Source organism: Accipiter gentilis, chromosome 11 (genome assembly GCF_929443795.1).
Source record: "Accipiter gentilis chromosome 11, bAccGen1.1, whole genome shotgun sequence".
Taxonomy (NCBI): domain Eukaryota; kingdom Metazoa; phylum Chordata; class Aves; order Accipitriformes; family Accipitridae; genus Astur; species Astur gentilis.
Window position 1 is genome coordinate 37,384,203 of NC_064890.1, and position 70,426 is coordinate 37,454,628.

At 48.9% G+C, this 70,426-nt stretch overlaps 3 long non-coding RNA genes across 6 annotated transcripts; all 3 read left to right on the forward strand.

The window, feature by feature from the left end:
- Positions 1–3,397: 3,397 nt before the first annotated feature.
- LOC126044364 (uncharacterized) lies at positions 3,398–5,998 on the forward strand. The gene is made up of 3 exons (XR_007507652.1): positions 3,398–3,566; positions 4,099–4,633; positions 5,911–5,998. It is a non-coding gene; the product is annotated as an uncharacterized LOC126044364 (long non-coding RNA).
- Positions 5,999–7,340: 1,342 nt separating this feature from the next.
- Positions 7,341–11,736, forward strand: LOC126044363 (uncharacterized). Of its 2 annotated transcripts, none has more exons than XR_007507650.1 (3): positions 7,341–7,429; positions 10,148–10,375; positions 11,659–11,736. It is a non-coding gene; the product is annotated as an uncharacterized LOC126044363 (long non-coding RNA). The 2 variants fall into 2 exon arrangements; XR_007507651.1 differs by having other exon boundaries at positions 7,354–7,429; positions 10,135–10,375.
- A 13,203-nt stretch (positions 11,737–24,939) lies between these two features.
- Positions 24,940–47,897, forward strand: LOC126044365 (uncharacterized). Of its 3 annotated transcripts, none has more exons than XR_007507655.1 (4): positions 24,940–25,105; positions 30,720–30,790; positions 31,626–31,760; positions 47,820–47,897. It is a non-coding gene; the product is annotated as an uncharacterized LOC126044365 (long non-coding RNA). The 3 variants fall into 3 exon arrangements; XR_007507653.1 differs by lacking the exon at positions 47,820–47,897 and adding an exon at positions 32,570–32,854; XR_007507654.1 differs by lacking the exon at positions 47,820–47,897 and adding an exon at positions 32,570–32,854 and having other exon boundaries at positions 30,720–30,774.
- The last annotated feature ends 22,529 nt before the right edge of the window (positions 47,898–70,426 follow it).

The window sequence follows — 70,426 nt, forward strand, 5'->3', positions numbered from 1 at the left end:
TTTCATGTGTTGATACTCATTAGAAAAAAACAAAACTTGAAAAAAATCCTATAAGGTTTAAGCTATAAGATTGTTTTCGGGGGGGGGGGGGGGGGGAAAAAAAAAAAAAAAGGAAAACTAAATGGAAGATAGTTTTAGAGAAAGTAACTTTCATAGCACTTAGAGGTAACATAGCTGTCTGTAAACAGGATGTTTAAGGAAAAGATACTTGGTCTGTTTATGATTCTTTCTGTGGCCTTCTAACTGAAAAGTCTGACTGTGTGAACCCTGGTTATCTGTGTTACAGAAAACTGATGTGCTTTGCAAGCTGAGATTCTTCTGCAACAGAGCAAAGTAGGAGAGACATGGTCTGGTGGTTTGGGTTACTATCATGTAATTTACACAGACTGTGTAACAGCCAAATCTTTTTGTGATTTAAAAACTTCATTTAACTGCATAAAGGATGAATGTGCCCCATGAATAGTTTCTTGTGTTCATGCACATTGCCAGTGATTTACCACTGAGAGAAGTCCTAGCAATTGTAAACAACTAGATAATTCATCAGAACATCACACATATAAAAATTATTTGAGACATATTTATCACAGCTAGTCTAGTGCATTAACTTTTTATCTGTGGAGCTCTTCCGTAATAATCTCCTTCTCATTTTATGGGATAGACAACGAAAGAATTTCTTGAAATATCTAAAAGAAAACATTGGATGACAAAAGGGGAGAGACAGAATGGGTTTTGAGGTGTCGATGCAGTATTACAGATTGTGTTGCCATTCATAGAGGAGAAGACTACTTTGGTTATGATACCAAAAGATGTCTCTTCCACATCTGTAAGCTACACTAATTATTTTACGCTTAGAAGCTTAAAAGATCCTGAGAAGGTAATTTCAACCTCTTAATAAAGTCTGCATGGTGAATATAATATTATTCCCCTTGTGTGGTTTAGATTAACACGTATCTTTCTCAGTGACAACTATTAAACTGAAAGATTTATTTTCACATATCCTGGATATCAGAAATGATAAGACTATGTAAATTGTCAGAGGTTTGAACTTACAAGTGTACTGAAGCCTTTAAGTGCCTGATTAATGTTTAAGCGCAGAAGAAACCCTACTGAATTCAGGTGGGACCATGTTTTTGTGAAGCAGCACAACTTGTTTTAGTATACCCCGTGCACCTTTGTACCCACACATACCCTACCCCCTGTGTCTGTGTCTCCCCCATATGCCCTCTGCTGCTCCAGCCCACCCCCATCACCCACACGAGTTTTTAACCCACGCGAGTTGTTTCGCCCTGCGCCCCCTGCTCTCCTATCTCCTGCCCTGCCTCCCTCCTTTCCCTCCTCCATATTCCACACCACCACCCCCCATCGTCCATCAGGCTCCAGACCCCTGGTGTGCTGCCTGCACCCTGTTCTCTGTCATTTTTTTCCTTCTTTTCCTTACAAGTTGTTGTTGTTGTTTCTTTTTAATGATGATTAAACTGTTTTCGTTTCAAGCCATGAGTTTTCTCACTTTTGCCCTTCCGCTTGTCTCCCCGTCCCGCTGGGGGCGGGGGAGCGAGTGAGCGGTCGCGTGGGCCTTCGTTGCCGGCTGGCGTTAAACCAGGACACGAGGTGAGTTGCAAGCCCTGCCTGGCTAATGCTGGAGGCTCTCTGTGTTCCTCCTGCCATCTCGCCGGGCCGTCCTTGTTCTTCATCGCCGCTTTATAGCGAGCGCCTCTCGCTCTGTAAGCGGCAGTACTGGGGCCGTGTTGCAGGCGGCAAAGGGCAACTGTGACGCTTGCTGGCAGGAGCGGCAAGGAGTGCGGAGCCACGCTCCTGTAGGGAGCAAAGATGGAACCTCGAGGGCTCTGTGGTCCTCTGCTGAGGACATCTAATATCCCGACAGGCCTCTCTGCTTTCCCTGCCTCAACGTCTGATTACTTTGCACGCCAGAGGGCAGGGCGGTATGTAACACCGTGCAGCGTCTCTTCGATAAGAGACAAGCCCCGCGCAAGGAGCCTTGCGTGCGTGCAGGATTAGGAGAGCAGCGTTCTGATAGCACGGAGGTGCCCACCCCGACCGAGCCCCAGGGTCGCCAGGGTATCGCTCGCTTGCAGGTGGGCCGCTCGCATCTGGTGCGCTGGGCCGCGGCCTTTCCTGCCGAACAGAGCTGCCCCTCTGGCACGAAGCAGCTTTGGGTCTCTTGTGGCCTGCCTTCAGGCTGTCACCTGAACCAGGCGTTATTTTTTGTTGTAAATCTCTCGCCAGCGTCTGCTGACTGGCTGCTGTCGCTCCCGCAACCCTGATGCCACATGCAGAGGGATACAACAGTCCCTGGGGCTTGCTCCAGTGGACACCCCCCTCCCCTCCCCGCCCCCCCCCCCCCCCCTTTGCAGGTTCCCTGTGCTGCTTGTCCTCCGGGCTTGCTCCAGTGGACACCCCCCTCCCCCCCCCGCCCCCCCCACCCCTTTGCAGGTTCCCTGTGCTGCTTGTCCTCCGCAGGTAATGGGGTGGGGGCATGGACAGGAGCAACCCCTAGACTTTTAAAGCATTTCAATGCAAGGGACGGCAACACTCCAGCCACTCGGGTGCTTTTTGGAAGGGAGGCGATGAAGAGGCCTGCCCGGGCTGCGAGTGGGGAAAGGGCAGGGCGACGTCAGCCCTGTGCCCCCAGTAAGGAGTTGCCGCCTGCGGCTGGTCTCTACTGGGCCGAGCTGTCAGTCATCCGTCACGCAGCTGACGCTCAGAAGAGGATCGTTGCGGGGGTGCGGATTCTGCTGCCCCGTGGCCGAAGGTGGGAACTGGCGTTGGGGAGGCGCGCATGCGCGGTGGCGTGTGTCGGTGGGCTCCTGCTGTTGACGGGTAGCCGAGACGCGGTAAGGCATCTCGACAGGCGCGCATGCGCAATGCACGGCCCTCGCCGCTGTTGCCTGGCAACCAAGGCGCGACACGGCGCCTCGGAAACCACGCATGCGCGGCGTCGCGGTTTACGGCAGCCCTGCTGTTGCCTGGCAACCAAACCACGGTACAGCAGCTCGGGAGCCGCGCATGCGCAGTCGCGGCCCCATGCGCCAGCGCTCTCGTTCGCCACCTAACGACCAAAGTCCGATACAGCAGCTGGGGTGCCGCGCATGCGCGTTCTGCCAAACCGTCGCCGCTGCCACCCCGCGGCCAATGTTCGGTACTGCAGCTCGGAGGCTGCGAGTGCGCGGGGCTGCCCCGGTCCTGCACGTGCCGTCCGACGGTGCCGGCAGTGCGTCCCCGGGGGAAAGTGCCGCCGCGCTCGTTGCTTCCTCCCTCCCGGTAAGGAAAGGCCGCTGCCGCCCCTCGGGCGCGGTGTCGGCGGGCGCTCCGCGCGCAAAGCGCCGAACGTGCAGCGCCGGCACCACACAGGTGCGCAGCAGCAGCGCTGCCGCCGCTGGTGCCGCCTTGTGGGCAAAGTGCGGTACTGCAGCCCGGCGTTCGCGCGCCGGCTCTGAGCCCTCCGGCGCGCCGTCGTACGGCCGGCGCGCATGCGCGGTCCCCGGGAGCAGCGTGGCGGCGCGCAGGGCGCGGGTGTCGGCGGCAGCGGGCGAGCGCCGGGACCGCGGGTGAGGCGAGCGATCCCCTCCGGCGGGGGCGGCGGCGGGGGCGGTGGGTGCCGCCTGCCCGCTGGCCGCCCGGGTCTGGCGGGATGGGAAGCTGCGAAGCGGCCGCCGCGGCAGGCTCCCGGTCCGCCAGAGGCGAGCCGGGCCAGGGCAGCGCCGGGCAGGTCCCCGAGAGCCGACAGAAGGGAAGAGGGGACGGAGGCGGGCACCCCCCAGGCGCGGCCAGCGGGCGCCTCCCCGAGTCGCCGGAGCTCCTCCGGCGCCTTCCCCCGGCCCCGCTCGGCCCGTGCGGCTGTCCCCAGCTGCAGCCCCTGCCCTGAAGCCTGTGCTGCAGCCGCAGGCAGCCCCCGAGCCCTGTCGTGGGGGCGGCAAGCTGGCCCTCCGGTGTTCTCGAGTCTCCCTTAACGCCGGTGCCGTTAGCAGCCGCGCGGGGAAGGAGCGGCGTCCGTCCGCGGAAGCCCCTGCGGACGGAGGGGCTCCGGCCAGGGCGGAGCTACGGTAATAACGGTCGCTGCCGCCTCTTTCCCTCTGCCAGAGGCCACTCCGTGAGCGCGGTTGTCCGTTCGTCCCCGGGGATGCCGTTGACTGCAGCAGCCTCAGGCTCGCGTGGGCTGTCTCTGCCCGGCCTCCCTCTCCTCGCGGCACGGGAGCACAGAGGGACAGGCGGAGCGCTTACCGGCTGCGGACGGGAGCTGCTGAAGCTGGAGAGGCCACAGAAAGTTAAAGAAGAAGAAACGGAAGGCCATCTGGCTGGCAGCTGCCTCCCGCTGCAGGCCAGAGAGACCCTGCCTCTGTGGGTGTGGGAGGAGCCCTCCTCGTAGTCCACAGCAGGTCAGACCGCCAGGGTCTGTATGCGTGACCAGCAGCGCGGTACGGCCACGTAGTGAGCGAGCGAGCCAGGCTACGTGTCTAGGAGGCCTCATCTCGTAAGAGCTGCGAGGGGCTCGCGTGTTCCGCTATGCGGAGGACAGCCAAGCGACTGGAGTTACAGAAGAGGAAGGGAGGAGAGAAGGAGAAAGAAGCGGCTGAACTGGCAAAGTCTCCTGGCAGCGCCAAGAACAAGAGCTGCGGTGAGCCCCGGGACCTCGGGGCCCTGTCTCCCGTCTTCGGTGTTGTGGTCCCTCCCTGCCCCTCCGTCCCCTGGTCCCCTCTCTTTCCCACACCCCGGCCTTTTTTTTTTTTTTTCCTTTCCTCCCTTGTACCTCTGATACTGAAAAGCCGGTCGACGAAACTCCCTAAGACTCGTTTTGGAGTTTTAGAAAGGAGGCGTTCTTCATTGCAGCGCTGGATGCACGGGGTATAGTTCCACCTGGCGTGCATGCCACAGCTTTAGCACAAACAGGTTATATAGAATAACTAATTGCTTATTAATCAGATGAGTATACATATACGTAAAAACAACGGCAACCGATTATCATAGCACTGCCTACATCCGATCACGCACAATGAAGGATCCATTTGAGACGAAGGCCTGCTTTTGCGACCACCGACCCATTTGAATTTGAAGTTCTTGCTGGCTGTCCTCGAAGTCTTTATTCTTGTCCTTGTTCTTTGATCTGAAGCTTAACGCAGTTTCAGTCACATGTGGTCAGTTTCAGCATTGTTCCCATTTAGCTTACAGGGGAACATCTAGTCCTAAGAGCAAAGAACTGCAAAACTTAGGAGTACCTACCTCTGCTAGTTAATTGCTTGGCTATACTTTTGTCTGTTGTTTCAGTTGTAGCGTTAGTATGAGATTTCTAACAATTATTTACCAAATCTCACTTTTACAGTCACCTAGCAGCAAACCACAGCTGGTACAAAGTATTAAAACCATCCAAATATTTAGACGTGCCATACAGAACGTATGGAAATATGCTATCAGAGGTGTCTGAGGGGCAGGGGGAGCGCCGGGGGGCGCCCCGAGCCCCGGAGCAGACTCGCTGGCAGGACTCGATAGGCGCGCGACTGACTGAATAGACGCTGGCCGGCCGTCCCCTTTGCCCTCCGGGCTGCGTTTGCGCTCCCTCTGCACGGGGCGAGGGGCTGTGAGGGAGCCCAGGGGAGGAGGAGGTGAGGCGCTGGGGGGGGCGGGCCGTGCCCCCCCGCCCCGTTCCTGCTGGGCTCCAGCTGTTGCAAATATTCTGGTAAAGAAATCAACATTTAATCACATAGAAGAGTTAGGTTTGATGAAGAAGTAAAATCGTGAAGCATAACGTATAGGATTGTTAAGTTTGAAACGTAGCCGTAGAAACTTTAGGAGCTGTGTTATGCGTGACGCTAGGAACCGTAATATTGTTAAAGTTTGAAACAGCTAACCCTAGAGACCTCACCAGGAAGTTACTGTTTTTTCTGCATGCTGTTTCAGGAAACTAAGGAAACCGTCGCGGACACCAGTTTGCTGCCTGGAAACCCCCTTACCCTTCCCATCTTGATTTGAGTATCGAAGATGCCAGTCAGCAGAGCCAAGTGTCACTCACCAATGATTGTTTTTAAATAAGAATATTGATAAGGTTATATAATCACAGGACCGATCGTTACAACGGTTAAATTTGAGAACGAGCATAGTATGCGTTTTTACGGAAGGAGCTTAGGTAACAATGACCTGGCGGGAAAAGCCTGAAAAAACTGATGGATTTTGATACTAAGTGGGACACGCCTTTGGAGGAGCGATCCCCCGTGTCCCCAGCGCTGCGATAAACAAAGTGCCTGCTTCTTAACTTCACGCTGGTGTTAAGGAGTTTTATTCTGGATTTCGGTAACGCTTTTGGCGACCCAGATGGGACCTTGCGAGTGAGACTGGACGAGATCGAGTGTCGATCGAACTCCGGCCGGCACCGAGGTATTGTCGGGGAGAACCGTCACCCTCGACACGCAAAGCTCCTCGCAGCGTCCCCTGCAAAAAAGGTAAGGCGCTGCTTCTTTGGAATTTGTTTGGAAAGCCTGCCCGTGAGGCGCGGCGAAAGCTTCGCAGGGTTGGGGCTTGGAGGATAGCCGTCTGCAGTGGAAGCCTAGGCGTCTGCCCGTAAGTCATAAGCGAAAGCTATTGCTGGGTTGGACTTTGTGTATTATTTGGGACAGCTGTCGTTTGCATTTGTTTGGTATTTGGTATTTGAATGTATATAAGTATAATGGCATTAGCAAAATTGTTTAAGAATAAGGGTGCAGGAAATAGAACTGCTGATGAAAAGTTACCAGAAACATCACCGTTGGGATGTTTATTGGCCCATTGGGGTGAATTGCAGGAAAAACGGTAAACAAACAGAACTTTGAGTTACAATACTATATTGCTATTACTGTTGTTTTGTAGGAGAGCAAGTAAATGGAATAAAGTGCCATACGTAGATTTGTTCTTTTTAAGTGAACGTATCTGACGGGGACCGGAGGGGAGTCTCCCAGCAGAACCTCTGGTTACAGCTAAACTGGGAGAACAGAAAATTGAATTTGAATTGACACTAGAGTCACCTTTTCAGTTTTAAATACCTCAGAGGGAGAGTTAAGTTTTGAAGAAATTGGTAGTGGTGGTGCAACAAGCGAACGAGAAACTAGACCCTTCTTTAAATCTTTTAACAATGAAGTTAGGAAAGCAATGGGTCACTCGGCAGTTTTTGTATGTGCCAAATTCTCCTAAACTCCTGTTAAGGAGAGATCTATTTGAGAACTTAGAGGCAGAAATTAAATTTAAAAATGGAGAGATTAAAATTTTAATTCCAGAAACTAAACGTATCAAAGCAGTGGCTTTGTTGTTAACAGGATGTTTACCGAAAGCAGAAGATTATACCAGTCCAAGTGTAATGCTGTCATTCCAGTCGTCTGGACTGGGAAGTTCCTGGTAAATCCAAAAAGCAGAACCTGTGAGAGTTGATTTAAAGCCAGGATCGAATCCGGTAAGAATGAAACAATACCCGCTAAAACCAGAAAGGGTTAGTAATGGTAATACAAAAATTTTTAAGATACAAATTGTTAATAGAATGTGAATCCAGATATAACACCCCGATCTTGCCTTTTAAAAGGCTGATGAAAAAGATGATAGATTAGTTCAAGACCTCCTCAGAGCAATAAATCAAATAGTACAAGGTATTCATCCGGTAGTAGCAAATCCTTATACTTTGTTAACAACCCTAACGGAGAAATGAGAATGGTTCACAGCGTTAGACCGAAAAGATGCCTTTTTCTGTATTCCCTTGGCTCCCAATAGTCAAGAGGTTTTTGCTTTGGAATGGGAAAATCCTGAGACTGGGAGAAAAACACAATACACGTGGACAGTCTTGCCTCAAGGCTTTAAGAATAGTCTTACCATTTTTGGAAATCAATTGGCACGAGAATTAAGAGATTTGGAAGAAAGAAAATAATCAAGAAATCTTGCTGAAATATATGGATGATCTGTTAATTGTAGCTGAGACGGAAGAACAATGCACAAAGTTAACTCTTAACTTTTTGGGAATCAGTAGATATCGAGTGTCAAAAGAAAAAAAACCAAATAACCCAGAAAGAAGAAACTTAAAGTTGAGTTTTAAAATCCTAAAAGGACAGAGACAATTGGGAACTGAGAGAAAAGAGGCAATGTGTCGTCTCCCCGAACCTCTAAGACTAAAAAAATTAATGACAAGCATTTCCGGGAATGGTCGAGTGGTGTCACCTGTAGATTATAAATTGTGGCTTGCTGGCCTGACCTTTATAGGAGCAGCTCAAAACCTCAAACGATGGATTGGACCGATGCCGAGAAAGCTACTTTCCAAGAATTGAAACAGGCTGTAATAGGGGTGCCAGCCCTAGCGTCTGCCAGATCTCACAAAAGACACTTGAAACTTTTTGCTCGTGAAAGAAGAGGTAGAGCTCTGGGTATCCTGGCCCAATATTTAGGGCCAAGTGGGCGAGCTGTGGCCTACTTCTCGAAGCGATTAGATAATGTGAGTCTGGGATGCTCTGGTCGTCCGAGAGCCGTCGCTGCAACTGTGCTACTGATCCAGGAAGCTCGTAAGTTCGCCTGAGGACAAAGGATTACTGTACATTTCCCGTATGGTAACTGTTGTGCTAAAACGGAAAGGGGGGCACTGGTTATCCCCTAGCAGAATGCTGAAATACCAAGTGGTGTTGTTGCTGGAACAAGATGATGTTTACCTAAAAACTACTACCACCGTTAACCCTGTTGCGTTTTCAACAACTGACCAAGTTAAAGGAGAACTGGAACGTGACTGCTTGCAGGCAATCGAAAGAGTTTACTCCAGCTGACTGGATCTCTGAGATGTGCCACTAGAAGAAACAGATTGGGAACTATATGCCGACGGAAGCGGTTCCATCTGTGAAGGAAAACATTTATCGAGATAGACAGTAACTACTGAGGAGGTAATTGCGTTGCCAACTTTGCCTTCGATGATCTCTGCCCAAGAGGCTGAATTGATAGCTCTTACTCGAGCTCTGGAACTAAGTCAAGGAAAGCGAGTCAACACTTGGACAGATTCAAAGTATGCTTCTGGAGTAGTACGTGCGCATGGAGCAATACGGAGAGAAAGAGGACTGTTATCTGCACAAGGAACCGCCGTTCAGCACGCAGAACAAATACTGAAATTGTTGGAAACCATTCAAAACCCAACAGCAGTCACGATAATGCACTGTAAAGCACATCAGTTAGGTAAGACCGGTCCTAACGCAGGTAACCGACTGGCTGATAAAGCTGCTAAAGAGGCTGCAGAAAAAGGCATCCTAGCACTAGTTCCAGAGAAAGGTATAAAATTGCCTAAAGAAACTCCGAATTATAATGAAAAAGATGAAGAATTAATTATTAGATTGCAGGCTAACAAAATGAAACAGGATAGGCTGTAACGCCGACAGGTCGAATAATAGTCCCACCCACAATAATAAGAGAAACTGCCCCATTGAACATCACAAAGTATACTGGGAAACAGAAGGTGAAATATGACAAAGATTGTTTAAACAATTATCAGCGGACGTGAAATGTATATGTAAAATTATCCCCGAATCAGTAATAAGATCATCTTTGGGACTATTAAATAAGGAAATTTTTTAGAAGAATATTAGCAAATTGATTTTATAGAATTGCCTTGAAAATAAGGATATATCCTAGTTTTAGTTGATATCTTTACTGGGTGGCCCAAGGCTTTCCCTTGTCGCACCAACAAAGCAAGGGAAGTAGTCAAAGACTTGCTCAAAGAGATAATACCAAAACATGGGGTGCCTGTAAGAATGCCATCTGACAATGGCCCTCATTTTATAGCAAAGATTATGAGACAAGTTGAGCAAAGTATTATCTATGGATTGAGACTATCACACCCCAGATAGACCACAAGCAAGTGGGGGGAGAGAGAGAGAGAGAATGAACTGTATCCTTAAGCAACAGTCGAGTAAAATTTGTCAGGAAACCTCACTCCTCACATGGGTTAAAGCGTTACCCGTGGCTCTATTAGGAATCAGAGTATAGCCAGAAGAGAAAGAAAAGTCAAGTCTTTAGGAAATGTTGTATGAAAGACCGTATCAAGAGTCCTATGTTCTGAGTATCTTGAGTGCCTTTGGAGATATGTTTTTAAAAGGTGTTATGATTTCTTTAAGAAATTCTTTTCGAGAACTTTGTCAGTATGTCTCCACAGCTGGACCCTTAGAATTGGACGTAGCAGCGCATCCCTTCCGACCAGGAGACTGAATATATATAAAACCACCGAGAAGTGGAAAGGACTGTGTTGAGTCATTTTAACAACACTTGTAGCAGTAAAGGTCTGGGAGGAGAACCGTGGCTTCATTATTTGAGAATAAAGCAAGCACCCAACAAGAAACCGGAAGTCTAAAGAAACTGGCCCTTTAAAACGGAAAATCTATAAGTAAGTTTCACGTTATCTATTTGGGAAAACAGTTGTGTAAAGTTTATAATGTTGGGGTTGCTATTAGGAATATCGTCGAGGGCAATAATCTTTTTGTGTGTTTAGAGGGCGTATGTATTTTTTTTGAGGGGTTCTAAACATAAGATAAACAAAATGAAACAATTATTGTTTGAGCTATTCATCTTGATACTAAGCGTTTTTGTAACTTGGATAAAAAAAAAAAAAAATCTAGTTTTGTAACCGATTCAAAGTTTTGTAAAGGCACAAAATTTAACCTCGGTAACAGCCTGCCTTTCCGATTCCAAAGTCAGATGAAAATCTAGTTCCGTGGAGAATACCGACATTGAATTTAACCAAAACTTGAGAAAAGAGGTAGAACAACGAGAATCATTTTAGCAGAGTAAATTGGATGGATTTAAAAGGCAATTATCTTTTTTTAATTTGAAAGAAGGAATTATAGCGTTGTGAATTATAACGTTACCAAACCATCCACCTCACGGACAAAAGAATTAATTTACTCGCCCTTCGGGAGAAACTTGTACAAGCACCCCTTGGGGCTGTCAGCTGCCAAACCCGTAGAGACAAGTGCAAAAAGGAACTTGGGATCACGTTTAAAATATAAAACGATGTTTAGAACTTACTGGAGTTCCAGGATCCTTGTTAGAGCCACCCAGAGTCGGGACCATCTGTGGAAATTTAGACTGGTTTAGACAACCAGAGAAACATCACACGTCCTAAACAGAGCTGTATGAAAGTTTATACTTGCAGCTCCTCTGACCCCAAACTCCCAAGACTTTCTCTAGTAGCTAACGCTCTACGATGGGGGTGTATTTGTAGAAAGGATAATAATAGTTCACATGGTCTTTGGTCCCCTCTTAGTAACAGGAAAAATTTAGCTTGGAGTTGACAGCATTAAAGGACAGGTGAAAAGTTCAGGGTTAACTGCTTGGGTGACTAGTGATGCTATATGATCCACTCACCTTTTCATGAAGGAGAAAAGCAAATCGTGGTCTTTAGACTTAATAACTCTATCCTCTCTCTGGAAGAAATCTCCCTTGTGGCCTCGCTCGCGGGTGGACCTGGGGAAATCGAAAAGATGATACCTGGCAATCGCCAAGTCTTAGAACTAAAATAAGATGGGTATTAAAATCTGTATTTTGACCCCAGTTAACACCTCTTCCACATCAGATGACTCTTGACATCTTTCACTCAATCAAGGCAGTGCCTGCTGCTTCACCTCACCTTGGTGTTGAGGGGTTTTGTTCCGGGTTTCGGTACCACAGCTGCGGGCCGGGGCTGGAGGAGCCGCAGGTGCGGGCAGTGAGGCTGATGGCGACGCCCCCTCCCTGGCAAGGAGGGGGCCGCCGGGGGAGGAGGGGCTGCCGGGGGCGGGACCGCCGGGAGCCCAGGCAGGAGCGGAGCAGAGCGGAGCTGACCGGTGACCGGGCTGCGGCTGCCCCGAGGGAGAAGGTGAGCGGGGCCGGGCGCCCCTCGGACCGCGAACGTCGGAGGCGGGGGTGGCCCGGGGGAGGTGGGGGCCGCCTCTGTGGAGGCTGGGGGGTGCTCTGGGTGCTCACAGGGCGGCTGAGAGAACGGGCGCGCGGGGGGTGGGGGGTGGGGCGCTGACAGGGCGGCTGAGAGAACGGGGGTGGGGGGGGCGCTGACAGGGCGGCTGAGAGAACGGGCGCGCGGGGGTGGGGGGGGCGCTGACAGGGCAGCTGAGAGAACGGGCGCGCGTGGGTGGGGGGGACGCTGACAGGGCGGCTGAGAGAACGGGCGCGCGGGGGTGGGGGGGGGCGTTGACAGGGCGGCTGAGAGAACGGGCGCGCGGGGGTGGGGGTGGGGCGCTGACAGGGCGGCTGAGAGAACGGGGGGGGGGGGGCGCTGACAGGGCGGCTGAGAGAACGGGCGCGCGGGGGTGGGGGGGCCGCTGACAGGGCGGCTGAGAGAACGGGCGCGCGGGGGTGGGGGGGGGGGCGCTGACAGGGCGGCTGAGAGAACGGGCGCGCGGGGGGGCTCACCGGGCCCCGTGGCGGGGCTGCGCAGTCGGCCGGCGGGTCCCGGGGAAAGCCCCGAGGATGGACGGCGGGGTCCCTGTCGGACGCACGGAGCGGCAGCGGGGCCGCGCCGTGCCGGAGGGGCGGCGGCGGGAGCGCGCCGGAGCTACCCGGAGCGGCGCTGGGGGCTCAGCGGGGACTGCCGCTGCGCCGGCGTGGGGAGGTGGGGGGGAACGGAAGCGGCGTCCCCTCGGGGTCAGGCAGCAGGGCAGGCTGCCTCCCGGGGCATGCCGGGAGCTGTAGTTTTCGCGGAGTCGGCGGCCGGGCAGCAGCGTGGCTCTCGGGCGCGGCGTAGTCCTCGCGGCCCCCGGAGTCCGACCAGGTCAGACTCGGGAGCGTTGCCGGTTTCGCGTGGTTTTCCGCGGGCTTCCCGCTGCGCCCGCTCCCCGACCAGCCGTGCGGACGCGCTTCCCGGGCGCATGCGCCGTGCTTCGCGTGGGGCAGCCCGGCGTTCGCTCGCCGGCGCAGGCGCCGTCCCCGGAGGTTTGTGATGTTGGGAAGCCCGTGTCCTGGATAGCTGGGGTTGTGGCTTGCAAGCTTGTGACTCCCACCGAGTTCCCAACAAATTCAAACGTAGAAATTGTGCATCAGCCCTCCTCGCCCGCTGCGAGCTGGTCTGTTCTCTGTGGTCACCATTAGTAGCCTCGGTTTCCCACCTGTGGTTCTCCACAAACCCAGAGCCTCGCAACTCCATGCTGAAGGGAGTGGGGAGCTACCCACGGAGAAGGCAGAGGCCCGAGTTTGTCTTTTGGGGATGAGAAGTGGGGAGGAACTGCCATAAATGGGACGCATCCCTGCTTGAGACATGGCTGTTTCAGCTGTGCACATGGAAAATCCTCAGATATGTTGCATCTACCCCTCCTTTCCATTGACCCCAGGAGAACTGGCCTCCTGTGTCCCCCAAGTTTATTTGCTTCCTGCTGCAGTGAAGTGGCTATTTTTCTTCTTTTCTCTGAGGATTTTGTGGATCTGGGCGTGGGAAGGACTGCCTTAATGCTGGCTTTCTCAGCCTACTTCTGGGAAGCCAGGCATATCTGCAGATTAGAGCCGGGGGAGTGGCCCAGACACCTTCTATTCCTCGGAGGGCAGTGGATTTGGGGAGTTAGAGCAAGGCATGCCTGGATGTTGGTCTCCCTGAGGGGGAGGGGGTTTACAGCCAGATGACTGAAAAGCCTCCCCCAGTCACTTCTGGGGAAAGAGTTGGGGGGTGGCTTTTAATGTACCCACGGTATTGATGTGGCAGGTGAGCATACACCCCCCTCTTGGCTGGGGGATCTTATGTGGACGCCTGCTGAGCCAGGGCTGGAAGCCCCTCTGCACACCCTGGAGGAGCTGGGTGCAGACTGGGGACGTGAGGGCAGTCGTGACATGGACACAGAGCGGCAGAGAGTCCTGCTCTTTCAGCAGTTAACGGTGCTACCGCGTGGTCAAAACCTCAAGTGCACCCGTCCAACCGTGCATTCTCTTTCCTGGGATTTGTTTATGGGACAAATAAACTGCCCAGCACTAGATGAGAAGGTTGTCTGCACTCCACCTCAAATCAGGTGCATCACCTCTCCATCGGGAAAGAAGTATGGGGCTGGGCATAAAAGGAACAGTAACTCCAAGGTCGGGATTCTTTTTGGCTCTGGGCACGGAGCAGGTAACCACAGCGATACAGAGAGGGAAGAAGGTGCTGATGGGTTTGTACCTTGGACTTAAACTGTAGAGGAGGATCTGTTCAGGACATCCATGTCATAGAGTAGCTGTTGCATGATTTATACTTGTAATCAGGTTCCTACTTGATAGCCTTAACTTTGCGTGGATTGCGTGTTGAACTTTCCAGTAGTTAGTTTGTTTTTACATTTCCTTAAGGTCTAGGCAAAGGTTTAGAAAGTTAGCAGACTTAAGGATAAGAATTTATTACTTTGTCCTGCCACGTTGCCATTTGAAACCTGTTCTGAGTGTTGGTGGTATTCAAGAAATTGCCGAGATTTCGAGGGTGAACCTGTATCTTTAGGTGTACTGAGCAGAAAAGTACAATGGATCTTTTTAGTTGCCAGATAGCTTGCTTTATCCAGGTGGTCAAGATCAGGCTGCAGTGTCCAGGGGGCCGGGGCGGGAAGGTTGGTGTTCAGACTTATTCCTATCAGCGGTGAATCCGCACTAAGTGGTGCTGTGTACATACGCTTAATTAAATTGGGAGCTGCCTGTGCCTGCCTGCTTGTGCAGTCCGGAGTGGTCATTTTAGAGAAAATGTTCTTTTGGCTGCGTTTGTTCTCCTGTGATACAAAAACTTGACAGCGATTGGGGGCAACTACTACTTTAGGAGAATTTCTATAAAGTAAGAAATTGCTGGTTTTATTTTGTCATGGTGGGCACAAAATTAACTGATTCAAAATCACGTCCACTGCAGCTTATGCTTCCGTAACACACCACTCAACTGATTTCTATGCGTAAATGTCTTTGGAAAGGAATCACAGGTGCCTGCTGTGACTATAGGGACAAGCCGTATGGGTTCACAGGAACAGAACATGCTTTGCCTTCCCATCACCAGAAGACAGAAAGAAAGAAAGAGGTGAAGAAGGGTGCTCAGGAGCAAGAGGCTGCAAGGAAGTTGCTGTACATGATCCTTTTGCCTTGCTTTATCTGACAGAAAAGCTGCCTTCTGCTAGTTGGGTCTTGGCTTGAAATACAAGGGGAGAGACTCCCGCCCCTCTCCCAGGGAGTGTGCTACTTTTGACTGGCTTGTTCTGACTATGTGATCTGCAATTACAATATTGAGATTGCATGGTGACAGTCTATACCACTGACTCCCTGAATGGTTTTTCATTTCTGTCCCCGCTTCCTTCTCCAGCTTTTTTCAATATATCAATTTAAAAAAAAATAAAAATTAATAAAAATTTAACCTTACATGAACATCATGCGTTGGCTTTGGCCCCAAACACTTTATTTCCTAGAAATAAGTTGAGTCTTTTCATCAGAATATGTAAAAGATTTCTAGCCACTGTAGTACTATTGTATTGTTTGTTTTTTAAAATAAGATTCTGTCCAGGTTCCAGCATGTGCACTAAATTTCTGCTGCAGTAGAAGACAGTCTTAAGCTGAAGAGAGATTTCATGGTTGGGAGAGAAAAAGAGCGGATCTTGACTCAAAGGTAACTTTTCCAAGGGAAAGGTAAACTCTTTTGTTTCTTTGGGGATTTTTATTCTGATAGCACAAGCATCTTGTTCTCTCAGGATTTTGTGATCTCTGGGAAAAAAAACCCTCGGTGTTGTGTCACTTCCTCCTTCCCTGGTTGTGTTTTTTTTCACTCCTTTCAGAGGAAGTGCTAATACTGTTATAATTTAGGAAGACATTTTTAACTTATGACTCGGAGGTCTGCAGACATCACTGTAAAGACGGTTTCTGTGCATCCAAATGCTGTTAATCCCTTAAAATACAAAATGAAAGATGTGTAACTTGGAGCTGATACGTCAGACAATTCCAGATGGGTCTGGTTTACTTTGCATTCAGTGTTCCTGTAGCCTGTTGCTTTGGAAGTGCAGGTAATAAGCTTTTCAATTGAATAAATGAGTGGTAGTGGTTTTTTGTTTTCCTCCCCTAGAAATGTAGTGCTTAATCATACTGCACTGACCTGTAGAAGTTGTGGACACTGTGGTGTTCTCCAGAATGCTACTTGGACTGCCACTACAAGTAGGTAATTTAAAATGATAACCTTAGACTTTAAAAATACATAAAAACTTCATGATGCTTAAAGTATAGAGCAGAGTAGTCACCAGGTTAAAATAACTTCATGCTTATGACATGCACAGTGATGGTTCCTTTCAGGTTTTTTGGTTGTTGTTGTTGGTGTTTTTTTTTCTTCTTTAAGATGGCACTGGTTGCAGTGATCTTCAGTTTTACGACACAGCTAACTGTCTTAGTATAGATATGGTTCCTTTCTGCCTACTATTTCCGTTTACTGGCAGACATAGCTATTTGGAGTTGTGGAGTGTGCGTGCGTATATAGATATATGTGTGTGTGTGTGAATGTGTATGAAAATAATAAGACCTAAAGTCCCTTCCCCACATCATTAGCTTTTGCTGCCCTGTATTTCAGTGTTACCAAGATTTTAAAGTGGCCCAAGTATTGCTGTTGCAAATGTTTCCATGTTTGTCTAACTATTGTGATGACATAAATAACTAAAAAAAAATCAAAACACTAAATGTTTTATTACTTGCCCTATAACTATATAGGCGTTCCCGGTCTAATATCTATTTCTTTTTTCAGGATTCACTGTATTTTATTTTTTTTTATTACCCTATGAAATGGCAAGAGATTTCTGGCTTACTGTTGGCTTTTAGTAGATGTTTTATCCTTGGGGAATTGCCCACCAATTAATTCATAGAGTTTGGAATTTAACTGAAGGACATTTTGCATGCCTGTGTTCAAATAGCGATGCTAACAAGCCACCATACGGTTCATGTTGATAGCTTTATGGATACTTAAAGGTAGGCAATAGTCTTATTTTTCAATAATGCTTAACCTTTTTCTCTTTGGCAAGAACAAGCAAGTCTGCCTGGTTTTGTAGGACTTGCAGCTTTTGCTTAACAACAGACTTTAAAAAGGGGAGAACCGGTATCAGGTACACAGTGAGGATGGTGATTTTTAAAATACGAAGCTGCGTAACGGTCTCGGGAAGAACATGTGTGACTGGGCGTGGGAGTCTGTGGTACAGCATTACTAACCTTTGCTAAAAAAAGTTTTGAAGAATGAAGCATTTGCTTTATGAACGGTACTTGAGGACGAATTCTGATGCTGCTAAAGTTTATTGAAAAATAGGCACTGATTTCAGTGATGATGCAGGTGTGATTTCTGTTCATGCCTTAAACCTGAAAAGAAGAGAAACCTGCATTTGAAGGAGGGTTTTGTATGAAGGGTAATCAAACCAGTAATCTGCTTTAAGAATGACTTTAAGATATTTGGAGCATCGGTTAAAGGCAAATAAGTCAAGTTTATCATATCCTCCTACATAAGCTGTGACTATTGAATACAGTCAGCAGTCCGCCTCAGAACTTGTTGGTGTGCAACTGAAACGTGTTAAGTTGTAAGACTTCACAGCCACGAGCTGAGGGGCCACAGTTCTCTCCAAGCATAAAGCGCTGTAAGTTTTAGTTTCTTGCACAGCAGTGACTCTTTTCAACATTAGTAACTATACAACAGAGTAAAAGGCAAATTTAGTGAATAATAATGTGTCGTTCTCAGAGTAGCTGTTTGCATTTCACCGTGATGCAGATGCTTTCTAGAGCAGTTGTGTTGGCACATGTCTTAGAATTCGGTTAATCCTCTCCTGAACTCATTTAAACTTTTGGCTTCAACTGCATCACTGACAATAAGTTTCACAAGAGAAAAATTATTTCCTTTAAAAAAAAAAAGGGGAGGGGGGGTGGGAGAAGAAGAAGGGGTGGAGGAAGTGGGGATAAAAAAAATCTGTTGTCTGCCAGTGCTGGGGGCTGCTCACTCATTTTTCTGTAGAACTCCTGGGGTTTTTTTGTTGTTGTTTTTCTACCTTAGCCTATTAGCCTATCCTCTGCACCTTTGGTCATTTCCTGAAGTTTGTCTGTAGTTTCCTACATTAGTAGGTAAATGTATCTATTTTACTTTACAGAGTTTTGATAGTTTTTGAAATTATACAAGAAATTTAAGTCTTGGAACAAATGTCTTTGCTTATTGATATTTTGTGAGTAGCTGCAAAAATCTTATGTATTAGTTGCTCCTTTTAAAATTAAAATAAAAATGAATGCTATGCAAGAAATACGTTGCAAGTAAATGTTAGGGTCTTACTACTGCTCGCTGTTGGGAGATCGTGGGAAGTGCAGAGAATTTGTGTTAACAGTTATGGGCATTTTTCAAGATAGTTTGCCAGGTCTGAGGCGTGCTGAAATATCTCTTTCCTGTGATAGTGTGTTTAGTTTCATTGACTTCAGCGGAATACACAGAATACATTGACTTAAACTAGCTGAGAATCTGATGATAAAGTTTTATACTCTACCTAACATAGTGTTGTGATGACCTGTTCTCTGAACTCAAAATTATGTTTGATGATCTTAACAGGAGGCCGGATCTTTGATCTGGAAATTATGCTGGTAGCGAGGTTACAGAATCCAGGCTTGTGACTTCACTGGTTTCTTGCAGCCCCTCAAGTTCATGAAGGACAATAAAGACCCATTCTTTTTTGTTCTTGTGCTATAATCAGTGATGGAAGTATGACATTGTCAGTTGTAAGAAGTGGCGTAACTGCTGTTGGAGTCTGCTTTTATGCCTGAAAAACCTGTTGATTTGCATGGGTTTGCACAGCTTGTGCTAATGATGTGGCTGGAATGAGACAGGGTCTTGTGTAGTCTGCAAGGGCTGTATATGGTCCTGGTTTATAGCTGGGTGGGAGGGATTGGTTCAAGTTACTTCTGATTTGCCCTATTTAATATCTTTGTTTCCTAATGGCAACTGGCAACAGACAATGCGTATGGGTTTCAAGGCCCTGTGGAACAGAGAAGGTAGTTTGCCAGTGTTCTTACTGCTGTTGCAGACATTGTTTCAGTGGATTGAAAGTGGCACGTTCCAAGTACCTTTTCCTACCATTGCTGCGTTTTGTTTTTTTTAAATCCAGAAGAATGTTTCTGTACTTCCCTTCCCTTCCCTATAGGTGCATGTTGATTTACATTGCATGCTATTGCAGCGTTCTTAGTCTACCAGTTACAGATTACTCCTTTCAGTTCTTGTGCATTTCTGAATGTGTATCTACCTATACACCTACTAAGCTCCCATTTATTCAGGCATGATATGCAACTGCTACGGAAGTCAGCTATTGTGCTAGTTTATGGTGTTTGCCCCGTCAGTTGTTTTACTGTCTAATAAGTACCTGATGACAGAGAAGGGGAGTGTCAGAAAATAGACAAGTCAGGCTTTATATTAGAAATGGTTTTCATAAGATTTAAGAGAACACAGTTTTGGAATAAGGATTTACATACCGCTCCCGGTGTTCTGTTGGGTTAACGTTTTGCAAGAAGCTGTGGTGTTTAACTTTCAAAAGCTGTTTATGTAAATTGGCTTACCTATGAGTACTCTCCTTCAGCTGTGTGTAACGAAGAAATAAATGTGCATCTCTAGACACGTGCATGTGCAGATATAATTGTAAGTGCAGAGCTGGGGATGATGCTTGTGTTTGAGGGTAGAAATACAGAGAGGGACAGCAGTGGGGAAAGAAGAACCTTTGAAGATAGTCTAGCGTTGCTCTCATTCTAGAGGTGAATGATCAACTTTCTGTACCATTCTTGACAAATGCTTGCCTAATTTATTCTTAAACGTTTCCTGTAATCATTACTACTGTTGCAAAGATTGCCACAAACCCTAAGTTTTTCAGGTTGTAATTTAAGCCCCATGATTCCGTGTAACTGTGTGCAGTGGATGTACACAAAAGTTCTTCCTTATAGCTACCTTTTAGAGTTTAAACATTGTTATTTCTCTTCAGTATTGCCCTTTCCAGGTTAAGCGGCTGTTTTTCAATTTACGCTTTGAAGTCAGACTCCTGTACATCGTTGAGCACCCTCTTGGACTTACTGTAGACCCTCGCCAGTTGTACTATACCCTTCTTGAAAAGCAGTACATCATCTGGAGGGTTCAGCAGCTAATCCGTGCAAATGTAGTGCTGCAGAAATAATGCTTGGACGTACTAACTCAAGTGTGATGTGTGAGGAGGAATCACTGGGCCTTTTGATTAGCAAGAAACGGTACATAAGAACTAGGTGACAGAAATAGGACATGAAGCTGGCATCCTGGTCTTCAAGCTTACAGTGCAGCTCCGTGGGCTTTGGCTGACTACAGAAGAGTGTGAGGCACAGGAGAGAACTGCTGCTGGATCTTAGTGAAAGATGGTAAGTCATTTGGAGAGAGGTTTTCAAAGCCGGGAATTCAAGTCGGGTGCCCAATTCCAGATTGCCTGTGACATCACTGTGTACTGCCCTCGCTTGTCTAACTTTGTGTTGTATATTGTCTAGCAGCTTTTCTTTCAAAGTTAACAAAGTTACACTTGTGTGATAGGTGATGTAATGATCTCATAATAACAGGCAAAATCCAAGTCACAGAAAATGCCAGCATTTGAAAGAGAGCCCTGATAAATTGCTAGTGCCTTATACCACTGCCACTTACCAGGCCTTCCATGTTACAGCTGTCTTAATCATTGATGCTGTTTGCTCAGACTTGGAGCTGTAATACCTGCTTCTTGTTTCAGGGTATATTATGAAGTTGCTGATGGCACTGCCTTAGCCCTTTGGCTAAGAAGAATAGCAAATAATCTGTGGATTATCCGTATAAGCAGCAGTCAAACAGCATTCTCTTTGAATCAATAGGGAAGAAAGCTGCACCGGTTTGTCTGTGTTCCCTAATACCAAACGTCTTTCTCACATTTATTGATCCTTTTATGTTTTCCAACTTGTTCAGGGTCAGTTGATGACCGGAGCGAACTGTCACGTCTTTGAAAACTGCTTGTAACTGTGAAAAGAGGTTTGTTGACTTCCTCACGTGATAAGTAGACATTGAAGAAATTGCATGTTGCTCATCTCCTAAGTCAGAGACAGGAATTAGATACTGTGTTACTAGAAAATAAAATACAACTGGGCCCCTTGAGACAGAAATGTAGTGATGAAATCGTGTAATATATTATCACAGGGACATAGTGACTGTTTTCTCAACTAACAAACAGATCCTAGGCAAAAATAACGTTTGTTCCAGGTAATTCTGGTCAGTCTCCCAAGGCAGTGGATCTGCTCTGCAAATGAGAAAAAGTGGACCTAAATATTGGAACAAGAAGGGCTATTTTTCTTCCCCAGTTCAAAATGGGCACAGCAGAGCCTCTATAGTTTTCAAATTGGCAGCAGCTCCTTCGCCTGCTTGTTAGCAGACAGAGCAGAATCTGTACTTTCTCCTGTATGGCTCTTGAAAGAAACTTGGTTGAACTCATTTGCTTGTTGGAAAAAAAAGGTGGGATGTTGGATCAAGTGCAACTGTAGCAAATACTGACCTTCCTGAAACTATTTAGAGTTTTCATGTGTTGATACTCATTAGAAAAAAAAACAAAACTTGAAAAAAATCCTATAAGGATTAAGCTATAAGATTGTTTTCAGGGGGGGGAAAAAAAAAAGAAAAAAAAGGAAAACTAAATGGAAGATAGTTTTAGAGAAAGTAACGTTCATAGCACTTGGAGGTAACATAGCTGTCTGTAAACAGGATGCTTAAGGAAAAGATACTTGGTCTCTTTATTATTCTTTCTGTGGCCTTCTAACTGAAAAGTCTGACTGTGTGAACCCTGGTTATCGGTGTTACAGAAAACTGATCTGCTTTGCAAGCTGAGATTCTTCTGCAACAGAGCAAAGTAGGAGAGACATGGTCTTGTGGTTTGGGTTACTATCATGTAATTTACACAGACTGTGTAACAGCCAAATCTTTTTGTGATTTAAAAACTTCATTTAACTGCATAAAGGATGAATGTGCCCCATGAATAGTTTCTCGTGTTCATGCACATTGCCAGTGATTTACTACTGAGAGAAGTCCTAGCAACTGTAAACAACTAGATAATTCATCAGAACATCACACATAAATATATCTGAAATAATTTTTATATCACAGCTAGTCTAATGCATTAACTTTTTATCTTAGGAGCAATTCCATAATAATCTATTTCTCATTTTATGGGATAGATAATGAAAGAATTTCTTGAAATAAACAAAACATTGGATGAGAAAAGAGGAGAGACAGAGTGGGTTTTGAAGTGTTGATGCAACATTACAGATTCTGTTGCAGTTCACAGAGGAGAAGGCTACTTTGGTTATGATACCAAAAGATTTCTCTTCCACATCTGTAAGCTACACTAATTATTTTATGCTTAGAAGCTTAAAAGATCCTGAGAAGTTAATTTCAAGCTCTTAGTAAAGTCTACATGGCTAACATGATATTATTCCCCTTGTGTGGTTTAGATTAACACGTATCTTTCTCAGTGACAACTATTAAACTGAAAGATTTATTTTCACATATCATGGATATCAGAAATGATAAGAGTACGTAAATTGTTGGAGGTTTGGACTTACAAGTCTACTGAAGGCTTTAAGTGCCTGATTAATGTTTAAGAGCAGAAGAAACCCTACTGAATTCAGGTGGGACCATGTTTTTGTGAAGCAGCACAACTTGTTTTAGTACACCCCGTGCACCTTTGTACCCACACATACCCTACCCCCTGTGTCCGTGTCTCCCCCATATGCTCCCCGCTGCTCCAGCCCACCCCCTTCACCCACACGAGTTTTTAACCCACACGAGTTGTTTCCCCCTGCGCCCCCTGCTCTCCCGTCTCCTGCCCTGCCTCCCTCCTTTCCCTCCTCCGTATTCCACACCACCACCCCCCATCATCCATCAGGCTCCAGACCCCTGGTGTGCTGCCTGCACCATGTTCTCTGTCATTTTTTTTCCTTCTTTTCCTTACAAGTTGTTGTTGTTTCTTTTTAATGATGATTAAACTGTTTTCGTTTCAAGCCACGAGTTTTCTCACTTTTGCCCTTTCCGATTGTCTCCCCGTCCCGCTGAGGGCGGGGGAGCGAGTGAGCGGTCGCGTGGGCCTTCGTTGCCGGCTGGCGTTAAACCAGGACATGAGGTGAGTTGCAAGCCCTGCCTGGCTAATGCTGGAGGCTCTCTGTGTTCCTCCTGCCATCTCGACGGGCCGTCCTTGTTCTTCATCGCCGCTTTATAGCGAGCGCCTCTCGCTCTGTAAGCGGCAGTACTGGGGCCGTGTTGCAGGCGGCAAAGGGCAACTGTGACGCTTGCTGGCAGGAGCGGCAAGGAGTGCGGAGCCACGCTCCTGTAGGGAGCAAAGATGGAACCTCGAGGGCTCTGTGGTCCTCTGCTGAGGACATCTAATATCCCGACAGGCCTCTTTGCTTTCCCTGCCTCACGTCTGATTACTTTGCACGCCAGAGGGCAGGGCGGTAAGTAACACTGTGCAGCGTCTTTTCGATAAGAGACAAGCCCCGCGCAAGGAGCCTTGCGTGCGTGCAGGATTAGGAGAGCAGCGTTCTGATAGCATGGAGGTGCCCACCCCGACCGAGCCACAGGGTCGCCGGGGTTATCGCTCGCTTGCAGGTGGGCCGCTCGCATCTGGTGCGCTGGGCCGCGGCCTTTCCTGCCGAACAGAGCTGCCCCTCTGGCACGAAGCAGCTTTGGGTCTCTTGTGGCCTGCCTTCAGGCTGTCACCTGAACCAGGCATTATTTTTTGTTGTAAATCTCTCGCCAGCGTCTGCTGACTGGCTGCTGTCGCTCCTGCAACCCTGATGCCACATGCAGAGGGATACAGCAGACCCTGGGGCTTGCTGAGGTGCACCGCAGGGTCCGTATGCCGCACGGCCACATAGCGTGCAAGCGAGCGAGGCTCCGTGCCTAGGAAGCCTCGTCTTGCAAGACCTGTGTTACTCCTAGGGGGAGGATGGCCGTGCTGCCGGAGTTACAGAAGAGGTGGGGAGCGGGAGAGGAGCAGAAAGAAGCATCTGAACTGGCAAATTCTCCTGGCAGTGCCAAGAACAAGAGCTGTGGTGAGCCCTGGGCCCTCGGGGCCCCATCTCCCCTCTTCGGCGTTCTGGTCCCTCCCTGCCCCTCCCTCCCCTGGTCCCTTCTCTTTCCCACACCCCTGCCCATTTTTTCTTTTTTTTTTTTTTCTTTCCTCCCTTGTACCTCTGATACTGAAAAGCTGGTCAAAGAAACTCCCTAAGACTCGTTTTGGAGTTTTAGAAAGTGGGCATTCTTCATTGCAGTGCTGGATGCACGGGGGATAGTTCCACCTAGTGTGCATGCCACAGCTTTAGCACAAACAGGTTATATAGAATAACTAATTGCTTATTAATCAGATTAGTACACATATACATAAAAACGACGGCAACCGATTATCATAGTACTGCCTACATCCAATCATGCGCAATGAAGGATCCATTTGAGATGAAGGGCTGCTTTTGCGACCACCGACCCATTTGAAGTTCTTGCTGGCTGTCCTCGAAGTCTTTATTCTTGTCCTTGTTCTTTGATCTTGAAGCTTAATGCAGTTTCAATCACATGTGGTCAGTTTCAGCATTGTTCTCATTTAGCGTACAGGAACATCTAGTCATAAGAACAAAGAACTGTAAAACTTATGAATAATTACTAGTTAGTCACTTCACTACACTTTTGTAATTATGTCCCCAGGTACCCTTTGTCTACTGTTTCAACAATAATGTTAATACATGATCATTTATCAAATCTCACTTATACAGTTATCTAACAGCAAACCAGTTTTCATCAGTCTACGTTCTAAAGGAAGTGTTGTATTGTGAGCTGACCTGTTTAGCTCGAGTCCTAATTAGGGCAGCTGCTAGCCTCTCCCTTTGCTGGAATTCCTCTACTCATTTGGTGTTATTTTCTTAATATGCTGAAATACAGTTTGTGATTTTAATTTTTCAGATGTGTTGTCATAAGGGTGTGGTGATGCTCAACAGATGCCCCATCCTGTGGGAAGCACCCCCTCCATGGGGCAGGCAGTGTGGATTATCTGGTGTTGGGTCAAGAACCCAGAGCGGAATTGCTGTTGCAGATTATCCCAGATGAGGTTACCTACTCTGGATTACCTGGGTGGAGCCCCTGGTGAAGGTAAACCTCATGCATGACCCCCCCCAGCCTGTGCATGTTCTTGTGCACATATCTTACCACCGCAAACTAGCCATCTAACCCACCTTCCCTGTGAGTTTTTTCCCATGCCGATTGGTGGGGGCATCACCCCCTTCCCCCCATCCGCTGTGTATCCCTGAAGTTCCATGTTTTCTTGGTGTCATTTGTGGCTGCAGCCCCCGTCCCCCGTCCCCCCCAAACCGCGGGGGTGTGGCTTCTGCTGACCCTTTCCTGCATGACTGCAGGGGGTGTTGTTGCCCCCCTGCCCTGCCCTGGCCTGTCGTTGTAGGGCATGGCTGCTGCCTGTTCCCACCCATGTATTTCCATGGGGTTTTTTTGGTGTCTTTTGTGCTTTGGGGCTCTTGTACCTCTGTTAAGGGAGTCAGCTGGAGACGTGCTCAGGGGGACTCTGCATCATTGGCTATTCACAGGAAAGAATTTGTTTTGGAACCAGAGATATTTTGGAGACGGAATTCTTAAGGGATCTAATTCTGCTTTTTGATTCATTCCTATCCAGAAGGTAGTTCTGGTAGAAGTAAGGAGGTATGCACAGTCTTGCTAGAAATGAAGCATAACCCCAGAGTGTTTTGGCTTTTTTATACGAAACTAAAGCACATCATTTTTGATAACAACATTGTCATTGCATTTAATGAGCTAGTTTCCTACCTAGTTTGGAAGGGCATCTATTGTTTTCTATCTAGGCCCCAGACAAATTAAGTTGAATTCCCTACCTGGTCCCATTGCTGATGCAATAGGTGTAGCTGTAGCACAGGAGCAGGTATCATTGTTGTCAGTAAGGGTCACTTTCTCTGTTCAGGGTCTCATTTGCTGTAAATTTAAGGCAGGTGAGAACAGTGCTGCTGCTCCTCCAGCTGACTTTATAGCTGCTGGTGGTTTGCCCTTCCCCTTTCCCAGGGGATTGTGCTAAGGGTGGTGGGCGGGGGCTCGGGGGTATTTGAGCCACAGGCTCTGCTGAGGGAGCTCATTGTGCTCCTGGGTTTCTCTGGTGTTGGTGCTCAGCTCTTCCTTGAGTGCTTTGCAGCTTTTGAGCTGGCTCAGCCCTTTGGGAAGAGGTGTCTGCCTGAGGTAAGAGCTTCAGGACCAGTCAAGGTTCAGCAGCATGTGTGGTAGAAAGTAACACTTTGTCCTGGGTTCAGCTGGGATAGAGTTAATTTTTACAGGAACCTGGGATGTGTGGGGCATAGCTGGGGCAGCTGACCTGAACTAGCCAAGGAGCTATTCCATACCATGTGACATAATGCTCAGTATATAAATGGGGATCGGGCCCGGGGAGCGCTCGACTTTCGGTGGGGGAAGTGGTGGAGCGTTGGGTTCCGGGTGGTGAGCAGTTGCACTGTGCATCACTCTTTTTGTTTACTCTTTTGTTAGTACCGTTGTTGTTGTTGTTGCAATTTTGTTTTGTGTTGTCCCAGTAAACTGCCTTTATCTTAACCCTTGAGGTTCCTTTAATTTTTTCCTTTTCTCTCCTCTGTCTCCTCCCTATCCCACCGGAGGGGGGCGGGAGGAGTGAGCAAGCGGTTGCGTGGTCCTTTGTTACCGGCTGGGCTGAAACCACGACACACTTGTATGCAGTTTTTTTTTTTCCCCCCTTTCTTTTTTTCAGGTCAGTAATTTTGTTTCGAGTGTTCTGTTTCTCGAAATGAGCATTCAGTGATGGAGTTAAGTATTCTTTATTGCAGCGCTGGAAGAACGGAGGATCGCTCCTCCAAATGTGCTTTCTGGCTGGGACTAATTGTATAGGTTAAATACCTGCCTTACATACATATTCATAAAATTTCTGAGAAATAATATACATATTCATTGATTTTCTGAGAAGTCATTAGCATATGTAAACGTCCTTTATGCATGCGTGTTGAAGGTCTTCGGTGGTCTTCTGGAGTCTTCTGCTGGTCTTCCATAGTCTTCCTCACTTGTCCGCTGTTTGAACTTTGTTGTACGAGTTTGCGCAGTACGATCCCCTTCTGGGCCCCACAAACAACTTCTCTGCTTATCACCTAGCTTTTGGCTCAGTCACCACAAGAGACAGAACATATTTTCTTATCAAACAGAATACCTCCTCAAAGAGGGCATGTTATTTTGTCTTATATTACAGACACAGGAATCTTGTGCTTTGTGTCCTTGGCTTGTCTACGTAAATCAACTTACAGAGGCAGTTGTTAACCTTCTAACAAATTCCTGAGTCTTTTATTTAGCAATACACTGAGTCTAAACATACGTTCTATTTCTACATCTACTAGGCCTAGTATCAGTCTCTGCATCAGTTCAGGGGTAGAAAGATGGTTTAATAGTATGCATTGTTTGGGGTTTTTTTTGTTGTTTGGTTTTTTTTTTTATTCTTCATGCATTGTGTTTTCCTGCAATTCCCAACTTTATTGAAGAAGGAACGTTGGGTTTTTAAGAGTTCTGCAGTGTAAGTTGTTATCTCTCTTAACGGGACTGATGGTGACATTGTTTAGCAGGGGTTAGGGTGAGCATCTTGTATGTATTTGTATATGGAGTTTTAGTACTACTGATGAAAGCAGAAGGGCCGTGAGGCACAGTGCCCTTCAGGGTTTGGGGTGCCTTTCCTCATTGCCCACAGAATGCCACGTTGTCCCTAGAATCTTTGCAGCTGGTGGCAGGCCCCTCGTAGATTACAAGGCTTGGGACTTGACTTTATTTGTGGGCATGTAGCAGAGCTCAGAGTCTCTGGGGAGCTGTAGGTTAGGGGGTGCCCCCAGAATTTGGGATGTTGCTCAGAAGAGCGGCTCTTGAGGAGTAGCCACTGAAGGGGGTTCAGGAGTGCAGATTGAGGGCAGGAGGTGTCAGGAAGCAGTGGGGTTCCTTTCCTGACAGTTGAGGAGAAGAAAAGGGGTTTCTTAAGTTTTGGGACTGCTGGGGAAAGGGAGGAGGGTTCACCAGCCCTTCTCAGGGGAGTTTTGCAGTTGGATTTGAATGTCATAGAATCGTAGAATGGTTTGGGTTGGAAGGCACCATAAAGATCCTCTAGTTCCAACCCTCCCCCAAGGGAGACCTTCCGCAAGACCAGGTTGCTGAAAGCCCCATCTGACTTGGCCTTGAATGCTTCCAGGGAGGGAGCATCCGCAGGTTCTCTGGGCAACGCGTTCCAGTGCCTCGCCACCCCTAGTGAGAAACGTCTTCCTAACGCCTAAACTAAATGTACCCTCCTTAGGACTAAAGCCGTTACCGCCTTGTCCTATGGCTGTACTCCCTTGTAAAAAGTCCCTCTGCAGGTTTCTTATAGGCACCCTTTACGTACTGTGAAGTCTGCTATAAGGTCTCCCGAAAAGCTGCATGCCGGTGAGCGGTCCGAGAAGGTGAGGCGGTTGTCGGCCGGGTCAGTGTTGAATACCAAAGTATTATGGGGCTGCTCGGTTCAGCGTTTACCTTCTGTTGTGGAGGTGCTGTGTGGGCTATCTTTGAATTGGATGAGCATTTGAGGTGAGCTGTGGATTAGCGAGGAGGAGCGTGGGGCCGATGGCTTCTCACGAGTGCCACGCTAACGTGGTTTCTCTCGGTACCTTAGATACCATGAGTGATGATGGCTGCAGGGTCTGAGTCTGGAATGAGCGGGGAAGTGAACACGGTGGCACTTGTGAGGAGGGGGGAGTTGGGGAAGTAGTTGGCGTTGGCCAGCGGGATGCTTACTCCCTTTTCTGATTTGTTTGTGTTTGTTTTTTTCATTGCAGATGTTGAAGAGCAATGTTCCCCTTGTGGAACATCCCAGTTAGCCCGTGTGGTTTTGTGGAAGATGGGTTTGGACCCTCAGCCCTCTGAAAGCTGAGTTGAGGGACCAGGCTGAGAGGAAGGGACAAAGCTGGGAATAGCAGGGAGGAGTTTTAAAGTTAGCGCAGGAGAGAGGGCTGTCCCAAAGCAGTCGCCTTTGCGCAGGAGAAGGGAGCGGGTTGCTTTTCAGCACGAGACCCGTGTGTGCCGGGCAGGGCAGTTCCAGCCCGTGTCCGCGGTGGCGTGTAGTTTGTGTAGTCTGTCTTGTGCGCTTAGACCTTCCTCGGGTCTCGATGTCCTTGTCGCGCTTTGCGCCAGAGGAGCGAGGCATGCGCTTCGGGTGCTGTCCCTAGGGTTTCGAATGCTCTTACTCATTGGCCCGGTGCCAATCGGGTGCTTCTTTTCTTGCGCTCGGAGCTCTAAAGCACGGATCGGTCTTGGCGGGTTCCGGTCAGTGCTCTATGGCAGCATTTTTTCAGCCTGCATCGGCAGCTCTGCTCTTTAGCCATCCGTTTTCTCGGAGTGGGACTTCTTCCCCGCATCCTGACGTCCTTAGGTCTCGACGCCAGGCTTCTGGCGCATCTGTCGTCTGGGTTTTGACAGTGCTGTCTTGTAACGGGCCGTTCCGTTTGACTCCTCTGGGTCTGCCATACAGCCTCCTGGCCTCGCGGTTGCGGCCCCGTAGGTCATCTTGCCCGACGGCGCCTCCCGTCCGGGGGTCATTCTTCTTGCTGAGAGTTTTCTCTCTCATTGAATCACCTCGTTGGTGGCGTTCCACGTGGTGACGTTCTGCACACGGTGTGCTTGGCTTGGAGCTGCTCTGCCTGGGGGGGTGTGGAGTCAGGGGTAGGTGGAACAGCGATAAGAGTCTACGGGTGAAACGTTGATGTTCCTAGACCGTTTAGGCGAGGGTTGTACAGTCATCTCGGCTCGAGTAGCCATCAGCGGCCTGCGCGGACAGCCGTGCCGATAGTGTTTCACGGAGACAATTGGAGCCGTGTGGCAGGGGTTGTTGAGGGGCAGTGAAGCGGATTTGAGTCTCTAAGGTGTTAAGACTTGCACGTGATGGGCTCCAAGTTTGGCCCTGGGTTTTTTTGGTTGGTGGGGTGTAGGGTTTAGGGTTACTCCGTGCGGGGCCCGGACGATAGAACACCAGTATGATGATTAAAGTCGCCCCTTTATTGAGCTTAGCTGATCATTCTTACACAATTCTCTAAGTTGTTTAGAAGCTTTGATTGGCTGCTGCACGCAAGCATGTGGCGTCCACGCGCACAAGCGTAAGCGGTGATTGGTTACATCGATACTGTCCACGCGTAGAAACATAAGATACAGTTAGTTATACTCGCTCTGTACACGCGCATACACACAGGATATAATTGGCTATGTTAGAGCATGCAAAACTTGTCTTAGTCCAACTGGTCGAGATAAGCCCCTGAATTGAGGTCGGTTGTGCCAAATTCCCTTTATCGTGGAATGTGCACCTGTGTTTTTCTAATTGGGATCTTTCTTCTTCTATCTTCTTGTTTGTTCTGTTCAGAGCCTTCAAAGGTGTCTGGAACTCTCTTGCGACCGTGAGCTACTTTCAGGCCCAGTAACTAAGTTCCATATAATTGAACCCTACAGTGGGCAGGGGGGTGTGTGTGTTGGGTTTTTTTGTTGTTTTTTTGTTTGTTTTTTGGTTGTGTGTTGTTTTTTTTTTTGTTGTTGTTGTTTTTAAAATGACAGGCTGTAGCTGCATTCCAGATGGTCTTTGTAGATGGAATCAAGACCTCTGGAGTTGTGAAGCTCTTGCTCTGCATCCAGGTGACTCATTCAATATTTTTTTTTATTTTTTTTTTTTTTTTTTCAGATGTGGAGGGACAGGATGTGTCCCACAGAGCGATGGGGGAAGGCAGCAGAGCACTGTAAGGAGTTGAGTCCGTGAATGGACTCTGAAGGAAGATGCATCCGGTGGCTCTATGAGACTGCTTTGCTTTGCTGTGTTTTGCAGTTTTCTTGCATTGTATTGGTCTGTATTTGCCTTTGCCCTGTGGTGTTTTGTTGTGTATTTGTATCGACTGTCATGTGAGACTGTCTCGCATTGCCTGGCCCTGCATTGTGTTTTGTATTGCAGTGCTCTGTACTTGTATCGATTGCCACCTGAGACTGCCTTGCCTTCTATGTTTCTGTATTGGTTTTGTATTGTTTTGGTCTGTACTTGTATTGACTGTCACGTGAGAGTCTCTTGCATTGGCCCTGTTCCGTTTTGTCTGGTATGGCAGTGCTCTGAGTTGTTTTGCCTTGACCGAGGTAAGAGTACTGCCTTGTATGGCATTACATTTGCATGTGAATTACATGGCTCTATGTTTGTGTGTGTCTTGTATGGCATTGTAGAGGCAGTGTAGAAGGTTTAATGACTTCGGGCTCTTTGCATGCAGAGTTGAGGGGATCGCAATTGGACTGTGAACTAGCATTGAGTAAGGCAGGAACTGGGCAATGGTGTTCATCTTGTTTATGCAGACGCTATGTGGCAAGTCTCTAGAAATGGTCAAGGCCTTGAGGTCTAAGTAGCAGCGTGATGGGTCTTGGAGCGATCGGTAACTTTGGGAGAGCTCTGTGTTTGTGATGCTCTGGTTTTTTCAAGTGTCATGGAGGACACTGGCTGTGAGGATGTGTTATTTTTGGAATAGGTGGGAAGCAGGGTAGGGGAGTGGTGGAGGACTTCTCTCTCGAGGATGAAGTGTCTGTTGACAAGCTTTGTGTGTTGTGTTTGCAGGTGATGACAGGGCACGAGAGGTGCTTGAAGGAACCTTGCGTTTAGGTGACATGGCGCTACGGAGGTTGGACTGTGACACGTGGCACTGTGAAAGCTAATTATCGGGTTGAAAATGCACGGATGGTGGAGATGATGGTGCGTGTTGAAATGTTGGTGTAACGGAAGGGCAGTTTGTGGGGAGGTTGGTTGGAAGGAGGTTGGGCTGGGGCCTGAGTTTTTGCAGGTAGTGTGCTTTTTTGAGGCCCCTGCTGCTGCAGACGGGGTGACGGCCTCTTGAGGCCTGTGGACGGTATGATGGATGAGTTGAGAGTGAGGGCTGGCGTTCATGTGATCTGAACGAGTGGTGTGTTGTGAATGTCTCTAACCTTGTAGGGTTCTGTGGTTAAGCCTTTTTGGTTTTTTTTTCCTTTCAGGTTGGATGTAGAGTTGAGATGTTTTTCAGGGAATTAGGAAAAAAACCCCAAACTTAGAATAAAAAACCCCAGCTGGGATCTGGGTTGGTTTTTGGTGTGTCCTCCCCTGCCCCATTTATTTTTTCTTTTCCCTGGTCCCAGCTGCTCCATGAGGCAATGTTGATCGCCAGTGTTTGGACTGGGGTCTGCCTCGGGCCTGGGTTTTCAAAGGGAGGGCGATTTTTTTGTTTGTTTTTTTTTTTTTTTTTTTTTTTTCCAAGGCTCCCGGGAACGGTGTTCCTGTGGAGCACTCCCCTGGAACCTGGTAATTGCCAGTCAGCACAGAGAGATATGTTGTTCGGTGGATGGTCTTTGGAAGACAGTTGAGGATTTTGTGGGGGGAGTTGGACTAGATGGCCAGCATGGAGTAGGCCAGGGTTGTGAAGTGCGTGAGTGTAACTGTATTTTTCTGTGGTGGGTTTGTAAAATATTTGGGTGCTCTTTGTAGCTTGTGATGTAATGATATTTTTCAATTTCTGGTTTTGTGTCGAGGTGTGGAAGTGGACGGTCTGTCAAGATGATTGGAGGTCACTCGTTTGGTGCCCGGGAACAGGGATCATGGCGGTAATGTCACCTGAGGGAGTAAAACTTCTGGATGTGCAGCGATGTATGTAATGGGAGTGAGGAATGTGGAAAAGACCACTCCGTAGAGCATTGCAGGTACTAAATAGTGGCATTTCTTCTTCAGGTAATGCTAAATTTTTGGAGTTTACATGTATTTGTAAAAATAGTGATTAAAAGAGGACTAAATCTAATAGTGTCAAATATTTGACGACTGAGGCCATAAGTCTTTTCTATATATTGTAAAAAAAGTACATTGTAGAATTGGATTGAAATACTGACATAGCTGAATCTATGTGGAATGAGTAATGGACCAAATGAAGCACTAAAAATGAAATGTAAAAAAGACAGGTAATTATGTGTCCTTGTGGGAATTACAGTACTAATGGCAATCACAAAGGGAAGCATAGAGGGAAGCATGGGCGTTTAGTGCCCATAGGTAAACTTAGCTGTTGAAGTAAGTGAAAGTGTCTGTTGGAATTAGGCATCCAAGGGCGAGTTGTAGATACCTTGAGGTAAATGTAGCTGCTGCTGGGTTAATGGAAGGGGGGGGCATTCCTTCCTCTAGTGATTGCAGAACTTTGAAATTGGAGCTGTAGGTAGAGAACCGTGAAATGGGCTCGGGCGTGGTGCGGCGCCGAAATGGGCTCGGGCGCATGTGTTACTTTTCTTAAAGGGGCTGAGGTACTGTGTAACTCTGAAATGGGCTTGATGAGTGGATAACATGTGTGTAATATGTGAGGGGTTTTTTTATTCTGTTGTCCTTCTCTTTCCCTGACCCTTTGTGGTGCTCTCTACTCTTTTCATTCATGTCTTCTCTCTCTCTCCAACCTCCTGTGCTTTTCATAGTCTCTCTCTATGTCTTGTCATTATTATCATCTGACGCTCTGTGTTACTTTCTGTCCCATCGTATCATGTTGTATGTTTCTCCTGCTTTTTTCTTCATCTGTCCAGATCCCTGTCCCTTGTTTCTTCTATTGCTGTCCCTCTGCCTTGCTTCCTCTTGCCATCTTTTCTGTATTTCTCTCTGTTCCCTTCCCTCTTCCATCCTTTCTAACTGTATCCCCCTCTCCAGCTAGCTGTCCCTTCTCTTTTCTCTCTTCCTCCATGTCTCTCTCACAGCCTATCAATCACAGTTGTTTTTTCCTGCAGTGCTGTCCTGCTCTGTCCCTTGTTTCTCACTCTCGTTCTGTCATGCTCCCTGTGTCTTTTTGGAACTCCTCCATCTCTGTCCTGTAGCCTATCACTATTTTTTTCTTCTTCCATCCCTTTGTTGTTCTTCCAGTCTTTTTGTCTCTCTCCCTTTGTTCTCCCTCCCGTCTTTTTTTTCCTTTCTTGCTACATCTCTGTTCTGTACCACAAAAGCACGGAGGGTGTTTAGTAACAGAGAAGAAGGATATAGGCAAGGACAAAGGAAATTAATGGCTGTTATTCGGGAAGAAAGGGGAAGAGGGCCTAGACGAGACTTGCTCCGACTGGGCAAGGATCAATGCGCTTTGTGTAAGAAATTCAGTCATTGGTAGAGGGAATGCCCAGGGAACAAGGAGCATCAGAGGGCTCAAACAGGAAGAACAGTAGCCTCTGTGAAGGGAGACTGACGAGAACCTGGGGAATCTACCCTAGCGGATCCACTGGTTATAATTAAGCTAGGGAAAACAGAACAAGAGGTAGAATTTTTGGTAGATACAGGAGCAACATACTCGGTTTTGAATCAGGCTTTGATGCCCCGGGGAATGATTATGTCACGGTGAAAGGAGCGACTGGCCAAAGTGAAAAGGCATAGTTTTGTAAACCTTTAGAATATAAATTAGGAAAACAGTGGGGCATTCATAAATTTTTATATATGCCGAACTCCCCAAAGGCCCTTTTGGGAAGGGACTTGTTGGAACCATTGGGAGCAAAAATTGTATTCATGAAGGGAGAAATTACTCTGGAGGTAAAAGATCAGCAAAATATTCAAATATTGAGCCTAACCTTAACCAGTCTCCCCCTAGAAGGAATCATTAATGAGGACATCTTAAAGCAAGTGTACCTGGGGGTATGGGCTACCGATGCACCTGGAAGAGCAAAAAGTGCTCCACCTGTTGAAGTTAGGATCAAGGAAGGCCAAAAGCTGGTAAGAATTAAACAATATCCCCTAAAGAAGAAAGACAGAGAAGGAATCCGGCCAGTGATAGAAAAATTTTTGCAGTTGGGACTATTAAAAGAGCGTGAGTCTGAATTCAATCCCCCTATATTACCTGTTCGGAAGCCCGATGGGTCATATTGGGTGGTCCAAGACTTATGGGCGGTGAATAAGATAACTGAAGATCTTTATCCGGTAGCGGCCAACCCATAGACCCTGTTAACCGTACTAACACCTGAATTGGCTTGGTTTAGTGTTTTAGATTTGAAGGATGCTTTCGTTTGCCTCCCTCTCCATGAAGCCAGGCAAAACTTACTCACATTTGAATGGGAAAAGCCCAAGAGCGGTCGAAAGACCCAGCTCACTTGGACGGCCTTGCCACAAGGATTTAAGAATAGGCCTACCGTTTTTGGCAATCGGTTTGCGAAAGACTTGGAATCCTGGGAAACCCCGTCTGAGGAGGGGAAGCTGTTGCAGTATGTGGATGATATCCTGATCGCCACCAAAACAGAGAAAGATTGTACGACGTGGGCGGCGAGTCTGTTGAATTTCCTGGGACTTCAGGGGTACCGGGTATCCAAGAAAAAGGCACAGGTAATGCAAGGCAAAGTGAATTATTTGGGCTATGAAATTAGTGCGGGACAAAGACCTTTGGGACAGGCCTGTAAAGAGGCAATATGTCAAACTGGGAGACCTCAGACAGTAGAAGAGTTATGGACTTTTCTGGGAATGACAGGGTGGTGCCGATTGTGGATCTATAATTACGGATTGCTTGTTAAACCACTGTATGCGTTGACAGCCACTAAGCAGAAACACCTTGAGTGGAATAAGGAGACCGAACGAGCCTTTGAGCTACCGAAAAAGGCTTTGATGTCGGCCCTGGCCTTAGGACTCCCAGATGCGAGTAAGCCGTTTCTTCTTTACTCCCATGAGAAGCAGGGCATTGCTCTGGGAATATTAGCACAAAACCTGGGCCCGTATCAATGGGCAGTTGCCTACCTCTCTAAGCAGTTAGACACGACTGCAAAAGGTTGGCCTGGATGCCTGCGGGCGGTTGCGGCTGTGATACTAAATACAAAGGAAGCCCGAAAGTTTACTCTGGGCCAGAAGATGACTGTTCTGGTGTCTCACGCAGTATCAGCAGTACCGGAAGCAAAAGGCGGACACTGGCTCTCTCCACAAAGATTCTTGAGATATCAAGCTATATTGGTAGCGCGGGATGACGTGGAGATTGTAGTCGCTAACATTGTCAACCCAGCTTCTTTTCTCAGCAGGAACACAGGAGAACCGGTACATCGTGACCGTTTGGAAACCATCGAAGCAACGTACGCCAGTTGCCCAGACGTGAAAGACAGCCCCATGGAAAACGGGGAAACTCGCTTCACAGACAGAAGCAGTTACGTCCTAAACAGTAATCGACACGCGGGATACGCCGTCACTGCCAGCCAAGAGGTAATAGAATCGGGGGCTTTGCCCACGAACACCTCCGCACAGAAGGCAGAAATAATTGCTCTAACCCGCGCCCTGGAATTGGCCCAGGGCAAAGTTGTGAACATTTATACAGACTCAAAATATGCCTTTGGAGTTGTACACGCACGTGGAGCAATTTGGAAGGAGAGAGGACTAGTGAGTTCTCAAGGGAAAAATATCAAACACGCAGAAGAAATTCTGAAGTTACTGGAAGCTGTCCAGCTCCCTAAGAAAGTAGCAATTATGCATATTAAGGCACACCAGAAAGCGAGCTCAGATTTGGAAAAAGGGAACGAGCTGGCGGACAGAGAGGCAAAACAAGTGTCCAAAACACAGGTAAAAACAGAAGGGGCCTTAATTCCTGATAGGCGGATTTCCCTGGAAGGTAAGCCAGAATACACTAAGGAAGATCAAAAGCTCATTACAGGTTTAGAAGGGTCATATAATGAAGAGGGGTGGGCTCATACCCCACAGGGAAAGCTAATCGTTCCCTCTTGCTTATTATGGCATTTGATAGGGGAGGAACATAGGAAAAGACATTGGGGAACAGAAGCCCTGTATAATCATCTGATAGGAGAAATTGTGGCTAGGAATTTATACGCCACGGTGAGGCAGTGTGATCGCACAACAGTGTGATCTTTGCCTCCAGACTAATCCTAAGAGCACCCCCAAGCTGGAAATGGGCAAGACTGGAAAAGGCAATGGGCCTGGACAACAATGGCAAACTGCTAATGTTTATTCATTACTAAAACACACCCACTTGTGATTTGCAGCTATGCGTGTTCCGTAGCTTTCTCATGGGAACTTCTTCAAAAGTTACTTATGAAGTTATGCCAAGGTCACACCGTCCCTGTCTTTCTCCTGATATCAGCAAAGCCAGCTATTTTCGGCCAAGGCCTAGTCTTGCTGCTCAAACTGACATTCTTTCACACAGAACTCTGCTCGCACAACTTTTCTATAGACCCATGTCCTTTTTCATGAAGCCAATTCCCAACAATTCCCCCTTTTTCTTTTTGTGCGAGTAGAGCTTGGTGTGTCAGCTTTGAGACTCCTTTTATCATGCACCCATACGGCATTCTAACTATTACACAGATTAATATCAATATACCCAACCATCATAAGGCTTCCTTAATCAATGACATTACCCATAGTGTTATCCCGCCGAATATTGATTGTAACACTCCATCAAACCAACTAGTTTCTTGCTGGATCTTTGTGTATGTTTCTTCAGCCAATCTATTTGTTTGTATATAGACTGAGGTAAAATTTTAACACCTGCTGTATTGCCCTTTGCAAAGATCTGTGAACACAATTAATTAAACACAGTAAAAACAACATTATACCTAATAAAATACATAAGCACACAAAAAGAGGTTTGATTAATAGCTTTAGCTAGTGACACCCAAACATTCTTACTGTCCCATGGTGTTAACCGATGTGGATCAATCACCGGTGTCACTGTCATGCTGCTTACTACAGTCAGTGTGTTCCATATCAATCTCAGCATAAGGTTTCAAATTTATGGGTAAATCAGGAACGTATCTGCCAGACATGGATGATGTGATGGGTTTTTTTTGTTGTGTTTTTTTTTTTTTTTTTGTCCAATTGCTGCCAAGGCTTGCCATCCCGGTGCACTTAGTTGTCTTGTAGAAGTTAAGGTACCGCTGCCCCACAATAAATCCAGCAGCGGCTGTAAGTCTGTATTTGTAATACCACAACAAGGTTGAATCCACTGTAGGTCTCCGTTTAAATCTTTCTCCCTCTTTTTGTTTTTGAGCAATCCAGGCTTGCTTAATAACTTGGGATGCCATTTTCCTTAATAAGCTGAACAAGGTAAAACTATTACAATAGCTAAAATCACCGTAACTACAATAATGCCCATAATTCTTTGAGCCAACCCGTTACCCCTAATGAGCCAGACCATGAGGAAAATGAACCATCTATACATTCTTGTGCCATCTTGCTCCACGAACTCAGCCCAGCAATCGGTAGGTGCCAGCTTTCCGTGAGCGTCCCCACAGAGGCAACGATGGCCTCACCGTACACCAGCCCGATGCTCTTCGGAAAATCCCAGTATTTATACATTTGCAGAGGAACGGGTTTTAGCACACGTGGCCAGCGGGTGCCAAAAGTCCGCCTCGGTTGCAATCTATGACGCATGCGCTCGCTGGCCAGGCGCGCTGCACGAGTCATAGCCATCTTGTCTATTGGTTCATGGGCTTTACGATACAGTTGCGATGCACAGAGAATCTTGACCTATTATGTTAGCCAAGGTGACCTATACATTAGTTTTTGGCTGAGGTAGTATTCATATTGCCACATCATCTATGATGCTCCAGATGATGATGGTCATGCAAATCGAACAGGAGTCCATCGTGGGCCTGTATCTGTGGAAACACAATCAACCTCGTTCCCAGGTTATTAATGGAAATAGACCTTACCCCTAATTTTGGCTTTAACTAACTTTTACCCCACACTGTCTTCCCATAATCACACTATGTTTAATCAAATTATGCTTTACACACTTTTTACCTAAAGCAGGTTCTATATACAATAAGGCACGCTGTTCTGAAAACCTCTCTGAAGGACTCAGTGTCCACTAGTAATACTCTATTAGTTAGAATCTGTCAGATCAGTGGCTCCAGCACCCGCCGGTGCCGTGCCAGTCGCCATTGGAACAATTCCGGGTCCAGCATCAGTGCGAAGCCATGGCTTGTCCCACTTAGCCAGGATCTCCCAGTAAGTTTTACTTCTGCTGATCCGCACCATTTCCTGGATTCTGGGTCCTTATACATTACCATGATTCCTGTACTTTGTTGCGTCCTTTCTGCCTGTAAAAGAACATGATGCACTACCATTGGTGGGTCTTTGTGATCACCTGTCAATCTAAGATAATTTAGCACAAATAAGGCTTTGGCCAATCGTTCCTCTGGGAGTAAGCCCTGGGTTCCCCCCTTTTGTTTTTGCAGCATGTTCTTTTAGGGTTTGGTTGGCCCATTCAACAATAGCCTGTCCTGTGGGAAGATGTGGAATACCGGTACCGTGGTGAATTCCCCACAAATTACAAAATTGAGCAAATCGTGTAGAACCATAGGCTGGGCCGTTGTCCGTCTTAATTTCTTGAGGCACACCCAGTACTGCAAAAGAAGTGTGAAGATGTCATTCAATATGTAAGGCCTTTTCTCCAGTTCGTGCCGTGGCCCACATGGCAGCAGGATAGGTATCAATACACACATGCACAGAACGCTTTGCACCAAACCACATGACATGGGTGAAATCCATTTGCCACAACTGCAATGGCAAAAGACCTCGTCAGTTAACCCCACAGCCCAAGCCGAGCCCTTCCTTTTGACAATCGGGGCATGCTTTAATGATACCTTGGGCATCAGTAAGTGGTAAGTCAAATTGCTTTGTTAACATCCTAGCGGGTTGGTGCAAGAACGCATGCGATTGCTGTGCTTTGTTGAAAATGATTCCCTGGAGGAGGCTCCCGTGGCGCTGCAACCAATTGGTTAGCTCTGTCATTTCCTGTTTCTTATCTGCACAGTGTTCTCATACCCAAGAGTTCTACCAGAGGGGTCATATCGCCATTAGTGATACCACAAAGATTCTGCACCCACTGGCTATCTCCCACAAGCTTCTGGACATCATGTAACGTTGAAATTTCTCATGTTATTTGAACATTCTGAGGTTTAACATTGCTAGCACCTATGTGCCACCCCAAACACTTCCAAGGTGCTGCCTTTTGCACCTTTTCAGGAGTAATTATTACTCCGCGATGGCTTAAGATGTCCTGCAATTAAGTTAAAATTTCATCCTGTGTCAAGTTACTGAGGAAACTGCTTTCTTACAGGCTCTGATGCCCAGGCCACATACGCGATCTTGTATGTATTTGTAGATGGAGTTTTAGTATTTCTGAAGAAAGCAGAAGGGCCATGAGGCACAGTGCCCTACAGGGTTTGGGATGCCTTTCCTCATTGCCCACAGAATGCCACGTTGTCCCAAGAATCTTTGCAGCTTGTGGCAGGCCCCTCATAGATTACAAGCCTTGGGACTGGACTTTATTTTGTGGGCATGGAGCAGAGCTCAGAGTCTCTGGGGAGCTGTAGGTTAGGAGGTTCCCCCAGAGTGGAATTGCTGTTGCAGATGATCCCAGATGAGTTTACCTACTGTGGATTACCTAGGTGGAGCCCCTGGTGAAGGTAAATCTCATGCATGAGCCCCCCAGCCTGTGCATGTTCTTGTGCATGTATCTTACCACCGCGAATTATCCATCTAACCCACCTTTCCTGCAAGTTTTTTCCCATGCTGATGGGTGGGGGTGTCACCCCTTTCTCCCCACCCACCGTGTATCCCTGAAGTTCCATGTTTTCTTGGTGTTATTTGTGGTTGCTGCCCCCCCCCCCTCCCGGCAAAGTGTGGGGGTGTGGCTTCAGATGACCTTTTCCTGCATGACTGCAGGAGGTGTCGTTGTCCCCCTGCCCTTCTGGGGAATGGCTGCTGTGTCTTTCACCCATGTATTTCCATGGGGTTTTGTGGTGTCTTTTGTGCTTTGGGGCTCTTGTACCTTGGTTAAGGGAGTCAGCTGGAGACATGCTCAGGGGGACTCTGAATCATTGGCTATTCACAGGAAAGAATTTGTTTTGGAACCAGAGATATTTTGGAGATGGAATTCTTAAGGGATGGAATTCTGCTTTTTGATTCATTCTGATCCAGAAGGTAGTTCTGGTAGGAGTAAGGTGGTATGCACAGCCTTCCTAGAAATGAAGCATAACCCCAGAGTGTTTTGGCTTTTTTATAGGAAACTGAAGCACATCAATTTTGGTAACAACAACAATGTCATTGCATTTAATGAGCTAGTTTCCAACCTAGTTTGGAAGGGGATCTATCATTTTCTATCTAGGCCCCAGACAAATTAAGTTGAATTCCCTACCTGGTCCTATTGCTGATGCAATAGGTGTAGCTGTAGCACAGGAGCAGGTATCATTGTTGTCAGTAAGGGTCACTTCCTCTGTTCAGGGTCTCATTTGCTGTAAATTTAAGGCAGGTGAGAACAGTGCTGCTGCTCCTCCAGCTGACTTTATAGCTGCTGGTGGTTTGCCCTTCCCCTTTCCCAGGGGATTGTGCTAAGGGTGGTGGGCGGGGGCTCGGGGGTATTTGAGCCACAGGCTCTGCTGAGGGAGCTCATTGTGTTCCTGGGTTTCTCTGGTGTTGGTGCTCAGCTCTTCCTTGAGTGCTTTGCAGCTTTTGAGCTGGCTCAGCCCTTTGGGGAAGGGGTGTCTGCCTGAGGTAAGAGCTTCAGGACCAGTCAAGGTTCAGCAGCATGTGTGGTAGAAAGTAACACTTTGTCCTGGGTTCAGCTGGGATAGAGTTAATTTTTACAGGAACCTGGGATGTGGGGGCATAGCTGGGGCAGCTGACCTGAACTAGCCAAGGAGCTATTCCATACCATGTGACATAATGCTCAGTATATAAATGGGGATCGGGTCTGGGGAGCGCTCGACTTTCGGTGGGGGAAGTGGTGGAGCGTCGGGTTCCGGGGTGGTGAGCAGTTGCACTGTGCATCACTCTTTTTGTTTACTCTTTTGTTAGTACCGTTGTTGTTGCAATTTTGTTTTGTGTTGTCCCAGTAAACTGCCTTTATCTTAACCCTTGAGGTTCCTTTAATTTTTTCCTTTTCTCTCCTCTGTCTCCTCCCTATCCCACCGGAGGGGGGCGGGAGGAGTGAGCAAGCGGTTGCGTGGTCCTTTGTTACCGGCTGGGCTGAAACCACGACACACTTGTATGCAGTTTTTTTTTTTCCCCCCTTTCTTTTTTTCAGGTCAGTAATTTTGTTTCGAGTGTTCTGTTTCTCGAAATGAGCATTCAGTGATGGAGTTAAGTATTCTTTATTGCAGCGCTGGAAGAACGGAGGATCGCTCCTCCAAATGTGCTTTCTGGCTGAGACTAATTGTATAGGTTAAATACCTGCCTTACATACATATTCATAAAATTTCTGAGAAATAATATACATATTCATTGATTTTCTGAGAAGTCATTAGCATATGTAAACGTCCTTTATGCATGTGTGTTGAAGGTCTTCGGTGGTCTTCTGGAGTCCTCTGCTGGTCTTCCATAGTCTTCCTCACTTGTCCGCTGTTTGAACTTTGTTGTACGAGTTTGCGCAGTACGATCCCCTTCTGGGCCCCACAAACAACTTCTCTGCTTATCACCTAGCTTTTGGCTCAGTCACCACAAGAGACAGAACATATTTTCTTATCAAACAGAATACCTCCTCAAAGAGGGCATGTTATTTTGTCTTATATTACAGACACAGAAATCTTGTGCTTTATGTCCTTGGCTTGTCTACGTAAATCAACTTATGGAGGCAGTTGTTAACCTTCTAACAAATTCCTGAGTCTTTTATTTAGCAATACACTGAGTCTAAACATACGTTCTATTTCTACATCTACTAGGCCTAGTATCAGTCTCTGCATCAGTTCAGGGGTAGAAAGATGGTTAAATAGTATGCATTGTTTGGGGTTTTTTTGTTGTTTGTTTTTTTTTTTTTTTTTTTATTCTTCATGCATTGTTTTTTCCTGCAATTCCCAACTTTATTGAAGAAGGAACGTTGGTTTTTTAACAGTTCTGCTGTGTAAGTTGTTGATATCTCTCTTAATGGGACCGATGGTGATATTGTTAAGCAGGGGTTAGGGTGAGCATCTTGTATGTATTTGTATATGGAGTTTTAGTATTTCTGAAGAAAGCAGAAGGGCCGTGAGGCACAGTGCCCTTCAGGGTTTGGGGTGCCTTTCCTCATTGCCCACAGAATGCCACGTTGTCCTTAGAATCTTTGCAGCTGGTGGCAGGCCCCTCGTAGATTACAAGCCTTGGGACTTGAGTTTATTTTGTGGGCATGTAGCAGAGCTCAGAGTCTCTGGGGAGCTGTAGGTTAGGGGGTGCCCCCAGAATTTGGGATGTTGCTCAGAAGGCTCTTGAGGAGCAGCCACTGAAGGGGGTTCAGGAGTGCAGATTGAGGGCAGGAGGTGTCAGGAAGCAGTGGGGTTCCTTTCCTGACAGTTGAGGAGAAGAAAAGGGGTTTCTAAAGTTTTGGGACTGCTGGGGAAAGGGAGGAGGGTTCACCAGCCCTTCTCAGAGGAGTTTTGCAGTTGGATTTGGATGTCATAGAATCGTAGAATGGTTTGGGTTGGAAGGCACCATAAAGATCCTCTAGTTCCACCCCCCCAAGGGAGACCTTCCGCGAGACCAGGTTGCTGAAAGCCCCATCTGACTTGGCCTTGAATGCTTCCAGGGAGGGGGCATCCGCAGGTTCTCTGGGCAACGCGTTCCAGTGCCTCGCCACCCCTAGTGAGAAACGTCTTCCTAACGACTAGACGAAATGTACCCTCTTTAGGACTAAAGCCTTGTCCTATTGCTGTACTCCCTTGTAAAAAGTCTCTCTGCAGGTTTCTTACAGGCACCATTTACGTACCGTGAAGTCTGCTATAAGGTCTCCCGAAAAGCTGCATGCCGGTGAGCGGTCCGAGAAGGTGAGGCGGTCGTCGGCCGGGTCGGTGTTGAATACCAAAGTATTATGGGGCTGCACGGTTCAGCCTTTACCTTCTGTTGTGGAGGTGCTGTGTGGGCTATCTTTGAATTGGATGAGCATTTGAGGTGAGCTGTGGATTAGCGAGGAGGAGCGTGGGGCCGATGGCTTCTCACGAGTGGCATGCTAACTTGGTGTTTCTTGGTACCTTAGGTACCAGGAGTGACTACGGCTGCAGGGTCTGACTCTGGAATGAGCGGGGAAGCGAACACAGTGGCACTTGTGAGGAGGGGGGAGTTGGAAGTAGTTGGTGTTGGCCAGCGGGATGCTTACTCCCTTTTCTGATTTGTTTGTGTTTGTTTGTTTCATTGCAGATGTTGAAGAGCAATGTGTCCCATTGAGGAACATCCCAGTTAGCCCGTGTGGTTTTGTGGAGGATGGGTTTGGACCCTTGGCCCTCTGAAAGCTGAGTTGAGGGACCAGGCTGGGAGGAAGGGACAAAGCTGGGAATTGCAGGGAGGAGTTTTAAAGTTAGCGCAGGAGAGAGGGCTGTCCCAAAGCAGTCGCCTTTGCGCAGGAGAAGGGAGCGGGCTGCTTTTCAGCACGAGACCCGTGTGTGCCGGGCAGGGCAGTTCCAGCCCGTGTCCGCGGTGGCGTGTAGTTTGTGTAGTCTGTCTTGTGCGCCTAGACCTTCCTCGGGTCTCGATGTCCCTGTCGCGCTTTGCGCCGGAGGAGCGAGGCATACGCTTCGGGTGCTGTCCCTAGGGTTTCGACTGCTCTTGCTCATCGGCCTGGTGCCAATCGGGTGCTTCTTTTCTTGTGCTCGGAGCTCTAAAGCATGGATCGGTCTCGGCGGGTTCTGGTCGGTGCTCTTTGGCAGCATTCTTTCGGGCTGCATCGGAAGCTCTGCTCTCTAATCGTAAGTTTTCTCGGAGTGGGACTTCTTCCCCGCATCCTGACATCCTTAGGTCTCGACGCCAGGCTTCTGGCGCATCTGTCGTCTGGGTTTTGACAGTGCTGTCTTGTAACGGGCCGTTCCGTTTGACTCCTCTGGGTCTGCCATACAGCCTCCTGGCCTCGCGGTTGCGGCCCCGTAGGTCATCTTGCCCGACGGCGCCTCCCGTCTGGGGGTCATTCTTCTTGCTGAGAGTTTTCTCTCTCATTGAATCACCTCGTTGGTAGCGTTCCACGTGGTGACGTTCTGCACACGGTGTGCTTGGCTTGGAGCTGCTTTGCCCGGGGATGTAGAGTCAGGGGTAGGTGGAACAGCGATAAGAGTCTACGGGTGAAACGTTGATGTGCCTAGACCGTTTAGGCGAGGGTTGTACAGTCATCTCAGCTCGAGTAGCCATCAGCGGCCTGCGCGGACAGCCGTGCCGATAGTGTTTCACGGAGACGATTGGAGCCGTGTGGCAGGGGTTGTTGAGGGGCAGTGAAGCGGATTTGAGTCTCTAAGGTGTTAAGACTTGCACGTGATGGGCTCCAAGTTTGGCCCTGGTTTTTTTTGGTTGGTGGGGTGTAGGGTTTAGGGTTACTCCATGCGGGGCCCGGACGATAGAACACCAGTATGATGATTAAAGTTGCCCCTTTATTGAGCTTAGCTGATCATTCTTACACAATTCTCTAAGTTGTTTAGAAGCTTTGATTGGCTGCTGCACGCAAGCATGTGGTGTCCACGCGCACATGTGTAAGCGGTGATTGGTTACATCGATACTGTCCACGTGTAGAAACGTAAGATACAGTTAGTTATACTCGCTCTGTACACGCGCATACACACAGGATATAATTGGCTATGTTAGAGCATGCAAAACTTGTCTTAGTCCAACTGGTCGAGATAAGCCCCTGAATTGAGGTCGGTTGTGCCAAGTTCCCTTTATTGTGGAATGTGCACCTGTGTTTTTCTAATTGGGATCTTTCTTCTTCCATCTTCTTGTTTGTTCTGTTCAGGGCCTTCCAAAGGTGTCTGGAACGCTCTTGCGACCATGAGCTCCTTTCAGGGCCAGTAACTAAGTTCCATATATTTGAACCCTGCGGTGGAGGGGGGGTGGGGTTGGTTTGGTTTTTTTGGTTGTTTTTTGGTTGGTTGTTTTTCGGTTTTTTTTGTTGTTGTTTTTAAATGACAGGCTGTAGCTGGACTCCAGATGGACTTTGTAGATGGAATCAAGACCTCTGGAGTTGTGAAGCTCTTGCTCTGCATCCAGGTGACTTGTTCAATATGTTTGTGGGGTTTTTTTCAGATGTGGAGGGACAGGATGTGTCCCACAGAGCGATGGGGGAAGGCAGCAGAGCGCTGTAAGGAGGTGGGTCCGTGAGTGGACTCTGAAGGAAGATGCCTCCGGTGGCTCTATGAGACTGCTTTGCTTTGCTGTGTTTTGCAGTTTTCTTGCATTGTATTGGTCTGTATTTGCCTTTGCCTTGTGTTGTTTTGTTGTGTATTTGTATCGACTGTCATGTGAGACTGTCTCGCATTGCCTGGCCCTGCATTGTGTTTTGTATTGCAGTGCTCTGTACTTGTACGGATTGCCACCTGAGACTGCCTTGCCTTCTATGTTTCTGTATTGGTTTTGTATTGTTTTGGTCTGTACTTGTATTGACTGTCACGTGAGAGTCTCTTGCATTGGCCCTGGTCTGTTTTGTCCAGTATGGCAGTGCTCTGAGTTGTTTTGCCTTGACCGAGGTAAGAGTACTGCCTTGTATGGCATTACATTTGCATGTGAATTACACGGCTCTATGTTCGTGTGTGTCTTGTATGGCATTGTAGAGGCAGCGTAGAAGGTTTAATGACTTTGGGCTCTTTGCATGCAAAGGGTTGAGGGGATCGCAATTGGACTGTGAACTAGCATTGAGTAAGGCAGGAACTGGGCAATGGTGTTCATCTTGTTTATGCAGACGCTATGTGGCAAGTCTCTAGAAATGGTCAAGGCCTTGAGGTCTAAGTAGCAGCGTGATGGGTCTTGGGGCGATCGGTAACTTTGGGAGAGCTCTGTGTTTATGATGCTCTGGTTTTTTCAAGTGCCATGGAGGACACTGGCTGTGAGGATGTGTTATTTTTGGAATAGGTGGGAAGCAGGGTAGGGGAGCGGTGGAGGACTTGACTTATTTCTCGAGGATGAAGTGTCTGTTGACAAGCTTTGTGTGTTGTGTTTGCAGGTGATGACAGGGCACGAGAGGTGCTTGAAGGAACCTTGCCTTTAGGTGACATGGCTGCTACGGAGGTTCGACTGTGACACGTGGCACTGTGAAAGCTCAGTATCGGGTTGAAAATGTGCGGATGGTGGAGATGGTTGTGTGTGTTGAAACATTGGTGTAACGGAAGGGCAGTTTGTGGGGAGGTTGGAAGGAGGTTGGGCTGGGGCCCGGGGTTTTGCAGGTAGGGCAATTTTTGAGGCCCCTGCTGCTGCAGGCACGGGGTGACGGCCTCTCCAGGCCTGTGGGCGGTAGGATGGATGAGTTGAGAGTGAGGGCTGGCGTGCATGTGATCTGAACGAGTGGTGTGTTGTGAATGTGTCTAAGCTTGTACGGTTATGTGGTTTAACCTTTTTGGTTTTTTTTCCTTTCAGGTTGTATGTAGAGCTGAGATGTTTTTCAGGGAATTAGGAAAAAAGCCCCCAAAACTTAGAATAAAAAACCCCAGCTGGGATCTGGGTTCGTTTTTGGTGTGTCCTCCCCTGCCCCGGGTTTTTTTTTTCCTTGGTCCCAGCTGCTCCATGAGGCAATGTTGATCGCCAATGTTTGGACAGGGGTTTGGCTCGTGCCCGGGTTTTCAAAGGCAGGGTGACTTTTTTCCAAGGCTCCCGGGAGCGGCGTTCCTGTGGAGCACTCCCCTGGAACCTGGTAATTGCCAGTCAGCGCAGGGAAATATGTTGTTCGGTGGATGGTCTTTGGAAGACAGTTAAGATTTTTGTGAGGGGAGTTGGACTAGGTGGCCAGCATGGAGTAGGCCAGGGTTGTGAAGTGCGTGAGTTTAACTGTATTTTTCTGTGGTGGGTTTGTAAAATATTTGGGTGTTCTTTGTAGCTTGTGATGTAATGATATTTTTCAATTTCTGGTTTTGTGTCGAGGTGTGGAAGTGGACGGTCTGTCAAGATGATTGGAGGTCACTCGTTTGGTGCCCGGGAACAGGGATCATGGCGGTAATGTCACCCGAGGGAGTAAAACTTCTGGATGTGCAGCGACGGATGTAATGGAGCGAGGAATGTGGAAAAGACCACTCCGTAGAGAATTGCAAGTACTGAATAGTGGCATTTCTTCTTCAGGTAATGCTAGATTTTTGGAGTTTACATGTATTTGTAAAAATAGTGATTAAAAGAGGACTAGAACTAATAGTGTCAAATATTTGATGACTGAGGCCATAAGTCTTTTCTATAAAAAGTACATTGTAGAATTGGATTGAAATACTGACATAGCTGAATCTATGTGGAATGAGTAATGGACCAAATGAAGCACCAAAAATAAAATGTAAAAAAGATAGGTAATTATGTGTCCTTGTGGGAATCACAGTACTAATGGCAATCACAAAGGGAAGCATAGAGGGAAGCATGGGCATTTAGTGCCCATAGGTAAACTTAGCTGTTGAAGTAAGTGAAAGTGTCTGTTGGAATTAGGCATCCAAGGGCAAGTTGTAGATACCTTGAGGTAAATGTAGCTGCTGCTGGGTTAATGGAAAGGGGGTGAATTCCTGACTCTAGTGATTGCAGAACTTTGAAATTGGAGCTGTAGGTAGAGAACCGTGAAATGGGCTCGGGCGCGGTGCGGCGCCGAAATGGGCTCGGGCGCGGTGCGGCGCCGAAATGGGCTCGGGCGCGGTGCGGCGCCGAAATGGGCTCGGGCGCGGTGCGGCGCCGAAATGGGCTCGGGCGCGGTGCGGCGCCGAAATGGGCTCGGGCGCGGTGCGGCGCCGAAATGGGCTCGGGCGCGGTGCGGCGCCGAAATGGGCTCGGGCGCGGTGCGGCGCCGAAATGGGCTCGGGCGCGGTGCGGCGCCGAAATGGGCTCGGGCGCGGTGCGGCGCCGAAATGGGCTCGGGCGCGGTGCGGCGCCGAAATGGGCTCGGGCGCGGTGCGGCGCCGAAATGGGCTCGGGCGCGGTGCGGCGCCGAAATGGGCTCGGGCGCGGTGCGGCGCCGAAATGGGCTCGGGCGCGGTGCGGCGCCGAAATGGGCTCGGGCGCGGTGCGGCGCCGAAATGGGCTCGGGCGCGGTGCGGCGCCGAAATGGGCTCGGGCGCGGTGCGGCGCCGAAATGGGCTCGGGCGCGGTGCGGCGCCGAAATGGGCTCGGGCGCGGTGCGGCGCCGAAATGGGCTCGGGCGCGGTGCGGCGCCGAAATGGGCTCGGGCGCGGTGCGGCGCCGAAATGGGCTCGGGCGCGGTGCGGCGCCGAAATGGGCTCGGGCGCATGTGTTATTTTTCTTAAAGGGGCTGAGGTACTGTGTAACTCTGAAATGGGTTTGATAAGTGGATAATATGGGGGTGTGTGTGTGTTTATTCTGTATTTTGCTGTCCCTGTTGTCCTTCCTTTTCTTCTCTTTCCCTGACCCTTTGTGCTGCTCCCTACTCTTTTTATTCATGTCTATTTTTTTCCTCTACCATCCCTTTGTCCTTCTTCCAGTCTTTGTGTCTCTCTCCCTTCCTTTTTTTCCTTTCTTGTTACATCTCTGTTCTGCTCCCTAGAATGGAATCAAATCGCATTGAATCAAATGGTGAAATTTGGAAAGGATGTCTAAGATCATTAAGTCCAACCATCAACCCAACAGCACCATGACCGCTAAATTATGTCCCAAAATGCCACATGTACGTGTGTTCTGAACAACTCCAGAACAACTCCAGGGATGGTGACTCCATCACTACCCCGGGCAGCCTGTTCGAATGCCTGATAACCCTCTCGGTAAATGATTTTTTTTCTGATATCCAATCTAAACCTTCTCTGGCGCAATTTCAGGCCGTTTTCTCTCGTCCTATTTCTAGTTACTTGGTACAAGAGGCCAGTACCCACCTTGCTACACTCTCCTTTCAGGTAGGTGTAGACAGCGATAAGGTCTCCCCTCAGCCTCCTTTTCTCCACACTAAACTACCCCAGTTCCCTCAGCTGTTCCTCATCAGACTTACGCTCCAGGCCCCTCACCAACTCGGTTGCCCTTCTCCGGACGCGTTCCAGCAACTCAATGTCTTTCCCGTAGCAAGGGGCCCAAAACTGAACGCAGTACTCGAGGTATGGCCTCACCAGTGCCGAATACAGGGGAACAATTACCTCCCTGCTCCCGCTGGCCACACTATTTCTGATACAGGCCAGGATGCCACTGATCTTCCTGGCCACCTGGGCACACTGCTGGCTTATATTCAGCCGGCTGTCAACCAGCACCCCCAGGTCTTTCCCTGCCGGGCAGCTTTCCAGCCACTCTTCCCCAAGCCCATAGCACTGCACGGGGGCGCCGCGACTGAAGCGTAGGACCCCGCACTCAGCCTCGCTGAACTTCATACAGTTGGCCTCGGCTCATCGATCCAGACTGTCCAGATATCTGCGTAGAGCCTTCCTACCCTCAAGGAGACCGACCCTGCCTCTCAAGTTGGTGTCGTCTGCAAACTTGCTGAGGAGGCACTCGATCTCCTCCTCCAAATCGTTGATAAAGGCGTTAAGCAGAACCAGGCCCAACACCGAGCCCTGGGGAACACCACTAGCGACCCGCTGCCAACCGGATTTAACCCCATTCCCCACAACCCTCTGGGCTCGTCCATCCAGCCAGTTTTTCACCCAGCAAAGAGTATGCTTGTCTAAGCCAGGAGACGACAGCTTCTCGAGGAGTATGCCATGAGAGACGGTATCAAAGGCCTTGCTGCAGTCAAGGTAGGTAACATCCACAGCCTTTCCCTCATCCACTAGGTGGGTCACCTGGTCACAGAAGGAGATCGGGTTGGTCAAGCAGAACCTGTCTTTCGTAAACCCATGCTGACCAGGCCCAAACCCCTGCTTGTCCCAGACTTGCCACGCGAGCGCTCTCAAGGCAAACCGTTCCATAATCTTCCCCGGTACCAAGGTCAGGCTGACAGGCCCGTAGTTCCCCGGATTCTCCCTCCGACCCTTCTCGTAAATGGCCGTCACACCGGCAAGCCTCTAGTCCTCTGGGACCTCCCCCGTTGAACAGGATCGCCAATAGATGACGGAGAGCAGCTTGGGAAGCCCCTCTGCCAGTTCCCTCTGCCCTCTTGGATGGATTCCATCCGGTCCCATGGATTTGTGAGCATCCGGATGGCGTAGCAGGTCACTAACTATTTCCTCCCAGATTAATGGATTAAGGGGGGTGTGTGTGTGTATATTCTGCTCTTCATCCTCACCTTCCAGCTCAGGAGGCAAGAGTACCCTGAGGATAACTGGTCTCCCTCTTAAAGACTAAGGCAAAGAAGGCATTAAGTACCTCAGCCTTTTCCTCATCTCTGGTGGCAACGTTCCCTTCTGTATCCCTTAAAGGATAGATATGCTCCTTGGGATTCTTTTGACCGTTAATGTATTTGTAAAAACACTTTTTGTCGTCTCTTACAACAGCAGACAGATTTCGTTCTAGCTGAGCTTTTGTCTTTCTAATTTCCTTTCTCTATGACCTAACAGGATCCCTGCACTCCTCCCAGGTTGCCCGCCCTTTCTTCCAGAGATGATAGATTCTCCTTTTGTTTCCTGACTCCTAGCAAAAGCCCCCTGTTCAGCCAGGCCTGTCGTTTTCCTCGGCGATTGGACATTGCGGCACGGGGGAATAGCCTGGTCCTGAGCTGTTAAGATTTCCTTCTTAAAGAACGTCCGTCCCTCCTGGACCCCTTTGCCCTTCAGGACCGTCTCCCAAGGGACTCTCTCAACCAGTGCCTCAACGAGGCCAAAGTTTGCCCTCCGCAAGTCCAGAGCACTGGTTTTGCTAACCCCCTTCCTTGCCTCACCAAGAATTGAGAATTCTGTCATTTCACGGTCGCTAAGCCCAAGACGGCCTGTGACCATCACACCTCCCACCAGTCCTTCCCTGTTCGTAAACAATAGATCTAGCAAGGCTCCTCCCCTGGTCGGCTCACCTACCGCCTGTGTCGGGAAGTTATCTTCCACACGCTCTAGGAACCTCCTAGACTGTTTACTCTCAGCTGTGGCATATTTCCAGCAGACGTCTGGACACTTGAAGTCCCCCACGAGAACAAGGGCACGCGATTCTAAGACTACTGCCAGCCGCTTTTAGAACGATTCATCCGTCACTTCGACCTGGTTGGGCGGTCTATTACAGACTCTCAGCACAATATCTGCCTTATCAGCCTTCCCTCTCCTCCTCATCCTGTGGGATGGGTCAGGACTGCATATTGGGCCCTCTGTCCCCCTCAGAAGGGACTCGCCTATGACAATTACCCTCCTTTTTCTTTTTTTCGGGGGCTTTGGGAACGCGTGGGGCTGCCCGACTGAGCCTAGGCGCCTCCCTGGATAGGGCTTCACCTACAGCCTGATCTTCATTGTTCCAGAAGATCCTCAAGTTCCAGAGCCACGCTCCTGTTGCGTAGGGGCAACTGGGAAGGTGAGGGAGACCGGGAGGGGACTCACCTGCCTCCCCGAGCAGGGACCTGTATCCGTTCCCCTCCATCTCTTAGGTCCCCTCCTGCCCGGTGGCGAGGGGGCAGGGGAACCTCCGCTTCTCACGGAGCCTCCATCTGCTGCCTCTGCTCCAGGGATGGTAGGGTGTGGGTCCACCAATCTATCTCCCTCTCACTCCCTGATACTCCTCAACCTTTCCACTTCCTCCTTCAGCTCTGCCACCAGGCTGAGCAGATGATCTGCCTGGTCACATCTCACACAAGAGGTGTCCCAGCTGCCCTCCGGCATCAGTGATAGACTCGGGCACTCCCCGCAGCCAGATACCCGGACAGCTGCATGTTTACATGGGAGCTCAGTCTGCATCACCACGTTTTTCCTAGCGATGGCTTTCACCTCAGTGGCAGCCATACCGGGGTCTCCTCCTGAGGATGATGCCCGCTGCTTCAGTAGACTGCTTGAGCTGGGGGGGGGGGGGGGCTGTGCCCTGCCCGCACGAACGGCCGCGCAAACTGCCGCACCACGGCACACCTTTCTGACGCACCACGCCCTGCTTGCCACGGTCCCATTCGCTGGCGATCCTCGGGGCCATTTAAATGTCCCACGGTTGCCCCCGGCACTGCCCACGCCGCGTCAGCCTCTCTCGCGAGAGCTGCCGGCTCTGCACGGTCCCTCTGCTTATCCCTGGGGCTCCTGGGCCTCGGGAACCTCCCGGTCCGCCTCAATCTAGCGCTTAGCCGCCAACTTACCATTGCGTGTGCTGGCCTCGCCGTTGACCGATGTGATTTTAATAACTACATTGTTATTGCATTTAATGAGCTAATTTCCCACCTAGTTTAGAGACACATGTGTCTTTTTCTGTCTATGCCTCAGAAAAATTAAGATTAACTCTTTAGCTGGTCACGTTGCTGATGAGATAGTTGTAGCTGTAGCATAGGAGCAAGTAGTGCCATTTCCTGGGGGGGTTACTTTCTCTGTTCAGGGTCTCATTTGCTGTAAATTTAAGGCAGGTGAGAACAGTGCTGCTGCCCCTCCAGCTGACTTTATAACTGCTGGTGGTTTGCCCTTTCCCAGGGGATTGTGCTAAGGGTGGTGGGCGGAGGCTCGGGGCTATTTGAGCCACAGCCTCTGCTGAGGGAGCTCATTGTGCTCCTGGGTTTCTCTGGTGTTGGTGCTCAGCTTTTCTTTGAGTGCTTTGCAGCTTTTGAGCTGGCTCAGCCCTTTGGGAAGAGGTGTCTGCCTGAGGTAAGAGCTTCAGGACCAGGCAAGGTTCAGCAGCATGTGTGGTAGAAAGTAACATTTGTATACAGCCGCTTTTTTTTTTTTTCCCCCTTTCTTTTTTTCAGGCCAGTAGATTTGTTTTGAGTGTTCAGGGGTAGAAAGATGGTTTAATAGTATGCATTGTTTGTTTTTTTAATTCCTCATGCATTGTGTTTCCCTGGAATTCCCAACTTGATTGAAAAAGGAACCTTGTTTTTTTCACCAGTTCTGCTGTATGCTGTATAAGTTGATGGTATGTCTCTTAATGGGACCGCTGTTGACCTTGTTTAGCAGGGGTTAGGGTGAACGTCTTGTATGCATTTGTATATTGAGTGTTAGTATTTCTGAAGAAAGCAGAAGAGCCGTGAGGCCCAGTGCCCTTCAGGGTTTGGGATGCCTCGTTGCCCTTCCTCATTGCCCACAGAATGCCACGTTGTTCCTAGAATCTTTGCAGCTGGTGGCAGGCCCCTCGTAGATTACAAGGCTTGGGACTTGAGTTTCTTTTGTGGGCATGTAGCAGAGCTCAGAGTCTCTGGGAAGCTGTAGGTTAGGGGGTGCCCCCAGAATTTGGGATGTGGCTCAGAAGAGCGGCTCTTGAGGAGTAGCCACTGAAGGGCGTTCAGGAGTGCAGATTGAGGGCAGGAGGTGTCAGGAAGCAGTGGGGTTCCTTTCCTGACAGTTGAGGAGAAGAAAAGGGGTTTCTTAAGTTTTGGGACTGCTGGGAAAGGGAGGAGGGTTCACCAGCCCTTCTCAGATGAGTTTTGCAGTTGGATTTGGATGTCATAGAATCATAGAATGGTTTGGGTTGGAAGGCACCATAAAGGTCCTCTAGTTCCAACCCCACCCCGCCATGCCCCCCGGGACACATTCCATGACACCAGGTTGCTGAAAGCCCATTTGACCTTTCCTTGAATGCTTCCAGGGAGGGAGCACCCACAGTTTCTCTGGGCATTGTGTTCCAGTGCCTGGCCACCCCTAGTGAGAAACGTCTTCCTAACGCCTAAACTAAATGTAGCCTCCTTAGGAATAAAGTTGTTACCGCCTTGTCCTATGGCTGTACACCCTTGTAAAAAGTCCCTCTGCAGGTTTCTTATAGGCACCCTTTATGTACCATGAAGTGCGCTATAAAGTCTCCTGCAAAGCTGCATGCCGGTCTGAGAAGGTGAGGCGGTCGTCGTCCAGGTCGGTGTTGAATAGCAAAGTATTATGGGGCTGCTCGGTTCAGCCTTTACCTTCTGTTGTGGAGGTGCTGTGTGGGCTATATTTGAATTGGATGAGCATTTGAGGTGAGCTTTGGATTGGTGAGGAGGAGCGTGGGGCTGATGACTTCTCAGGAGTGCCATGCTAACTTGGTGTTTCTTGGTACCTTAGGTACCAGGAGTGACTACGGCTGCAGGGTCTGACTCTGGAATGAGCGGGGAAGCGAACACAGTGGCACTTGTGAGGAGGGGGGAGTTGGGGAAGTAGTTGGTGTTGGCCAGCGGGATGCTTACTCCCTTTTCTGATTTGTTTGTGTGTGTTTGTTTCATTGCAGATGTTGAAGAGCAACGTGTCCCCTTGAGGAACATCCCAGTTAGCCCGTGTGGTTTTGTGGAGGATGGATTGGGACCCTTGGCCTTCTGAAAGCTAAGTTGAGGGACCTGGGCTGGGGAGAGGCTGGGAGGAAGGGACAAATCTGGGAATTGCAGGGAGGAGTTTTAAAGTTAGCGCAGGAGAGAGGGCTGTCCCAAAGCAGCCGCCTTTGCGCAGGCGAAGGGAGCGGGTTGCTTTTCAGCACGAGACCAGTGTGTGCCGGGCAGGGCAGTTCCAGCCTGTGTCCGTGGTGGCGTGCAGTTTGTGTAGTCTGTCTTCTGTGCCTTAGACCTTCCTCGGGTCTCGATGTCCTTGTCGCGCTTTGTGCTGGGGAGCACGGCATGCGCTTTAGGCGCTGTCCCTAGGGTTTCGAATGTTCTTGCTCATCGGCACGGTGCCAATTTTGTGCTTCTGTTCTTGCGTTCGGAGCTCTAAAGCATGGATTGGTCTCGGCAGATTCCAGTCGGTTCTTTTTGCGTCGTTCTTTCGGGCTGCTTTGGCAGCTCTGCTCTCTAGACATCTGTTTTCTCAGACTGGGAGTTTTTCCCTGCATCTTGATGTTCCTAGGTCTTGATGACAGGCTTCTGGCTCATCCATGGTCTCGGTTTTGACAGTACCATCTTTTAACGGGCTGTTACGTTGGAGTCCTCAGGCTGTGCCATACAGCCTCCTTGCCTCAGTGTTTTGGATGCTGTAGGTCATCTTGCTGGATGGCACCTCCCATCCGGGAGTCATTCTTCTTGCCGAGAGTTTTCTCTCTGAATCGCCTTGTCTGTAGTCTTCTGTGTTGTGTTGGTCTGTGCACAGGTGTGTTTGGCTTGGAGCTGCTCTGCCCGGGGCTGTAGAGTCAGGGGTAGGTGGCACAGCAATAAGAGTCTACAGGTGAAACGTTGATGCGCCTGGGCCGTTTAGGCGAGGGTTGTACAGTCATCTGGGATCAAGTAGGCATTGGTGGGCTGTGTGGACAGCAACGTTGAGATTTTTTTTATGGAAATGATTGTAGGCTTGTGGCAGAGGCTGTTGAGGGGTGGTGAAGTGGATTTGAGTCTCTAAGGTGTTGAGCCTTGCATGTGATGGGCTTAAAGTTTGGCCCTGGGTTTTTTGTGTGGTTTTTTTTTTTTTTTTTTTTTTTTTTTTTTTTTTTTTTTTTAAATGGCTGGTTGTAGCTGGAGTACTGGTATTCCTAGATGGAATCAAGATCTCTGGAGTTGTTAAGCTCTTGCTCTGCATCGAGGCCGATTCGTGCAATATAGGGTTTTATTCAGATGCGGAGAGACGAGATGCATGCCCCAGAGCAACGGAGGAGGGGAGGGGAGTGCTGTAAGGAGGTGGATCTGTGAGTGGAGTCGGAGGGAAGATACGGCTGGTGGCTCTGTGACTAGCTGATAGGGGTTTTTTTTTCTTTTATTATTTTGAAGGTGCGAAGCAAGGAGTGAAGTGGGCCATCAGCACTGGAGGTGTCTCGGGCAAGGTGAGCTCTGACTACTGGCTTAAAGGAACTGTTCCTTTGGAGGTGTTGCATTGTTGGCAAGGTTGGAATTATCCCTTGTTTGTCTGCGCAGGCAGTGCGCATGCTTTGACGTGGCAAGCTCTTGATGACAGAGTGGGGGAGTTGAGCGGCCAGGGTAGAGGAGAGGGAGTTGGGAATCCGTGCGGGTGGGCTGAGGTTTTGGGCGGCCTCTCGGCATGCGTCTTCTGCTTTGATTTTTGCAGGTGGGGTACGCAGCCTCAGACAGCCATGCCGCAGGCCAATGAGGAGTTTGAGAAGGTGAGGTGGTTGTGGGCTGAGTTGGTGTTGAACATCAAATATTACATGGTTGCTTGATTAAGCGTTTATTTTTGTTTTGCAGGCGCAGTGCGGGCCACCTTTGGATTTGGATGAGTGTTCAAGGTGACCTGTGGATTAGGGAGGAGGAGAATGGGCCTGGTGAGTCTCACGACTGCTACGCTAATTTTGTGTGTCTTGCTGTCTCAGGTACCATGAGTGATGATGGCCACAGGGTCTGACTCTGGAATGAATGGGTAAGAATAATGCTGTGGTGTGTGTGATTAAGTGTGGGGGGTGGGAAAGTAGTTGGCGTTGGCTGATGGGTTACTTCCTGCCTCTTCTGATTTTGAGAGTTTTTTTTTTGTCTTCACTGCAGATGATGAAGAGGAACCTGGCGACTGCAGGATTGTCCTAGTTAGCCCATGTGACTTTTGTGGAGGATGGATTCGTACGCTTGGCCCTCTGAAAGTTAAGCTGAGGGACCCGGGCTGGGGAGAAGCTGGGAGGGAGGGACAGAGCTGGGAAGTGCCGGGAGGGGTTTTAGAGTGAGAGTAGGAGGGCAGGAGCCGTCCTGTTTGGGCAGGTGAAGGGTGTGGGTTGCTTTTCAGCCCGAGACCAGCGCGTGCCGGGCAGGGCAGTTCCGGCTTGTGTCTGTGGTGGTGTGTAGTTTGTGAAGTGTCTTGTGTGCCTTTGACCTTCTTCGGGTCTCGACGCCATCATCAGTCTTTGTGCTCAGGGAGCGTGGCATGTGCTTTGGGAGCAGTCCCTAGGGTCTCGAATGCCCTTACTCAATGGCACTGTGCAATCGGGTGCTGCTTTTCTTGCACTCGGAGGTCTAAAGCGTGGATCGGTGTCGGAAGGTTCCTGCTTGTTCTCTTTTGCGGCGATCTTCTGGGCTGCTTTGGCAGCTTTGCTCTCTAGCTGTGTGTTGTCTTGGACTGGGAGTTCTTCCCTGCCTCTTGATGTTCCTAGGACTTGATGACAGGCTTCTTGCGTGTCCATGATCTTGGTTTAGACAGTACCATCTTGTAACGGGCCGTTCCTTTTGCCTCTTCTTCTTTGGGGCTGTCGTAGAGCCTCCTGGCTTCGTGGTCTTGGCCGCTGTAGGTTACCTTGCCGGCTGCCAACTCCCGTCCGGGAGTCATTCTTCTTGCTGAGAGGTTTCTTTCTCGTTGAATCACCCTGTTGGTACCGTTCTGTGTTGTGCGTACTGTGTGCTGGGTGCGTTTGGCTTGGAGCTGGTCTGCCCGGGGATCTAGAGTCAGGGGTAGGTGGAACAGCAATAGGAGTCTATGGGTGAAATGTTGATTTGCCTTGAATGTTTAGGTAAGGGTTGTAAAGTCATCTGAGATTGTGTAGCCGTCGGGCTTTGTGGACAGCCACATTGATAGTGTTTTACTGAGGTGATTGGAGCTGTGTGGCGTGGGCTGTTGAGGGACAGTGAAGCAGATTTGTATCTCTAAGGTCTCAGGTCTTGCGTGGGAAGGGCTTGAAGTTTTGGCCTTCTTCTATTTTTTCTTTCCTTTTTCTAACATGGCAGGCTGTAGTTTCACTCCAGATGGTCTTTGTAGATGGAATTGTGAAGCTCTTGCTCTGCAGCTAGGTGACTCATTCAATATGATTTATGTTCAGATGCAGAGGGACAAGCTGCGTGCCCCAGAGCGACGGAGGAGGGGAGCGGAGCATAAGAAGGTGGGTCTGTGAGAGGAATCGGAGGGAAGATGTGGCTGGTGGCACTATGACTAGCTGATAGGGTTCTTTTTTTCTTTTATTTTGAAGGTCGCAAGCAAGGAGCAAAACGGGCCATGGGTAGCGGAGGTGATTCGGGAAAGGTGAGTCGTGACTACTGGTTTAAAGGAACTGTTCCTTTGGAGTGTTGTATTGTTGGCAGCGTTGAAAGCATCCCTTGTTTGTGTTTTTGCAGATGACACGCATGCTTTGAGTTGGCAAGCTCTTGATGACAGAGCGGTGTAGTTGAGCAGCCAAGGGAAAGGAGAGGGAGTTGCGAATCGGTCCGGGTAGGCTGTGGTTTTGGGCGGCCTCTCGGCATGCGTCTCTTGCTTTGGTTTTTGCAGGTGGTGCACGCAGCCTCGGAGGGGTGAAGCTGCATGGCGATGTGCAGTCTGAGGAAGCGAGGTGGTTGTGGGCTGGGTCGGTGTTGAATATTGAAGTATTAGGTGGTTGCCCGGTTAAGCGTTTACCTTTAGTTTTGCAGGTGCTGCGCGGGCCAGCTTTGGAATGGGATGAGCCTTTGAGTTGGGCTGTGGCTGAGGGAGGAGGAGCATGGGGCCGGTGACTTCTCGCGAGTGCTGTGCTAATTCTGTGAGTCTTGCTGTCTGAGGTACCCTGAGAGATGATGGCCACAGGGTGTTACCCTGGAAAGAGCAGGTAAGCATAACACTGTGGTGTGTGTGTGATTAAGTGGGCTTTTGGGAAAGTAGCTGGTGTTGGCTGATGGGTTACTGCGTCTTCTGATTTTGCTGGTGGTGTTTTTTTTTTTTTTTTGTCTTGACTGCAGACGATGAAGAGGAACCTGGCGACTGCCAGATCGTCCCAGTTAGCCCACGTGATTTTTGCATAGGCTGGATTCGTACCCTTGGCCCTCTGAAAGTTAAGTTGAGGTACACGGGCTGGGGAGCGGCTGGGAGGGAGGGACAGAGCTGGGAATTGCCGGAGGGGTTTTAAAGTGAGAGTAGGAGGGCAGGAGCAGTCCTGTTTAGGAAGATGAAGGGAGCGGGTTGCTTTTCAGCCCGAGACCAGCGTGTGCCGGGCAGGGCAGTTCCGGCCTGTGTCTGTGGCGGTGTGTAGTTTGTGAAGTGTGTCTTGTGTGCCTTAGACCTTGTTCGGGTCTCGACACCGTCGTCAGTCTTTGTGCTCAGGGAGTGTGGCGTGTGCCTTGGCAGCAGTCCCTAGGGTCTTGAATGCCCTTACTCATCGGCACTGTGCCAATCGGGTGCTGATTTTCTTGCGCTCAGAGGTCTAAAGTGTCGATCGGTGTCGGAAGGTACCCGCTTGTTCTCTTTTGTGGCACTCTTCTGGGCTGCTTTGGCAGCTTTGCTCTCTAGCCGTGTGTTGTCTTGGACTGGGAGTTCTTCCCTGCCTCTTGACGTTCCTAGGTCCTGATGACAGGCTTCTTATGCGTCCATGATCTTGGTTTAGACAGTACCATCTTGTAACAGGCCGTTCCTTTTGCCTCTTCTTCTTTGGGGCTGTCGTAGAGCCTCCTGGCTTCGTGGTCTTGGCTGCTGTTGATCATCTTGCCAGCTGGCAACTCTCGTCCCAGAGTCATTCTTCCTGCTGAGTGTTTTCTCTCTCTTTCAGTCACCTTGTTGGTACGTTTTGTGTTGCGTGCGTGGGTGCGTTTGGCTTGGAGCTGGTCTGCCCGGGGATCTAGAGTCAGGGGTAGGTGGAACAGCAATAGGAGTCTATGGGTGAAATGTTGATTTGCCTTGATTGTTTAGGCAAGGGTTGTAAAGTCATCTGGGATCGAGTAGGCATTGTGGACACCAATGTTGAGAGTGTTTTATGGAAATGATTGTACCCATGTGGCAGAGGGTGTTGAGGGGTAATGAAGTGGATTTGAGTCGCTAAGGTGTTGAGGCTTGCATGTGATGGGTTTAAAGTTTGGCCCTGGTTTTTTTTTTTCCTTTTTTTTTTTTTTTTTAAATGGCTTTCTGTAGCTGGAGAACTGGTATTCCTACATGGAATCAAGATCTCTGGAGTTGTTAAGCTCTTGCCCTGCATCCAGGCTGACTCATTCAATATGGGTTTTTTTCAGATGCAGAGGGACAAGCTGCGTGCCCCAGAATGACGGAGGAGGGGAGCGGAGCGCTGTGAAGAGGTGGGTCCCTGAGTGGAGTTGGAGGGAAAATGCAGCTGGTGGCTCTATGACTAGCTGATAGGGTTCTTTTTTTCTTTTATTTTGAAGGTAGGAAGCAAGGAGTGAAGCGGGCCATGGGTAGCGGAGGTGACTCGGGCAAGGTGAGTCATGACTACTGGGTTAAAGGCACTGTTCCTTTGGGGGTGTTGTACTGTTGGCAAAGTTGAAAGCATCCCTTGTTTGTGTTTTTGCAGATGATACGCATGCCTTGAGGTGGCAAGCTTTTGATGACAGAGCGGGGTAGTTGAGCGGCCAAGGGAAAGGAGAGGGAGTTGTGAATCGGTCCGGGCAGGCTGCGGTTTCGGGCGGCCTCTTGGCATGCGTCTCTTGCTTTGGTTTTTGCAGGCAGTGCACGCAGCCTTAGAGGAGCCATGCCGCAGGCCGATGTGCAGTCTGAGGACGTGAGGTGGTTGTGGGCTGGGTCAGTGTTGAATATCGAAGTATTAGGTGGTTGCCCGGTTAAGCGTTTACCTTTAGTTTTGCAGGTGCTGCGCGGGCCAGCTTTGGAATGGGATGAGCCTTTGAGTTGGGCTGTGGCTGAGGGAGGAGGAGCATGGGGCCGGTGACTTCTCGCGAGTGCTGTGCTAATTCTGTGAGTCTTGCTGTCTGAGGTACCCTGAGAGATGATGGCCGCAGGGTGTGACCCTGGAAAGAGCAGGTAGAGCATAACACTGTGGTGTGTGTGTGATTAAGTGGGCTTTTGGGAAAGTAGCTGGTGTTGGCTGATGGGTTACTGTGTCTTCTGATTTTGCTGGTGGTGTTTTTGGTTTTTTTTTTTTTTTTTTTTGTCTTGACTGCAGACGATGAAGAGGAACCTGGCGACTGCCAGATCGTCCCAGTTAGCCCACATGATTTTTGTATAGGCTGGATTCGTACCCTTGGCCCTCTGAAAGTTAAGTTGAGGTACACTGGCTGGGGAGCGGCTGGGAGGGAGGGACAGAGCTGGGAATTGCCGGGAGGGGTTTTAAAGTGAGAGTAGGAGGGCAGGAGCAGTCCTGTTTAGGAAGATGAAGGGAGCGGGTTGCTTTTCAGCCCGAGACCAGCGTGTGCCGGGCAGGGCAGTTCCGGCCTGTGTCTGTGGTGGTGTGTAGTTTGTGTAGTGTGTCTTGTGTGCCTTCGACCTTGTTCAGTGGGGGGGCAGGGAATCGCCTCTCGGGGACTAGCTGGGTGTCGGTCGGCGGGTGGTGAGCAATTGCTCTGCGCATCATTTGTACATATCAATCCTTTTATTACTACTCTTGTCATTTTATTAGTGTTATCATTATTAGTTTCTTCTTTTCTGTTCTATTAAACCGTTCTTATCTCAACCCAGGAGTTCTACTTCTTTTCCCGATTTCCTCCCCCATCCCACTGGATGGGGGGGAGAGAGTGAGTGAGCGGCTGCGTGGTGCTTAGTTGCTGGCCTGGGTTAAACCACGACAGTCCATTTTGGCGCCCAATGTGGGGCACGAAGGGTTGAGATAACGACAAACCTGACCAGAGCTTGTTTAAACAAATTTGGTCCAAGCGTTCATTATGTTGATTTATGTGTTCTTAGAGTTGTTGCTCTGGCTTTTAAGGCTCTGTTATGTATCACCTCGCTTGCTGTATATAGTTCCTCTTTTACTGCTTCTCCATGGGAGGTGGATTAATGTTTTCGCTTTGATGTATGGTATAACACTGGTTTATGGTGTGATAAAGTCATCGGCTGTGGGATTAATCCGGTATTTGCACTTAGCATTGTCACCTTTATACGGCGGGAGCCACCTGTGGGCAACTATTACTAATTATACCATTTACCTTTCCTCCATGGAAAACCAGTCTATGGGTGGGGTACCTTTCTTCCCCTCTCCTTTCTCCTTCAGTCCGGTTACAATGGTGTTTGAGAATTTTGAAAAATTTGAATACTCCTGGGGTGTTGGGACTAGCACGGTCCTAGCCCTACTGCTAGGAATTAGCATACTTCTGAATGTGGTTCAGCTCTCGTTTAAGGTTAAACAGCTATTTAAGAAGATCACGCAGAGATGTGCCCCCAGGCTAGATAATGATGAGTGGCAGGGTGTGTGGGGTAGTATGGGCAAGTACCTAGAAAAGTGGGCACCTCCAATGTTTTGGAAATTCACCCCTGAACAAGTGCAGGATCCAGACGAACTAGTAAAATATTTGGAAAAGGTATGCTGTCACCCCGGCAGCTCCAGAGAGATACAAATCACTGCAATGTGCTGGGGCCTGGCCCATGCCTATCGAGCCCTGTTCGACACTACTCAGTACCCTCAAGGGGAAGAGAAAGTCTCTAGGCCTAACAACAAAACAATGAGCACCGCGGCCACCCAAACCTCGGCAATGGGCGCTGCGGCCCCTCTAGGCCTGGCAAGGAGCATCGCAGGCACCCAGACCTTGGCGACAGGCACCGTGACCCCTCCAGCCCCGGCGACGAGAACTCAGGCTACCCAAACCTCAACAGCAGGCACTGCAGCCCCTCCAGACCCGGCAATGAGCACAGCAGCTACCCAAACCTTGGCAACAAGCACTGCGGTCCCTCCAGCCCCACCAACGAGCACTGCTGCTACCCAAACCTCGGCGACAGACGCTGCGGTTATCCAGAACCCGACGAGCGATACTGCAACTGAACCAGAGGACCAACCTGGACCAGTATCGGTTGCCCCCGTACAGAAAAGGAAATATACAAAAAAAATCAGTTCGCTTAGCGAAGGATGAAGATGAACCAAGGCCATCACGGGAACCGGAGGAAGAGGCAGAACCAGAGGTAATAACCCGGTCCCTATCCTTGAGTAAGCTGCAGGATTTGTGAAAAGATTTTGGCCGCCATATAGGTGAGCATGTTATCACCTGGCTCCTCCAATGCTGGGACAATGGGGCTAATAGCTTGGAATTAGAAGGTAGGGAAGCCAAGCAGCTGGGATCACTTGCCAGGGAAGGTGGCATTGACAAGGCAATTGGAAAAGGGACACAGGCCATCAGCTTCTGGAGATGACTACTGTCAAGTGTGAAGGAGAGGTACCCCTTTAAGGAAGATGTTATATGTCAATCAAGCAAGTGGACCACCATGGAAAAAGGTATTCAATATCTGAGGGAATTAGCTGCGCTAGAGACAATTCATCGTGACCCGGACAACCCACAACTACCCAAAGATCCAGACGAAGTTCAATGCACACGACCCATGTGGTAGAAGTTTGTATGGAGCGCACCATTGTCCTATGACAACTCACTGGCAATAATGGCCTGGAAAGACAAAGAGGCACCGACAGTGCATGAAGTGGCTTGCCAACTCCGTCAATACGAAGAAAATCTCTCCTCCTCCCTACATGCCTGCATTTCGGCTGTGGAGAATCTGTCTGAGGATTTCCAGCAATTCAAAGAGGATATGTCCTACTCAACACTCGTAAGGACCAATGTCTCAGCTATTAGGAGTGAGCGTTCTTCTGCCCAAGAGAGAGAATATAGAAGATGCACACTGTGAGTGAGGTGCCCTGTGGTTTTACCGATGTGATCATAGAGAGGACATGAGGAAATGGGACGGAAAACCTACCTCGGTCCTAAATGCACGGGTACGTGAGCTGCGAGGAAAAGACACCACAAAAGGGGATTCTACCAGGAAAAATGCCACTCCAGTTTCTAAACGGAGTAGAAGGGCTGATTTTATTTCTGATCCTCTTGAAGGGAATTCTGAGCCAATTTTATGAGAAGTGAATACTGAATACTCTGACCAGAATTAGAGGGGCCCTGCCTCCAGCCAGGTGGAGGAAAGGGGTAACCGGGTCTATTGGACTGTGTCAATTCGATGGCCTGGCACGTCAGACCCACAGGAGTATAAGGCTCTAGTAGACACTGGCGCACAGTGCACTCTAATGCCATCAAGTTATAAAGGGACAGAACCCATCTGTACCTCTGGTGTGACGGGGATCCCAAGAGTTAACTGTATTGGAAGCTGAAGTAAGCCTAACTGGAAATGAAAGGCAGAAACACCTCATTGTGACTGGTCCAGAGGGTCCGTGCATCCTTGGCATAGACTATCTCAGGAGGGGGTATTTTAAGGACCCGAAGGGGTATCGATGGGCTTTTGGTATAGCTGCCTTGGAGACGGAGGAGATTGAACAGCTGTCTACCCTGCCGGGTCTCTCCCAAGACCCTTCGGTTGTGGGGTTGCTGAAGGTTGAAGAACAACAGGTGCCAATTGCTACCACGATGGTGCACCGATGGCAATATCGCGCCAACCGAGACTCCCTGATCCCCATCCATAAGCTGATTTGCCAATTGGAGAGCCAAGGAGTGATCAGCCAGACTCACTCACCCTTTAGTAGTCCCATATGGCCCGTTCGGAAATCCAGTGGGGAATGGAGACTAACAGTAGATTATCGTGGGCTGAATGAAGTCACGCCACCGCTGAGCGCTGCTGTACCAGATATGTTAGAGCTTCAATATGGACTGGAATCAAAGGCAGCTAAGTGGTATGCCACAATTGACATTGCTAATGCATTTTTCTCCATTCCTTTGGCAGCGGAGTGCAGGCCTCAGTTTGCTTTCACTTGGAGGGGCGTCCAGTACACCTGGAATCGACTGCCCCAGGGGTGGAAACACAGCCCCACCATTTGCCATGGACTGATCCAGGCTGCACTAGAAAAAGGTGAAGCTCCAGAGTACCTGCAATATATTGATGACATCATCGTATGGGGCAACACGGCAGAAGAAGTCTTTGAGAAAGGGAAGAAAATTATCCAAATCCTTTTGAAAGCTGGTTTTGCCATAAAAGAAAGTAAGGTCAAGGGACCTGCACAGGAGATCCAGTTTTTGGGAATAAAATGGCAAGATGGACGTTGTCAGCTCCCAATGGACGTGATTAACAAAATAGCAGCTCTGTCTCCCCCGACTAACAAAAAGGACACACAGGCCTTCTTAGGTGTCGTGGGGTTTTGGAGAATGCATATTCCAAATTACAGTTTGATTGTAAGCCCTCTCTATCAAGCGACCAGGAAGAAGAATGATTTTAAATGGGGCCCTGAACAACAACAAGCCTTCGAACAAATTAAACGGGAGATTGTTCAGCTCTTGGACCAGTCCGGACAGGACAAGATGTTAAAAATGTGCTCTCCACTGCAGCTGGGGTGAATGGCCCTACCTGGAGCCTCTGGCAGAAAGCACCTGGGGAAACCCGAGGCTGACCCCTGGGGTTTTGGAGTCGAGGATATCGAGGATCCGAGGCTCGCTATACTCCAACTGAAAAAGAGATACTGGCAGTGTATGAAGGAGTTTGAGCCGCCTCAGAAGTGGTTGGTACTGAGACACAGCTCCTCTTAGCACCTCGACTGCCAGTGCTGGGCTGGATGTTCAAAGGGAGGGTCTCCTCTACACATCACGCGACTGATGCCACGTGGAGTAAGTGGATCGCACTGATCACACAGCGGGCTCGCATAGGAAACCCCAGTCGCCCAGGAATGTTAGAAGTGATCACGGACTGGCCAGAAGGCAAAGATTTTGGAATGTCGCCGGAGGAGGAGGTGGCACGTGCTGAAGAGGCCCCGCTGTATAATAAACTGCCAGAAAATGAGAGGCAATATGCCCTGTTCACTGATGGGTCCTGTCGCATTGTGGGAAAGCATCGAAGGTGGAAAGCTGCTGTATGGAGTCCTACACGACAAGTTGCAGAAACTGCTGAAGGAGAAGGTGAATCGAGTCAGTTTGCAGAGGTGAAAGCCATCCAGCTAGCGTTCTAGCGTTAGACATTGCTGAAAGCAAAAAGTGGCCAGTGCTCTATCTCTATACTGACTCATGGATGGTGGCAAATGCCCTGTGGGGGTGGCTACAGCAACGGAAGCAGAGCAACTGGCAGCGCAGAGGTAAACCCATTTGGGCTGCCGCACTGTGGCAAGATATTGCGTCCCGGCTAGAGAATCTGGTTGTAAAAGTACGTCATGTAGATGCTCATGTACCCAAGGGTTGGGCCACTGAGGAACATCAAAACAACGAACAGGTGGATCAGGCTGCCAAGATTGAAGTGGCTCAGGTGGACCTGGACTGGCAACATAAGGGTGAGCTATTTATGGCTCGGTGGGCCCATGATACTTCAGGCCATCAGGGAAGAGATGCAACATATAGATGGGCTGGAGATCGAGGGGCGGACCTGACCATGGACACTATCACGCAGGTTATCCATGAATGTGAAACATGTGCTGCAATTCAGCAAGCCAAGAGGTTAAAGCCCCTGTGGTATGGAGGGCGATGGCTGAAATATAAATCTGGGGAAGCCTGGCAGATTGACTGTATTGCGCTCCCACAAACTCACCAAGGCAAGCGCTATGTGCTGACAATGGTGGAAGCAACCACCGGATGGCTGGAAACGTATTCTGTACCCCACGCCACTGCCCAGAACGCTATCCTGGGCCTTGAGAAGCAGGTCTTGTGGCGACATGGCACCCTAGAAAGAGTTGAGTCAGACAACGGGACTCATTTCTAAAACAACCTCATAGACACCTGGGCCAAAGAGCATGGCATTGAGTGGGTGTATCATATTCCCTATCATGCACCAGCCTCTGGGAAAATCCAGCGATACAACGGACTGTTAAAGACTACATTGAGAGCAATGGGGGGTGGAACCTTCAAACATTGGGATACACACTTAGCAAAAGCCACCTGGTTAGTCAACACCAGAGGATCTGCCACTCGGAGTGGCCCTGCCCAATCAGAATTTTTACATACTGTAGAAGGGGATAAAGTCCTTTGTCGTGGTTTAACCCCAGCCAGCAACTAAGTACCACGCAGCCGCTCACTCACTTCCCCCATCCAGTGGGATGGGGGAGGAAATCGGGGAAAAAAAGTAAAACTCCTGGGTTGAGATAAGAACAGTTTAATAGAACAGAAAAGAAGAAACTAATAATGATAATCATAACACTAATAAAATGACAACAGTAGTAATAAAAGGATTGGAATGTACAAATGATGCACAGGGCAATAGCTCACCACCTGCCGACCGACACCCTGCCAGTCCCTGAGCAGCGATTCCCTGCCCTCCCCCACTTCCCAGTTCCTAAACTAGATGGGACGTCACATGGTATGGAACACACCGTTGGCCAGTTTGGGTCAGGTGCCTTGGTTGTGTCCTGTGCCAACTTCTTGTGCCCTGGCTGGGCATGAGAAGCTGAAAAATCCTTGACTATAGTCTAAACAATACTGAGCAACAACTGAAAACATCAGTGTTATCAACATTCTTTGCATGCTGAACTCAAAACAGCCCTGTACCAGGTACTAGGAAGACAGTTAGCTCTATCCCTGCTGAAACCAGGACATCCCTGTAGTGCACATGAAAAATATGTTCGGGAAAACAGTCTGGCTTACTCCTGCCTCAGGCAAAGGTAAACCCATTTGTGGGATTGCTTTTGCTCAAGGGCCTGGGTGCACTTGGTGGGTGATGCGAAAAGATGGAGAAGTCCGATGTGTGCCTCAAGGGGATTTGATTTTAGGTGAAAATAGCCAGAATTAAACTGTATGATATTAGTTGCTATATAACCCTGCTACTGTATGTTATCATTACAATAATTGTTATATGCTATATCCATAGTACTATAGTAAGACTCACTTGGATCAAGCAAGAAAGAACTGCGATAAAACTGAGCAAAATGCAGTAGTGATGGAACCAGAACTGACTCCAGCATGCAACAATCCAACGGTGCACACCATCCTCCTGCTGCGTCAAATGTCAGCTGCTCGTCCCACTGCACTGAAGCCCAATTCTGCTCTACCGACTGAGAGGACTTTGCACCATTCCTCCTGCCCAGACAGACTGGTATGACAGATGGAGCCCAGAGTCGGAAACTAATTGAACTCAACAAATGTTTTATGAACATAACTCATGAACTTAAAGGAATGATATCACTCTGTGTGTATACATATATATATATATGTCTCATTGTTCATATGTCTTAAAGGGATGGAAAGGTGGTGATGATTAATCAGGACGTAACTAAAGGTATGGTAACTGAGCATGACGTCAATGGTATAGAATAAGGGGTGGATACTGTCTTGGTTTCAGCTGGGATAGAGTTAACTGTCTTTCTAGTACCTGGTACAGGGCTATGTTTTGAATTCGGCATGTGAAGAATGTAGATAACACTGATGTTTTCAGTTGTTGTTGCGCAGTAGTGTTTAGACTAAAGTCAAGGATTTTTCAGCTTCTCATGCCCAGCCAGGGCACAAGAAGTTGGCACAGGACACAGCCAGGGCACCTGACCCAAACTGGCCAATGGTGTATTCCATACCATGTGACGGCCCATCTAGTTTTAGGAACTGGGAAGTGGGGGGGCAGGGAATCGCCGCTCGGGGACTAGCTGGGTGTCGGTCGGCAGGTGGTGAGCAATTGCTCTGCGCATCATTTGTACATTCCAATCCTTTTATTACTACTGTTGTCATTTTATTAGTGTTATGATTATCATTATTAGTTTCTTCTTTTCTGTTCTATTAAACCGTTCTTATCTCAACCAGAAGTCTTACTTCTTTTCCCGATTTCCTCCCCCATCCCACTGGATGGGGGGGAGTGAGTGAGCAGCTGCGTGGTGCTTAGTGGCTGGCTGGGGTTAAACCATGACACACCTCCAGGGATGGTGACTCCATCACTACCCTGGGCAGCCTCTTCCAATGCCTGACAATCCTGTCAGTAAATGATTTTTTTCCTGATATCCAGTCTAAACCTTCTCTGGTGCAACTTCAGGCCATTTTCTCTCGTCGTATTTCTAGTTACTTGATAGAAGAGACCAGTACCCACCTCGCTACAATCTCCTTTCAGGTAGTTGTAGAGAGTGATAAGGTCTCCCCTCAGCCTCCTTTTCTCCAAACTAAACCACCCCAGTTCCCTCAGCTGTTCCTCATCAGACTTACGCTCCAGGCCCCTCACCAACTCGGTTGCCCTTCTCCAGACACGTTCCAGCAACTCAATGTCTTTCCAGTAGCAAGGGGCCTAAAACTGAACGCAGTACTCGAGGTGTGGCCTCACCAGTGCCAAATACAGGGGAACAATTACCTCCCCGCTCCCGCTGGCTACACTATTTCTGATACAGGCCAGGATGCCACTGGCCTTCCTGGCCACCTGGGCACACTGCTGGCTTATATTCAGCCGGCTGTCAACCAGCACCCCCAGGTCTTCCCCTGCCAGGCAGCTTTCCAGCCACTCTACTCCAAGCCCATAGCGCTGCACGGGGTCGCCGCGACTGAAGCTTAGGACCCCGCACTCAGCCTCGCTGAACTTCATACAGTTGGCCTCGGCTCATCGATCCAGACTGTCCAGATATCTGCATAGAGCCTTCCTACCCTCAAGGAGATCGACCCTGCCTCTCCAGTTGGTGTCAACTGCAAACTTGCTGAGGAGGCACTCGATCTCCTCGTCCAAATCGTCGATAAAGGCGTTAAGCAGAACCGGGCCCAACACCGAGCCCTGGGGAACACCACTAGCGACCCGCTGCCAACCGGATTTAACCCCATTCCCCGCAACCCTCTGGGCTCGTCCATCCAGCCAGTTTTTCACCCAGCAAAGAGTACGCTTGTGTAAGCGAGGAGACGACAGCTTCTCGAGGAGTATGCCATGAGAGACAGTATCAAAGGCCTTGCTGCATTCTAGGTAGGTATCATCCACAGCCTTTCCCTCATCTACTAGGTGGGT